The following is a 72,089-nucleotide window of genomic DNA, read 5'->3' on the forward strand; positions in this document are numbered from 1 at the left end:
GGCCAATCATTTTTTATGAAAAAATTTAATCAAAAACTCTATTTTGGGTTTGTTGGGCATGTGGACTGATTTTTTTGCTTTTTAATTTTTTTTTTTTTTGACAATTTTAGGCCTTGTTTGACAAGTGACTATTTTAATCAAAAAGTTATTAAAAAATCAAAAAAGTCAATAACTCATACAAAAAAGTCAAAAATTCTATTTTCTCTCTACTTTTTGCATATCTTTTCGTAAAAAGTTAAAAAGTCATCCCAAATACTAGTTTTTTTACATCACATTTTAGCCAAGAAGCCAAAAAGTTACGAAAAAAGCATGTTTCCAAACGAGGCCTTAGTCTTAGGCTAAAAAGTCTCGTTTGTGATAGATATTTTTTGACTTTTATAAGAGAATAAATGAAATGATTATGATTTGGATGTGACGTTTTATTTTATTGATTTTTTAACTTATTTTATCTTTTCGTAACTAAGGTCTCGTTTGGCAAGTGTTTGTTTTAGCCTAAAAGTCAAAAAAAAAAAAAAAAAAAAAAGCCTATAACCTATACCAAAAATCAAAAAAATCGTTTTCTCTATATTTTTTGTACATCTTTTTATAAAAAATCAAAAAATATTCTAAATATATTAATTTTTTTAACTCATATTTTAACTAAAAAAGTAAAAAATTACTAAAATAATTTATTTCTAAACGAGACCTAAAATAGTTAAAAATATCAAAAAGTTTGACATACCAAAGAAGGCTTTGATAGCACACACATCCCAAATACTACAAACATGGCCCATCAACACATGACACAAGTGCTCGCTATTTTTAGGAAAATATAAATTTCAAATAAATTATTAAATTTTTTATCAAACTTCTTATATGAGTGTGAGATCTATATAAATCACATGTATGTAAATTTCATACTTATATAAAAAGTTTGATAAAAATTTTAATAATTTATTTGAGATATCTAACATAAACTCCTATTTTTATTATGGACAATTACACCTCAGTTGTAACAGTGAGGCCTCGTTTGGGAACCATCATTTTTTGTAAAAAAGTCAAAAAGTTACTAAATTAGCCAAAAAGCCAACAACCCATACCAAAAAGTCAAAGATTATCTTTTCTCTCTCTACTTTTTGCACATCTTTTCGTAAAAAGTCAAAAAGTCATCCCAAACATACTAGTTTTTTTAGCTCATATTTTAGTCAAATAGTCAAAAAGTTACTAAATTGGCCTGTTTCCAAACGAGACCTGAGTCTTATTTATTGGATCAATCCCATTTACAGGGCCCGACTAAGCAACGGTTGGAATGGTTCAAATGGTTTCTCGTGCGAGATTTGGATGCACGTGGAGGTCACGTGTTCTGCGCAAAGTGATGAAGAAAAATGAAAGAAAAGAGCAGAAACAAGAGAGGAGAGAAGGAAGAGAAAGGGAGACGAGCACGACGGCGAGAGAAGGTTAAGACGACGACGATGACGGCGAGAGAGACGACGACGACGAGGACCGACCTGGTGTTCATTGACGGGCGTTGCTGACCACCGTCCACCGGTGTTCGGAATCTCCATTTTGTATCTGTAGGTAAGTTTTGAGATGTATGTTAAAAAATTGATATCAGAATCTTGATAATTAATATACAGAGAAGATTAATATACAAAAAAACTGATATCAGCCAAAAATTATCAATTGATAATACAAAAAATCTTCTGTGCATTTTTTTTATATTAATAAGGAGACAGAGTGGTGAATAATTTGTTATATATTAAGGGAGACAGAGTGGTGAATAATTTATCTGTGCATTTTTATTTTGCTAACATTGAGCTGTGGTCAACATTTCATAAGACATCTCGTTATTGATCCCTGTATGTTCATGATTGAACATCTCGTAATTGATCTGTGTATGTTAAAAAACAAATTTTTGGTTGTTTTGGAAGCAAGCCCTCTGTTAAACATTTCCATGGTAGTGATGCATGCCAATTGTTTGATGAAAGTTCGCATAGAGAAATTGCCCTGATTGTTTATGTTTTGGTTGAGTTCACATGAAAAATCAGGACTTCCCTCACTGTGTAATCAACTTAACTCAACCATAGATTTTCAGTTTGTTTCTGAACTCCCCACCATAGTCAGAATTTTGCACCACCTTCTAATCTCAGTGTGTTGAAGTAATGTCAATGTTGTTGAGTTAATATCGGTGTTGAATTTCATCTCAGTTTGAAAAATTGAAATGCACATATATGCACTTACACTTTAGTTTTTATTTGGTTTGAAGCTACACGAACTACACGCTTCAATGGACATTGATTCAACTAATCCTTCATTGAATGGGAGTGAGGAAGTTGAAGAGGCGGAAAACAATCCATCATTAAATAAGATTGGTGAAGTTCAAGAACCTGAGAAGGGCATGTGTTTTAGCTCAAAGTAAGAAGTATATTCGTTTTATGCAAAATATGCAAAGCACCTCAGGTTTGTTGTAGCTTATAGAACATAGAATATTGGACAAGATGGGGAAGTAAAATACTTTGGAGTTGAATGTACTCGGGCACGCAAGAGAACAAAACGATAAGAAGTACACTCTCTCGAACCAACTTTGTCATCATTCATTGAGTGTAAAGCAAAGGCTAGAGCAACTCTACAAAAGGATGAAAGATTTAAGTTGACCACAGTTGTCCTTCAACATACGCATGACTTGATTCCTAGTGACTCACGACATTTTGCAATGAATAAGAGAATTCTTACCCCTGCGAAGAGAAGACTAGAAATAAACGATGAAGCAGGGATAGGGGTGGCTAGGAATTTTCATTCTATAGTTGTTGAAGTAGGGGGTTATGAGGCATTAACATTTGATGAACAAGATGCAAGGAATCATATTCAGAGTATGAGAAGATTGAGGCTTGGAGTAGGAGATGCTGAATCAGTTGCACTTCATTTTCATAGGATGTAACAACAAAATTCAAACTTTTATTATGCAATTGACCTCGATGAAGATGGTCGCATGCGAAATTTGTTTTGGGCGGATGCAAGGAGTAGGGCAACTTATAAAGCATTTGGGGATGTGGTTTCATTTGACACAACTTATCTGACAAATAAATATGATATGCCATTTGCTCCATTTGTAGGAGTTAATCACCATGGGCAGTCAATTTTGCTTGGTTATGGGCTATTATCTAATGAGAACACTGAAACATTTCTGTGGCTATTCAGAGAATAGTTAAGTTGCATATCTGACGTTCCTCCAAAAGCTATAATAATAGACCAGTGCAGAGCAATGCAAAATGCCATTGAAGTTGTCTTTCCAGAAGCTCGACATCGTTGGTGTTTATAGCATATCATGAAGAAAATTCCTGAGAAATTAAGAGGATATGCCCAATATGAATCCATCAAGCTTGCGTTACAAAATGCAGTTTATGATTGTTTTACAAAACATGAATTTGATGAAGAATGGCAAGCGATGATTGGAAAGTTCAACCTAGATGATAATGACTGGTTGGGGGTATTATATAGTGAGCGACACAGGTTGATTCCTGTGTATGTGAAGGATGTTTTTTGGGCTGGCATGTCGACTACACAACGAAGTGAGAGCATGAACGCATTTTTTTATGGATATGTGAACTCAAAGACAACTTTAAAGCAATTTGTTGAACAATATGATCATGCCTTGAGAAGTAAGGTTGAGAAAGAGATGAAAGCAGACTTAAAATCTTGAAACAAATTGTATGATTGCTTAACGGTATATGAGTTTGAGAAGCAATTTCGTGTAGCATACACGAATGCAAAGTTTAAAGAAGTGCAAGTAGAATTGAAACGACTATTGTATTGTCGTGCGAATCTTGTCAAAGAGGAGGGAGCAATGTGTACTTATCATGTGAAGGAGGCTGTGCTTGTGGGTGAGAAAATAAAGACGGTGGAATTTGTTGTATACTTTAATGCAACTGAATGTGAATTGCATTGTATGTGCCGGTGGTTTGAGTTTTGGGGCATTATGTGTGCCCATGCAATTACTGTGCTACTTGAGAGGTGTATATATCAGGTGCCAGATAAATACATTGTATCAAGATGGAAAAAAGATATCGAAAGAGGGTACACATGCATTCCAACCACATACACTAAAGCCGAGGCTGTTCTTAATGCAAAGTTGCATGACAAATACCACAAGATATTGGGCGAAATCATAGAAATTGCTGGCAACGATAATGGTAAACACGAAGTGCTTTATCTTGGGTTGATAGAAATCAAAGATAGAGTGAGAAAAGATCAATCAGGTAGTGCGAGTCATGCACCACCTTCTACTAGTAATGTACCACATTCTAATACTTTGTTGAGAAGTCCGTCTGCTCGTAGTACTACAAAAGCAAGCATGTCTCGCAACATGCTTAGTTCAATGGTTGCTCGCCGAAGAGGACGTCCATGTACCAAACGGAAGGTTAGCAAAGTGGATGCAATAGTGAATCGGTTGAAGGAAAAGAGTAAAAAACCTCCAAAAGCACAAGTAAGTTTTTTTTGTTGTGTGTGGCATGGAAATTGTTGAATGTATTTAAGATAAATTATTCACCTATGTGTCTGTGTCTTACTATAGGGACACACGGTTCGTCAATGTCAGCCTCGAAATTAAATTTTCCTAGTACCGATGATATGCAATACAATACTTGTCATGACCTGGTATGTATTTGAATTTTTATATTGTTGGTAATTTTATAGTTTAATGTATTTTATGTATAATGAAATTGTGTTACTATGATTATAAGGCGACGCAAAATGCACCTTACTATTTTCCTGGCATAGATGGCATACAACAGAGTATGTATGTACCGGTACGTGGTAAATGTTTAAACTAAAATATTTGCTCTTGTTTTAATTGATATATATGTTGAATGGACAACATTTGTAAAGTGTACTTGTTTATTGAATAGGCACAGTTTAGTCAAATGCAAACGGTGGACAATATTGGAGACACATCTCATACTCAAAATTCAACAATCGCTTTAATGATAATTTTTTATCACTGCTTTTAATTGGGAGCTATATGCATTGACTTGGCCACGTTGTATATAGGGGGCCAATTCCAAATATGAGATGTTTCGATTGTATCAGGTTGGGATGTAATGGAGATGTTAAAGTATTTAAATAAAGATGCCAATTTTTTCAGGAAAAAGAGATGCAGAATGCTGAATCTGATTGGTGGTGCATTACCTGAAGATGGGTAATCTGATTGTTGGTGCAGAATGGTGAATCTGATTGCTGATGCAGATAAACCTATTGTAAATGCTCAATGAGAACTAAAAAAAACCTGTTGTAAAAAAATGCTGAATGAGAACTAAAAAAATGCTGTTGTAAATCATCTATTTGGAGATGAAACCTTTTACTTTAATGGTAATATTTTATGTTCAATGAATCTGCTTCAATGCTCTAGGTTATGGTTCAGATTAAGTCTATGAATGTAACTGAATGAGCCAGTTTTTGAATGGTGAAATGTATATATCTGTTATGGTGAATGTGATTGAATGAGCCAGATTTTATGGTAATATTCCATGTTTTTAATGTATGTCTGTAGGTTGAATGCTCCAGGTTGAATGTTGAATCTGTATGTTGAATGCTCCGGGTTATATTCTAGGTTTTTCATATTCCAGGTTATATTTTATGGTAATGCTCCAGGTTGAATCTGCACGTTGAATGCTGAAGTTGTATGCTCCAGATTGCTGAATCTGTATTTGAATGCATGAATGCTCTAGATTGCTTGAATGCTGAATCTGTCTGTGAATCTGTGAATCTGCCTGAATTTTGAATCTGTCTGTGAATCTGCCTGAATTCAAACAGATCCAGATCCAAACAGATCCATTCAAACAGATCTGTTATGCTCCATGAATGCTCAATCTGTTATGCTCCATGAATGTTGAATGCTCCATGAATGCTCAATCTGTTATGCTCAATTTGTTATGCTCCAGATCCATTCAAACATTGATTCAAACAGATTCATCATAAAATGCTCCAGGGAATGGTTGTTCAATCTGTTAAAGATTTATTAATAAAATGGTCCAGGTTATGTTTGTTCAAACAGTAAATTCATCCATTCAATCTGTTATGGTTGTTCAATCCATAATAAAATAGATCCATTCAAACACTGCATTCAAATTTTGTAATACAATACGTCCTTTACAAAATATGTCGATTACAAAATACGTCCATTACAAAATATGTCCATTACATAATAGAATACGTCATTCAAGTATTTCCATTACATCCATTCAAACACTTCCCAAAATATGTCTATTACATTCATTTACATGATAAAGTAAAAAAATACAAAAAATACAATGACATAAGTCATTGCCTTCAAAATCTTCTCCATCCTTTCGAGCCTTCTATCGTGCTCACCAAGCCTTCTCCTTAGCTCATTGATTTCTTCAGTTCTTATATCTGTGGAGGTAACATCATTGTCATCATCATCTGCGAAGCTGAAGAAATTGTAGTGTTCGTTCACAGTCTACAATGCACAAGAATCGGTTAATCAAATAAGACAAATGAAATTTGTAAAAAGTGAAACATTAATTTATAGAACAGATACTTACATATTTGTCTGGGCAAACAAAAAACACACGTCCTTCGTTTCCGTTCTCATTGGTTCGTACAATGTGAACGGATGCTGTTCTTCCACAATAACAGAATCTTGGCTTTAATCTTATTTTCACAGGATTAGTAGAAGATGACGCCATTTTTTTTATCTGCATAAAAAATACCAATAGATTCAACTACATCAATCTTCATAACAAAGCAACTTTAAATTCTCATGAATGTTGAATGCTTAAATTCTGACGTGTATAAGCCCACAAAGGCCACGAATTACTATGAACAATCCAAGCCCATCTGTTGGAGCCCAATGCATAACCCAACTGGTGAGGTTCAGGATAGCTGGAGTCCAACATGGCATAAAGAGCCAATGACATTCAGACACACGGCAGGTGAGGGACGAGCCACATCAGCAGACAAAGATCTGCAAAGTTATTGCCACTGCACATCACCATTAATGCAGCCCATCACAGCATTTATTACGACAGCACCTTTCCGTCGGAACAAGGCCCCCTTACCCTGAACAAGGTAAGCTACAGCATAGACTTTCAGCGAGGAAGGAAGATCAGAAGGGACAGCGAAATGATTACCAAAAGATATAAGCAAACGTTGAAGGCAAGAAGAAGGTTAAGCTTTTCTATCTCTAATCTCTCCTCTATAGTCTACTTCTCTTCCTAACTTGCTCGTCGGAGGGTTCGTTGGGGGACTACCCAGTTCCCCGCTGAACTTGTTTGCAGGATATCCGGTAGGCTTGATCATTTGGACGTGGGCCTGAGGAGCTTGGACCAGTCGGATCCATTTATTGGAACAAATAGTATCATCAATTGGCGTCGTCTGTGGAAAACTGGTTCTTATCCGGACGTCAGTTGTGCTCATTGTCGTCGGAGACCCTGTCCTAACAACATTTCTCTCCTACCCATCCAAGTGTATGGTTACGACTAGATCCATGGCTTCTCACCATAATGCTGCAGACCATCAAACCGACCTTTCCAATCCAAATAACCCACCACAGTATATCATTGAGCTTACCAACAACATTAACCGCATGGCGGAACAAAACCAGGCCCTGATAAATGCTTTACTCCAAAGAAACCTTCCGATGCCTCCTCCACCACCTCCAGATATTCCACCCAACCAAGAAAGAGCCCCGAGCCATACTATTCCGCAACCCTATCCACCCAACTTGGAAGGTTTGCAACCTCCTCCCCCACATATAAATCTACCACCTCCCCTCCTACACCCTTCGGTCGTGGCACCAGCCCCTGAAGGGGAAGCCAGCAGCGTCCAGCCCCCATTGACTAACCATGGCGACCACATTCCCCTCTGGGACGCTGAACTCCGAGCAATGAAGCTCCAACTCCAAGGGGTCATGCAGAACATTCAGTATAAACCCTCTACAACGGCAAGCTCACCATTTGTTGCCTCCATCCGGGACAAACCTCTGCCCGCCAAGTTCAAAATGCCCACTATCGGCTCTTTTGACGGTACGACGGACCCAGTCAACCATCTAGAGACCTACCGTACCCTCATGATCCTCCATGCTTTCCCAGACGAGATCATGTGTCGGGCTTTCCCTGTGACACTGAAGGGGTCAGCTCGACTGTGGTTCAGCCAGTTACCAACAGACTCTATCTCCACTTTCTAGCATCTCAGCGACTCCTTCCTTAGCCATTTCATTGGAGCCCAGCGCCAACGCCGCCCTGCAACCCAACTCCTTAATATCTGTCAGACCGAGGAGGAGTCGCTGCGCAGTTTCGTTACCCACTTCAACACCGAAGCCCTGCAGGTAGCGAAAAACGATGACGAGGTCATCCTCATGGCTTTCATGGCTGGGCTACGATCGTCCGATTTCCTCTTCTCCCTGTCAAAAAACCCCCTGACCTCCATGGCCGCCCTACTCTCCAAAGCCCAGAAATACATGAATGCCGAAGATTCACTAGCAGCTCGACAGGATCCAATATCTAAAAACCCGACCCCCAGAGAAAAGAGAAAAGACTCAGAACCTAGAAACACCCAGTATAATCGCCAAACAATCTACTATACCGACCGACCTCCTCGTGCTGACCGGTCGGCACCAGCCCGACTGCCCGGTCAGTTCGAGCGGTACACGCCCCTTAATTCTCCCATAGAACAAGTCCTCCACCAGATCCAACGGGACTACCCCCTCAAATGGCCCCTACCCTCACGGACCCCTTCCAACCGGAAAGACCAGTCCAAATATTGTTGTTTCCACCAGGACCATGGCCACAACACTGATGACTGCATCAACCTCAAGGATCAGGTCGAAACCCTTATCCGTCAAGGGCGTCTCAGCCAGTTCACGGACACCCGCCTACAGCAGAGGCAAAGAATCGAGCCCCTTAGAAACAACCGCCGGCGTACCCCACTCCGGCAGCCAGCCCAACCTAACCGAGGCCATGATCGCCCCCCACAACAGCCTCGGCCACCAGGTAATCCCCCTCCGCCAGTTGGTGAAATCTGAGTCATTTCAGGTGGCCTTGCTTGTGGCGGACCATCCCGCTCCGCTCAGAGGGCAGAGCTCAGGAAGATAAGGTAAGGCTCGGACAGAGCAGTTACCACGGTAGACCGACCCTCCAAACAGCCCAAGCAGTGGACAGAGCCCATCACCTTCACGGACGCCGACTGTACAGGCATCCGTTATCCTCATGATGACCCTCTCGTCATTTCTACCATCCTCTCCAACTATAAGGTCAGGCGGGTTCTCATTGACAACGACAATTCTTCAGACATCATATTCCTCAACTGCTTCCGCCAGCTCAAGATTAGGGAGGAAAGCCTGTCTCCTCTTCAAACCCCTTTGGTCGGTTTCACTGACGACCGGTTGACCTCCATCGGCTCCATCGATCTCCCCCTCACCATCGGTGAATACCCACGACAGGCTACCAAGTTGGTCACTTTCCTTGTGGTCGACTGTCCCTCTGCCTACAACATCATCGTTGGCCACACCGCCCTCAACGCTTTCCAAGCCATCACTTCAACCTACCACCTCGCCATAAAGTTCTCTACCGACCTAGGCGTCGGGACAGTAAGGGGAGAGCAGATTGTAGCCAGGGAATGTTATGTCGCCTCACTCAAGGAAGTCAAACTGAAGGAGGCCATGATCATTGAAGGACTTGACATCCGAGATGAGGACGAGCTAGTTAGAGGAGAACCAGTGGAGGAGCTCGTTGAGATTTCCATCGATCCTACCAACCCTATGAAGACTGCCAAGATCGGCAGCCAACTATTCCCCCAGGCTAAGGCCGACCTTACCGCCCTTCTGATCGAGCACAATGATGTATTTGCCTAGACCTATTCAGACATGCCGGGCATTGACCCCTCTTTCATAACTCACCGTCTTAGCATCGAACCCCATTTCCGACCTTACCGCCAGAAGCAGCGCATCTTCCATCCAGAGCGCAATACACTTATAGCCGCAGAGGTTGACAAGCTCCTTGAGGCCCAATTCATCAAAAACGTGGATTACCCTAAGTGGTTGTCAAACGTGGTCCTAGTCCGCAAGAACAATAGCAAATCACGACTCTGTGTCGATTACTCTGACCTAAACCGCGCTTGTCCCAAAGACAGCTATCCTCTTCCCCGTATAGATCTGCTGGCCAACGCCACGACCGGTCATCAAATGCTCAGCTTCATGATGCTTTCTCTAGATACAACCAAATCCTGATGCACCCGTTCGATCGGGAACATACATCCTTCATTACCGATCGAGGTACCTACCACTACCGCGTGATGCCATTCTGACTGAAGAATGCTGGGGCCACCTACCAGCGGTTGGTCAATGTCGTTTTCCATCATCAGATAGGTCGGAATATGGAAGTTTACATCGACGACATGCTAGTCAAGAGCAAACTCTCTACTGATCATCTGTCCGATCTACGAGAGACCTTCGCCACCCTACACAAGTACCAAATGAAGCTCAACCCAGAGAAGTGCGCATTCAGCGTAGGATCTGGGAAGTTTCTGGGTTTTATGGTCAGTCAGCAGGGCATTGAAGCTAACCTTGAAAAGATCAAGGCCTTGATTGAGATGCAATCACCCAGAACGGTTAAGGAGGTTCAAAGGCTCACTGGCCGAGTTGCGGCCTTCAACCGCTTCATTTCCCACGCAACAGATAAGTGCCTACCGTTCTTCAAAGTTCTCCGGCAAACTTTTGAATGGACAACGAAATCTGAAGAAGCTTTTCAGCAGTTGAAGCAGTTCATGGCAAATCCCCCCTCCTTTCACAAGCAATTACGGGCGAGCCCCTCTTCCTCTATTTAGCCGTCTCAAGCACCGCAGCCAGTACAGCTCTTATCAGGGAAGACGGCTCCGTCCAACGGCCAGTCTACTACATCAGTCAGGCTCTCAGGGGAGTAGAGCAAAATTACCCGCTATTAGAAAAATTGTCCTTGGCCTTGGTCACCGCCTCTAGACGGCTCCATCCTTACTTCCAGGCCCATTCCATAGTGGTTCTCACCGACCAACCCTTGAAGAAGGTCATTCAACAACCAGAACTTTCCGACAGACTCATGCAGTGGTCAGTGGAACTCAGTCAGTTTGATATCTCCTACAGGCCTCAAATAGCAATTAAGGGACAAGCCGTCGCGGATTTCATCTTGGAATTCACTAATCCTACCCCAACCGCTGCGCCCCCACCCCCACCAACCCTTACCGAGCCAGAAGACCCGCATTCATGGACTCTCAACGTGAACGGATCATCCCGCAGGAAAGGTAGTGGGGCCGGCCTCATTCTCACCGCCCTTGAGGGTGGCTATTTCAAATGTGCTCTCCGTTTCTTGTTTAATGCCAGTAACAATGAGACCGAATATGAGGCATTGATAGCAGGACTCCGCCTTGCCAAGGACATCGGAATCAGCCACATCCGGGTGTTCAGTGACTCCCAGCTCATCGTCGGCCAGATTACGGGGGAATTTGATGCCAAGGAGGACACAATGCGGGTTTACAGGGATATGGCCCTCCCTCTTGTTCGCCTCTTCAATACCTTCCACATCAAGCACATACCTCAGGCGGAAAACTCCAAGGCAGATAAGATGGCTCAGTTGGCCTCTGCAGACCAGTCCGACCTCAGCCACGGTGTCCGCCTCGAATACCTAGCCCACCCGACCATCTCACCCGACTTACAAGAAGTGTAGTTCCTCCAAAACGAACCCATTCCTTGGACCTCCGACATTTTCCTATTTTTGACAACGGGGGAACTCCCAGATGACCAATAGCAGGCCGCCAAAGTCAGGGCCCGGTCGTCCAATTACATCCTGGTCAGCGGCGTCTTGTACAAACGTGGTTTTTCATGCCCATACCTGCGATGCGTCAATTCGGCTCAAGCAACCTATGTAATGCGGGAAATCCATGAGGGAATTTGTGGTAATCATTCGGGAGACAGGTCTTTAGCCCACAAAATACTCTGTACCGGTTATTTCTGGCCAACTCTCAATCAAGACGCGACTGATTTCGTTCTCAAATGTGATAAGTGTCAGCGTTTTGCCCACATCCCCTATGTTCCTCCTACAGAGTTGATCACACTTTGCAGCCCTTATCCGTTCGCCAAATGGGGAATCGACTTGGTCGGTCCACTTCCCACCGGCCGAAGTCAGACCAAGTTCGCAATCGTCGCCATTGATTACTTCACCAAGTGGGTAGAGGCAGAACCCCTTGCCACCATTACCGAGCGGAACACAACCAAGTTTATCTGGCAGTCGATCGTTTGTAGATTTGGCATCCCTCAAGCCATCGTTTCCGACAACGGCAAACAATTTGACAACGCCAAGTATAGGAAGTTCTGTGCCGACCTCCAGATTCAACCATGTTTCTCTTCCCCCGGTCATCCCCAGGCCAATGGCCAAGTCGAGGTCACCAACCGTTCTCTCCTGAAGATCATCAAAACTAAGCTCGAAGCTGCTAAGGGACTTTGGGCTGAGGAACTACCGAATGTACTCTGGGCTTACCGAACTACAGCTCGGACTCCCACCAGGGAAACCCCTTTCCGCTTAACATACGGCGCTGAGGCGGTTATTCTAATAGAAGTTGGTCTGCCTACACCTAGGGTTTTACATCCGGATCCAGCACAAACGAAAGAGCTCCGTCAGGCAGACCTGGACCTAATCGAAGAACTCAGAGAGACCACCGCTGTCAGACTGGCCTCATACCAACAGAAAATGAGAACACACTACAACCGAAAAGTCTGACCAAGGGAGTTCGCTGTAGGGGACCTTGTCTTGAGAGAAGCAACTCTTGCCACCAACAATCCGACTGAGGGTAAACTGGCAGCCAAATGGGAGGGACCTTACATTGTGAAAGCCTGACCACGTCCGAGCACCTACTGACTTCAGGACATGGAAGGTCGAGACCTCCCCCACCCTTGGAACGTCGAACACCTGAAACGTTACTTTCAATAAGCTTCGTATCGCTCAGTTATTGTATTTTTTTTCGACAAATTTACACATTCTTGATATCTCCTTACGCAATGTAACTTTTCAATTAACTAGGTTACACTTCTCCTGTCATCCATTATATATTTTAGTTATCTGTATGGTGTCTCCATGACATTTTGATTGCAACACTCTCATAAAGCCTCAGCCAGACTGAGCATCATAAAGCGTCAACCAGACTTAGCATCATAAAGCCTCAGCCAGACTGAGCACCATAAAGCTTTAGCAGACTGAGCATCATAAAGCCTCAGCCAGACTGAGCACCAAAAAGCCTTAGCCAGATTGAGCACTGAAAAGCCTTAGCCAGACTGAGCATCATAAAGCCTCAGCCAAACTGAGTATGAAGCACTCGGCCAGACCAAGCCTCTACCAGCCTAAGCATAACAAGTCTCAGCCGGACCGAGCGCCACAATTCCAGGTTCAGACTGAGTTCCATACGACGTCAGTGCATCATAGCTTAAGCCCCAACTAAGCACGCATGCAGGGCTCGGTCAAAGCCATCTATGCAAACTTCATACTTATGAAATTAGCTGACATACTTAGTCACAATTCCAAGTCCAAGTCTTTACACCACTCTTTGCTTAGTCAAATTCCAATGACGTTCTTACACGTTTTCTTTACAAGTTAGGTTATTTTCTTCTCAATCAAACTCTTACAAGTCAGCCTGTTCCCTTACGAGCCAAGCCTCACTCCAATAAACCACTAATCTACTTCAGTAGTGTGGCAAACACAAACTTATAATTTTATTACATTTTAAATTTCACTCTACATTGAGGAGTTCTTAACTTTACTCTGCATTGAGTCTTTATTACAAGTTCAATTTCACGCTGCATTGAGGAGTTCTTAATTTCACTCTGCATTGAGTTTTTATTATAACTTCAACTTCACTTTACACTGAGGAGTTCTTACACTTAGTTCTTATTACAAGTTTAACTTCACTTTGCACTTCACAATGAGTTATACACCTCATTCATTTCAGCTGTACAAGCACAGACAATCAAACGAAAACATAATTGCAATTTTATTTATTCAGAAATTTGTACATGAGTTCATTACAGCCATTCAAAACAAGAGCAAACAAAAAAAAAAAAAACAAAACTTTTAAGTACAAACTTTTTTCACTCCACTCATTCCTCCTCACTAGAGACCAGGTCTTCTTCTTCAATACCCTCATCTAGGGGGGTCTGGGCCACATCATCTTCACCAATTGTTACACTACTGAGGTCTAAGTCTGGGAACAGTTCTTCAGCCTTACGTTTGAACATTTTTCAGCCACTGTCCCAGAACTTAGCCATTTCGTGTTTATAGAAGTCTGACTGTTGGAAGCTCTCAATCACTTCCGCTTCAGTTCTGCCCCCAGTGGTCGTCCTCGATGGGCCCGCCCCCCCAGACTCCTCCCTCGCTAAGCTGCTGGCGACTGCGGCATCCACTGCCATCTGAAACTCAGCAGACCCCTTGAATTGATCCACCGCTGTCACATACAGATCGAGGTAAGCCGCCCTTTCAGAGGCTGCCTTCGTCATCTCTTCGTCCAGCTCTTTCTGCAGGGTCGCCGCTTCAGAGGCTGCCTTAGCCCTCTCTGCCTCCAACTCCTTCTTCAAGGTCTCCCTCTCAGCAGTCACCTTGTCTCTCTTTGCCTCTAACTCCTTCTGAAGGCTCTCCCTCTCTTCCAGTGCCTTTGCACGCTCGCCCTCCAGCTGCTTCTACAGACCGCTAATCTTCCTGGCTGCCTCATCCTTCTGCCTGACCAGTTCTTCATTACTGCTCATCGCCTCCTCATGTCATTCGACTCCGACTGCGCAGGCTTTTTGGGCTTCATCCAACCTCTTCTGCTCGCCAGCCAGTTGGAACTCGAGCGACACAACCTGGTGGCGTGTGTCCTCTAACTCCACCTTGACCGCTTGCAAATCAGAGTGAGCACTCTCCTAACTTGCACTCTTCTTCTTCAACTTGGCAAGCTGCGTCCTAGCCTCCTCTGCCTTGAGTTTGGCAGCCCCTGCCTTCCTCAGCAGAGCCCCTACTAAGGTGGTCACCTCCATTTGAGCGGAGCATAACCCTCTCAGTAGTTCAACCTCATTGAATCTGGCTGCTGAGCGCAAGGCTGCCTCTTCTACAGTTCCAACAAGGCGATCTACCCCCGCCCTGGCTGGGCCTTCTTCTCCTTCCAGCCGCCCAGCCACTGCACGAGCGTGGTAGATCGCAGTGGTCCGGCTAACTCCTCCTTTGTAGGGTACAGGCCCCCCCTGCGGCTGTTCTCCCCTTCTTGGCTCAGGGCCAGTTGCCCCACCTTCTACCTGCACTTTAGGGGCGACCCTCACGACCCCTGCGGCGATCGCCGCCACTATTGGAACAACTTTCCTGACCTCTGAGGCAATGTCCACCGCTTCTAGGGCCATTACTCTTCCTAGGGTCTCCTCCACTTCCCCCCCTTCTGCCTCCTTCGCCATACTAGCCTCTTCTGCTCTCACTCCCTTCTTTCTCTTCTGGGCAGGCTCTTCTTAACTCCTCCCCACCCTCCTCTTTTTCTTCTTTAGAGCATCCCCTTCATTGTTCGCCCGTTCCTTCACAGGATCCACTGGGGGCGGTCGGGGCACAAAACTGCCTAAGTCTTTCTCCCCCAACGGCTTGGGGCGCGGTCAGATCCGCTCTCTCACGATCGGCTTCGAAGCGGGCCCCAGTTGGGACTCCTTATACTTGTCCGCCGGCGCGAACAACCTCATTTCCTCCTCCTCCGCTTTCATCTGCACCTCCAACTCCTCCCTTTCTGGACCCCCTCCCAACGGCTGCGGTCCCAAGTTTAAGGCAAACAGCACCGACGGTAGGACCAGCTCGTCCCACCTTGCTCCTTTCTCCTTCCTTCAATCCCTTACCCTCTTCACCCGGTCCTCAGTCGCCTTGTCCAGCTTGGGTTCGACCGATTTGGTGGGCACTTTCCAAGTTGTACGAACTCCCGCCCCGCTGTTCGCGGCCACAAAGAACCACCTTGGCCTCCAGCCTTTTACCGAAGATGGCAGATCCGCCACCAGACCTCGCCCCGCCACCGCCTGCAGTGTAACCTAAGTGTCCTGCTGGCCGGAGGCCTTGTAACACGAGAAGAACTCATCTACTGTCAAGGCCAACCCTCCCGTTGCTTGCGGCCAGGAACTCACGTACGCCATCAATATTTTCCAGGCGTTTGGCATCAACTGACCTGGCGCTGCATCTAGTTTATTCAACACGTCAACCACAACTTGAGGCAGCGGTAGCCTCACGCCTCCCCGCAATGCTTCCTCGCTAAATTCCCCCGGTCATACATCCGACGGCCTCTCGGTAGATGTCAGCAGCCTCAATCCTATTTCCAAAGGAATCTGGTACTTCCCCCTTATTCCCTCAAACTCTGCCGGTGTAAGAGTGGATCTGTCTGCCTTTGTGTGCCAGTGATCTGGTTCTGCCTGGCTGATTAGCCTTGGAGATGCTATCATGGTGGAACCATGGGATTGTCCTACCAACTCCCCCACCCTCTCCGTCCGGTACTACTGCGTCAACTCCACTGTATCATCATCACCAAGTGGATCCACCCTGACATTCGTAGTTTCTTCTTGGGCCATCTCTATGGTATGTCTGCGAATCGCTTCGGATGCAGGTGCAAGGAAATTGAAAAAATGTTGCAGAGGTGTATTATGAGCAACAAAGGAATTAACACTTGGAATGTTTTGATTTTTTGTAAACAAGTAGGTGAATCGAATGATGCCAAAAGCCCACGGTTTGCCCGTATTCTAAGGATCCCAATTAATTTTTGCCAGTTTGAAAACTTTTCAAATCATCCGCCAAAACTGTCTTTTTAACACCCATAATGACCTATTGTTTCATTTCTGATCTGGCGCCTAATCTCCTCCCCCCGCGGGATGTTGCCACGTGTACGACCACGATCCACTGCCCCCTCCCCTTACCATATCTTTTTCACTTCACACCACCACGTGACACGCTGCCTCTCGAGCCCCATGCCCCTCCACCCCACCCTTCGCGGTCGGCCCTCCTCACGGTCGACCCTCCCAGTCAGCCATCCCCCGCGATTGGCCCCCCTCCGCGGTCGGCCCTCATCGTGGTCGACTCTCCCACTCAGCCAACCCCCGCGGTCGGCCCCCTCTTCGTGGTCGACTCTCCCACTCGGCCAACCCCCGCGGTCGGCCCTCCTCGTGGTCGACCCTCCCACTTGGCCAACCTCTGCGGTCGGCCCCCTTCGCGGTCGGCCCTCCTTGTGGTCGACCCTCCCACTCGGCCAACCCCCGCGATCGACCCCCTTCGTGGTCGGTCCCGCTCGTGGTCGACCCTCCCACTCGGCCAAACCTTTGCGGTCGGTCCTCCCTGTGATCGGCCTCTCCACTCGGTCGCCCTGCACGGTCGGACCACCTCCCGGTCGGTTCACCCCTTCGGTCACCCCTGCCGGTCAACCTCCATCCTGCCAATCTTTAACACCCTCATCTACTTCATTAATATTCCCTTCGTTGGACTAAAGCTGCACTCGGGAATGGGGGACTACTGACGTGTATAAGCCCACAAAGGCCACGAATCACTATGAACAATCCAAGCCTATCACTTGGAGCCCAATGCATAACCCAGCTGGTGAGGTCTAGGACAGTTGGAGTCCAACATGGCATAAAGAGCCAATGACATTCAGACACACGGCAGGTGAGGGACGAGCCACATCAGCAGACAAAGATCTGCAAAGTTATTGCTACTACACATCACCATTAATGCAGTCCATCACAGCATTTATTACGACAACACCTCTCCGTCGGAACAGGGCCTCCTTACCCTGAACAAGGTAAGCTATAGCATAGACTTTCGGCGAGGAGGGCAGGTCGGAAGGGACAGCGAAATGATTACCAAAAGATATAAGCAAACGTTGAAGGCAAGAAGAAGGTTAAGCTTTTCTATCTCTAATCTCTCCTCTATACACTACTTCTCTCCCTAACTTGCTCGTCGGAGGGTTCGCTGGGGGACTACCCAGTTCTCCGTTGAACTTGTTTGCAAGATATCCGGTGGGCTTGATCATTTGGACGTGGGCCTAAGGAGCTTGGACCAGTCGGATCCATTCACTGGAACAAATAATATCATCAAATTCAATGTTGATAACAAAGTGAATGCATAAAATCAATGTTGACACTTACAATGATCTTTCAAAGGTATCCATCTCAAACAGATGATAAGTCTCTTTCAATCTATTACTTATGAATCTGTTTTGGGTTTTGTTAAGTTTTATGAATCTGTTAGTTACTTACGAATTTGGTGTTTAGAAAGAGTCAACTCATAAGTCTGCAAAAAGCCTACCAATTCTGTGTATTTTTATGTCCCTTATTCTATTACAGTCACTTTTGGTCTATAACATTGAAAAAGAGATCTAAGGACTTTACATACAATTCTACTTCAGGTATGCTGTCACATAGGCTGAAAACTGTATTGATGAATGAACTATGTCATTAAGCCTAGCATAAAACTGGTCAAAGGTCTCAGTAACTTTCAAAGTCGTTGAGTCTAGCATAAAACTGTTAAGATGAATGAATTATGTCATTAAGCCTAGTAAAACTGTATTGAAATGCACATACCAAGTGTATTGAGCCTAGTAAAATTATAATTTTCAGATGAGCCTAGTAAAATTATAGAGCCATCTATCATTGAGCCTAGAAAGATTTTTAAGCTGTTATAATACAGAAAATGAGCCTAGTAAAATTATAAATATCCATTTATCATTAAGCGTAGCATAAAACTGTTAAGCCATCAGATTGAAATGCACATACCAAGTGTATTGCAGATTGAAAACTATGTCAAGCCATCATATTGAAATACAAATCTGAAATACACATCTGTATAAGTCTCTTTCAATCTGTTCCTCATCAGTAACTTTCAAAACATACCAAGTGTCTTTGACATAACATATTAAGTGCTAATCTCAAAACATACCATCTTGGATTTTCTAACATATTAAGTGCCTTATGTAAAATTCAATCAAATGGACACAGATTCAATGCTAACAGATTCAAACAGATTCAATGAATACAATTGGCATGCTAACAGATTCAATGCTAACAGATACAAGCAATGCTAACAGATTCAATCAAATGGACACAGAGGATAACCAATGAAATATACACTTGGTATGTCATAGTTTTCAATCTGTTATTGATTTGTATTTCAATCCTAACAGAAATGGACACAGAGGCTATGTCAAATGTATTGAATACAAATGAGCATAGTTTTCAAATTAGAATACAAACAAATGGATTGAATATGTTAACCCAAACACAGACACATAGGTGAATACAAACAAAATACAAATGGCTTGGTATTTTTGGGGTTTAGTAGAAATTAATCGAGGATCTGTTCACCATTTGAATTTGTTAACCCAACACAGAGTTCACATAGGTGTATTTTTGGGTATGTTAAGCAATCAAACATTCCAAGCCATCAAATGAAAACTATCACATACCAAGCCATTAGATTGTATAATACTTAGCATTTCAAATGGACACAAAGGCTAACAGATTCAATGATAGTTCGACTAATTTCTACAAAAAATTAGTCCTCCTCAGTCGTCCAAACATTATTATAAACCCTAATTTCTACTAAACCCTAACATGGCTAATTTCTATAAAAAAATCGACTAATTTCTACAAAAAATTGATGCCAAACATAAACCCTAACATGGTTCGATTTGGGATTTACCTCAATCGTCCTTCGTACTGCTTCAACAGACAAGTGAGAGAGGCGAGAGATAGAGAGGATGTGTAGTCAATATAAGAGGCAAGAGGAGAGGAATGAGGCCTGGGTCAAGAAAAGGAAGAAGATTAAAAAAAAAAAAAAAACCCATAACGACGTCGCTTTAGATTTCGAGCCAATTCGAGCCAAAGAGCTTTCGAGCCCTCAAACAATTTTGTTGCTAAAATATTCACTTGCAAACAAGACCGAAAAGTCCAAAGAATTCGCCAACCAATTTCCTGATTGTTCTTCTTCACACCAATGGTTAGTTGGGGCAATTCCATAGATTGCTTATCTGATGAGATGGGAGATGAAAGAAATCACACCCCCGATTCCAAATTACATTTTACTTGTCATTAATTTGCCCAATTTATTTTTCTCATTTTCTTTTATTTATTTTCATTTTACTTTTTTTTTTGATCAGCAAAGAAAAATTTCATTAATCAACTTGAAATTAAAGGTACAAGAAGATGAAATGCACTGAGAGAGATTCAGAAGGTACAAAATACCCCTACTATTACTACCTGCAGCCATACAACTAACCCCTTTGCCTCACAAATTTTTTAAAAAATATAAAAATTAAGAAAAACTTAACAGAAAGTAAAATACATGATTCCCACCAAATCATCCCACTAAAATACCCAAACAGCTCTTGCAATCCTCTAAACAACAAACTAAAGAAAACTAATTCAACACCTAAGCTGCACTCCCAAGGCCAACCACCCATCTGAATACGCCACCCACGCCTAAGCTTCTGCAACACGCCAAGCCCACACCTAAGCTGCTGCCAACCACGCCTAGCTGACCTGCTCTTGATACTCCTACCACCAGCCTTCACCCACGCCTGACATCTCCATCGGGCTTCCCCCACTCTATGGCCGGAACACTGAAACTACACCTATGGCCGGAAAAACTCCATGGCTGGAAAAAAACACCACACCCAGCACTCATTGCAACCGAGCACACCCACTGCCATCTCCACTTCCATGGTCGGACACAGCTTTCCGATCCAAACTCCGAACACACCCACTGCAAAAGCCCCGGTGATGACAACCCAAAGCATCGAACAACCCCCGAGACACCACCATACATATGGATGAAGTTCACCCCTCAAACTCCCACTCGAAAAGGAGCGCTCGAATGAAATCTTAGACAGATCTGGATCAACTTCAACACCCAAGTTCCCCCCGAACAAAGCACCGAAGCAACTCCATAGATCCGAAACCGAGCTCATCCCTCAAACAGATCTGGATCAGCTTTCCATTTTACTTAAACCCGTCCTAGCTCTCGTTTCCCAAATCTGATTTCGCTCGATCGTGATTTGGAGAATCCAAGAGAGAGAAGGACAATTGTCTAGACACAGAGGAGAATCCAAGAGATCGTGATCTCGCTCTCTCCCTTCACTTCTTATTTTACGAAGCACAGAGGAGAATCGAAGAGAGAGAGAAGGAGATCGAGGCCATATGATTTGGATCTGTTTTTATCTGAATCGATTTTAGGCCTTCATGATCTGGATAGTTTGATGCAATTGCTCTGCCCTAGTTCGTTAGATGATCTGATTCTAATCTGATCCTATTGTTCTGTTCAATTAGAAATTCGATTTCAGAAATGGAGCAATGACCAAGGGCAATGAACAGGTATGGAGTTCTCTCTCACTCTCTTTCTGTAATCTCATATTCTCTCCATTTTTACGGCTAGGGCTTTTTTTTTTTTAAATGGATTTTACTAGTTTTTAGATTTTATTGTTGATTTGAATTCAGTTACTCTATTACATCGAATGTTCATTTAAACCTACTCTGAATTGGAAAATTGAATTGCTCTGTATGTATCGTGTTCTTGTTTGTGAAATCAACTAGTTCCTATTGTCACCATTCATGGGGAAAAAAATTTGATTTTTTTTTTTTTTTTGTTATCCGGATCCAAACGAGGAGCTTGTGACCATTTTTTTAAGCGGGCAATTGGCAGGGTTCATGTGTTCATATTAATTTATGTACTCATTTATTTTATAAAATACTGCTGGTAGGTGGAATTTTTTTTTTTTCTTTTTTTTAGTCAATTTTTTTTTTTTTTGTTTTTTTGTTTGGTACTCTTTGATATTTGATTATTTTAGTAGATTATCATTGGCTTGCAAATAGGTATGCTTTATTAGTTCAGTTTTGATGTTTTGATTGAACACTTATACTGTTAATTCTTAGTTTCTCATGTTACTGCCATTTCTAATTATGCGTGGACAGCTTTTCTCTCAACGCCAGTCATTATTGAAGTTTGCTCCCATACAATGCACAAAGGGAGAGAAGGCTAGTTATTGCTTGGCTTGTCTAATATCGCTGGTGGAGCAAGTAAAGAACATTACGGGAACTTAGTTTTGATATGGTGAATAGTGAAATTACCTAATATCATTTACTTTCACTTCCATCTTTATTGGCTGTGAGTTCTTACATCTATTAATCACTCTTCCTTTAATTTTAGGCGAGATATCTACAATTTCGGAATTGGCCTGTTGAGTGGGGGTGGTGTCGAGACCTCCAATCATTTATATTTGTTTTTGAAAGACATAACAGGTGTATTTGGCAACACAAGTTGTGCTTTAGAATAGAATCCATCTTTTTAATTTGTTGTACTTATGGGATGATGGGGTTACTCCTATCCAATTTCACTTAAATGCAGAATAGTGTTGGAACGTCCCGAATGTGGCTACGCAACATACTTCTTTGAGTTTTGGATTTTCTGCCCATCAATTGGCAGATCAAGCGCTTGGTGACTGCAATGAAGCTTCCTAGCTGTAGTGGGGTTACCCTGATTGAGAATAAAGCATTATTGGTAATGACTTTATAAGTATTTCTTATATGATTGTTACTCTGATGGTTGAAATGGTTAATTGCTATGCTATGCTCTGTATTTATATTGTTCTTGTTTGTGAAAGAACAAATCTTGTTTTGTACAAATGTGGAGAATGGCACAACACTCTGAGCACAAGATGATTTTTTTGAAATTGAGAAATGAGTTCTTAACCGGGTATTGAGCCTACGACTACACACAGTGAAAAAGACTCAGCAACGGAAAACAAAAGGTAAACAACCTAAACACATCGAGTAACACTCGAAGCGACTCACAACAAGAATCGAGACAGAAAAAATAAAACACAAGACTCAAATGTGCACATGGAGCCTGTTTCCCTGGGTATTGTTTCCCACCCTTTCTTATTTGTGATCCTCACATCACTCGGCCCTCAAGCTCTATTTTTCTGAAAAAGCCCTCTTCTCACTTTTTTCTCTCATCGCACATCTCTCTATTCTTTAATCTCTCGTTTTTTTTTTCAATCCCTCCCCTGGGCAGTTGATGGATAAACAGGAAGTCGTGGGCCCTTGCCCCTGGTATTCTACCAGATTTTGATTCTTGTTCACAATAGTGAATTTCTTCCAAAGAAGGGCTGCGCTACAATTGGGTGTGTAGCAAATCTGCAGTTGACATCGGTTGACGATGCTCTGCTGGGGAGTTTGGACGTGATCAGACTTGTCTAGATAAAGGAGTGGAATATCTTGTCCCGTTCCGGTTCGTGCTTCGCACTTGGCTTGATACCTTGTTGCTTGGAGGATGAGGGAACCTTTAGCCGTTTTGTGATCAGCCTCAGTGGTGCCCTTTTCTGGCGAATATGGTGCCCTTTCGGCAAGTAGAGTTCCCTTTCTGGCAAGTAAGTTGACAACAGGAGGAAGACAGAACATCTGACTCAACTGTGCCCCTATTTCATCATTTTGACCATTTTTTATTTTGGTTTTAAAACAATTTTGACCAACATGAAAGTTAGATTAACATGCTTGTTCAATTTTTGATTTGAAAATCATGCAAGTCAGGCTATGAGCACTGAAAATTTTCCTTTTTTTGGTCCAAGAAATAGTCCAGTTTTTGGAAAAGATGAAACAATTTTCGAGAAAATTAGTCAACCTCAGTAAAAATTCTCAAAGACTATTTTCGCAAACGACCACTGCTGAATGAGCACGGAACCTACCCTTGAGACGCACAACCTCGGATCTGGACGAAAATTGCTCCCTTGCTCGAAGAGAGCTGCATGGCAACGGAAAGTTGCCCCTTGTTTGAACGGCGCCACGGCGCATTGAATGGCAACGAAAGTTGCCCCTTGTTTGAACGGCGCCACGGCGCATTGAATGGCAACGGAAAGTTGCCCCTTGTCTGAATGGCGCCACGACGCATTGAATGGCAACGGAAAGTTGCCCCTTGTCTGAATGGCACCGCAGCGCATTATAATCAGTCCTCGAAGTGATGATTGCAACCGAACTCTCGGATACAGAGAAGGCAAAGATTATCAGAACCATTACATGGACATGATCGAATTTGAAGTGTTTTAGGGCTGGACTTCAGAATGAAGTTGCCTACGTATCCCAATGATGGGAATCAAGCCTTACGTAGTTCGGGGTTAAGGTACCCTCGGCTATTAACCTCTCATTTTTAGGCTCTAACTTTTGCCAAGGCGCCCGTTGCGGGTTTTCGACCTTGCGAGCTTTGTCCTTCTTTTTTCAATTTTTGTATCTTTTCATTCTTTTTTTTTTTGCTTCTTTTTCTTCTTTCATTTTCTTCATTTTTCTTCTTTTTCTCTTTTTTTTTTTTTCATTCTTTGCATTTTTCTTTTTTTTTTTTGTTCTTTTTGTTCTTTTTCTTGCTCTAACTTTTGCCTGGGTCGCCCTTCCGGGTTTTCGGCCCAGTGAGCCTCTCAAGGGGTAAAAGTATAACAAGTCCATGTCAAATGGTTTTGAGATCCCGAAGTCATCTGAATCCAGGAGAATGGCTGCCGTTCTAGCTTCGTAAACTTCTTCTGATGAGACCTGATCTTCTTGACCCGACTTCCTTGCCTCTTGTTCGAGGGCTGCTTTGAATCTGGCCACACAGGCCTCACATTGTAGTTGACCGTTGAACGTTCTGAATGGGCCCAAGGTTTGAAAGCAAGGGCTCGAGTCTCGAGGCTGAGAGCGATCCTAAGCTGCACAATCTCAAGAGCGATTCCACACAAGTCTTCGTAGGACCGCGCAAAACATTTTATTTTTGAAAATTTTTAAGAAAGCGACAAATCGCTCGCGCTGAAGATAGTGTAGAACCAATCTGGATCAAGCCAGGATCCTTCCCAGTACTCACGCTAACAAGCATGATCTCAATCATTAAGGGCTTAGCATGCCTCTCTTTCTCTCAATTGATCAAAATTTTGCAAAACCCGAGGAATCCCTTCCTCTTCGTTTTCACCACAGTGTTCAAAAACTTTGAAAAACATAGGTTAATGGAATGATTTTGGGGTGCAGAAGAGTAGGCGAAAAGTACCACTGTTTCATTCAAACTTTCTAGCACAACTGGCACAGAGCAGAAGCAAGCACAAAGCATGAAAAACCACTGCTGTTTCATTCAAATCTGTTGGTACAACTGGCTCCAAGGCAGAAACAGACTCACAAGGAAGCGAAAAGACAGACGCAAAACAAAATAATGATATCCGAGGTAACACCCCCGGAATCATCCGACTTCTGTACAACAGGACTGACTCGATACAACAAGACAGACCCTACTGACTCAGTAAGAAAAGACTGACTCTGTACAAAACAACAAAAACTGACCCAATACCCAAGTCAGACAGTACAAAAACCAGCATTCACAAATGCTCAAAACAGTGCGTGCCATACACCATATCTGAAATAAACTGAACGCCGTCTGCAGGTGGTTCATCCCTCGATCACATCACATTATCCCCCAAATTCACTGATCAAGTGCCGATAGGCTTTGCAGGACCTGGTGCGGGGATGACCCCGTTGTCAAATAGATCCTGTACTTCATGGCGAAGACGGAAGCAGGCGTTGGTAGTATGGCCAGTTTGTTGATGGTACGCGTAGTACTGGGTAGTATCATGTGTAGCCGGAAGAGGGTTCGGGAGAGGCCGAGGCTCAAGGGGTTTGAGATGGCCTTGTCCAACAAGGATTTGGAGAGCTTTGGACAAAGGCATATAGAGGGCATGGAAGACCCTCCGACCTCGAGGTTGGTACTTCAAGGCTTGTGGATTTTTACTGGGCGCACCAGCAAAGGGATTGGCAGGTGCTGGCCTGGTTTGTCGATCTCTTCCGAGTGGAGGATTAGAGATAGCAGGATCGTCTCTAGTATGACAGTCCTTCTCCCGATGTTCCCTTTGATTCAGACCGCCCCCAACTTGAGCAGCGAAAGTGTCATCCACAGCTTTTGCAACAACTGCGAGGACTTGCTCTTTGTTCAGTCCCTCGGCTTTCAAGGCCTCAACAGCCAACAGAAGACGTTCATTGGGATCCATGTCCGCTCCTATCTTGTTCCTCCCACTCACCTCCACTCCGCCAAGGGATTGGCTTTCCTCAAATGCAGCCCGTCCCAACATCGGGGAGTCTTTTGACATGAAGTTCCCGGTATGTGGTGTGGTCGATGATGGAGCCAATGTCCCGGAGGCCAGATCCGTCACTGTTTTTTGAAGGTCTTTAATCATTCCCATCAACTCAGAAGTAGTGGGTTCACGGGTTTGAGATGGTTGAGGTTCAGGTGCACCCATCATGCATAAGTCCATGCTTTCTGGGATAAACACCTCAGGCTTGGGTAGATGGGCCGGGGTGATGTATATGCTGGGGTCAAAGGTGGACGGCAGTATGTGGATGTGATTGAGGTAGGCAGGAGATGTTTGGTCATTAGGGTCTGAAGGTGGAGCTATCGTCCGGTTGTCGATGAGATTTTGGACCTCATGACGAAGGCGGTAGCAACGGTCGGTGCCATGACCGCGCTGCTGATGGTACACACAGTACTTGGCGGGGTTATGTCTGGCTGGGAGTGGGTCGGGAAGAGGTTGAGGATCGAGGGGTTTGAGATGCCCTTTTTCCATCAAGGCTTTTAGTGCGCTAGTCAGGCTCATATAGAGGGGGGTGAAAGTTCTACCCTGAGCTCGGGCTGGGCCAGCTGTTTGTAGGCTTGGTTTGGCAAAAGGGTCGGCTGTGGGGACTGTATTGATTTCGGTGGGTTTGGGAATAGCGCTACTACCAGCATTGGTACTCCCTGAAATCACCTTCCTTGTCAGTTCCCTTGTCCTGGGAATGATCCCGCTGTTGAACGCATTCTCGACTTGAACCCCCAGTTCATGCAAACTTTTGAAAGTGAATAGTGGAGCGACTATCAACTTTTGCAACATATCATGCTCGAGGTTTCGGACCATCATCTGCACTTGATCTCTCTCAGAAGGGCGACGATCTGTCATTTGTGCTGCCTTTGCTCTCCACCTTGCAACGAATTCCGCAAAAGGCTTTGTTGGGTTCTGGCGAGTTGCTTCAAGCTCTTGGATGGTCATTTCAACTTGGGTATTGTAGGAATACTGATCGACAAAGGCCTCAGCCAGTTCTTCCCAGTTTTGCTTCACTGTATCCTCCAATTTGGCATACCAAGTGGCTGCTACACCCGACAGGGTTCTTCCATACAGAGAGAGTTTCTGTGGCTTAGTCAGACCCATCGGCTTCAGGACATCTAAGAAAAGTCGGATATGTACCATTGGATCTCCAGACCCGTCGAAACGGTCGATATATGGCATTTTGAATCTGTCTGGGAGCCGGATGGCAGCCTCGGTGCGCCCATCCTCAATGTCAGGAATGGAGTTAAGGCCCTGTGCCTTTTTGAATTGCTTCTCAAGGTTTGCAATTTTCACTGTAGTCAGATTGAACTCATCAACATGAAAGGGTTGAGTTCTCTCATTAGGCTGCACCAGGGGTCTGAGCACCTGAGCTTGAGCCAACCTTTCTCGAGGATTCAGACACTGCAAATCTTCAACTGGCGGAATTGGGTCAAAGTTTGGCTGGGGTCCCAAAGTTGGATGTGAGGCAGATGCCCCAGATGGGCGCTGCGTTTCAATACTGGTCTCAGCCTGCATGGCAGTTCCCTGATTTAGCGCTGCTATCACGGCCGCAAATTCTTCCGAACCTTGTGCCATCACGGTCTGCTGAGTCTGAACAAAGGTGATGTGACTAGCGACTGACGGATTAGATGAACAGATGAGCCCTGACCGGCTTTTCTTTACCTTGCCTCAGCGAAAGAACACTGGTTGCCCTTGAATTGAATTTCTGACCTAACAAAGTCTATCGGCACTAGTCCAATGTACCCGGGGGATATCGAAGCCTTCTGAAGCTATGGTTCCAAGACTACCTACCAAAAGAGAAAACAGACAGCACCTCAGCCTGATTTCACGATAACCCACATGAGCAAAGCTGAGTGAGTGTACTCTCTACTGAATTCTGCCCCAAAATTCTGCCCCAAATCTGAGTCTGATACCCACAGGTAAAGCTGACTCCCAAATACTGATAGTAATGCCCGCAGGCCTGATGCCCAGACTTGCAAACTGATTCATGCATTCCTGTAGAGACGCACTCTAAAAGCACATAGCAGATAAGCGAGAGCCAAAAACACCCCTATGTTGGGGTAGGGTTTCCCTGTCCTATTTTGTCAGGAGCTAGGGTTTCACTACGCACGCAGCGGTTTCAAACAACCTATAAACGGGTAAGCAACCTGTCCTAGTTTGGAATGGTCACTATGGATCCGAATATGCACTAGGTCGAATGGTCAAAGAGGGTGCCCCGGTAAAACCGGGGTTTGTGTTCCCATACTGGCAGAGCCCACAACCGGTCAGCCTTATGGTCATGCCTTGACAAGACAAGCCTCCGGCAAACCGTTCAGGAATAGCAGATGGCAAACACGGTGTCCTAGGCGCACCAATGCAAATGCAAATGCAAAGAAACACACAAGTGTAGTCAAAAACAGATATCAAGAGTTCGAGTCAAGTTCTCTAAATCCCCAGCAGAGTCGCCAGAAACTGTAGACGTCCCCGAACACCCCGGGAGGAACGAGCTCCCGTTCTGTTCATTTGGGGTCACTACAGCTCAGGACTCTCAAATTTGTCACAGTTCTAAATCTGAACCAAAGAGTCCAAATCCGGCAAATCGTTTTGAGAAAACAGATTTTGAAAGGAGTGCCAAACATGGACTGCTTTGCTAGATACAGAGTCGCCACCTAAATATTTTATTTTGGGAAATTTAGGAAACCCTGACTCGTTGCCTAAGGCCACGTGTCCGTCATCACCAAAGTTGCCTCGGCTCGGGAACTTGGGTACGATTGGGGAAGGTCACTTCGTGAGCACCCCCGCTCGCCCGATCAAAGATCGGCCTCTGCTAACCATGATATCTATTTTTGAAAACTTTGTGTATCCTTATTCCGGTTATTAGCCTAGGTTACTATGTGATGCACACAGCATATAAATATAGACTGGGTTGCCCGAATTGGAACAAAACATTTCATGCTTGTTTATTTGAAAATGGTTTGATGGTGCTACTCGCAAGTAGGCTAAGACGTGAATTTGCCACCCTCGGGTGGGCTTAGAAAAGATGGTTTTGCCACTATCTAGTGGGCTTAAAACACACATTTGATAAATTGTTCCAATTCAGATAACCCAACCTTCACCCACAGGCATTCAGGCAGATATATCACATAAGCATATAGGCTCATGGTAAGCATGCTATTCATGGCAGTCACTCACACGCATGCAAGGATGCTAAAGCATAAAACTTACCGAGTACTCCAAGCCAAAATAGAAACTATATTAGAAATTATGCATGATCCTAAGTATACAGAAATGCCCAATGCAGCGCATGTAAAATGCAACTATAGCAGGCTCGGCTATTCTAAACATGGCATATGAAATGCTACAACTAACATGTATTCAATTTGGAATTGAAAGTACGATGCAGTTAGTATGGTGTGCCGAGCCCGGTGCGTGCAAAACAGATGAATGAATGCAAACATGCTATCATACTGTATGCTAATTGAAATATGTCCTAATCTAACCATCATAAGCGGGTAAATAAAAGGGAGAAAGACGCGGGGTTGGAAGACATACAACATACTCACGCACACTTATTACAGTTATGCCCTCGCGCAGAGGGTCCAAATAAATATACAGTCCCAAAAGAATATTACAGTCCAGCTATTACAGTCCGAATAATATACAAATTCCTAATTAATTAATAAATTAACTAAGAAAACTGTAAAACTGGCGTGCAAGCCAGGGACTGCCTTGCTTCTGATGAATGATGTATGTTTAGGCTGCCTTGCGCGGAAATCCACTGGGATGCCCCAATTAGCCTCTGTTTACACCTGTCCTTGAAAAGCGTGCCAAGCTCCGAAAAGTTGCTGATTCTTCATTTTACTGCAACAGAGAGCAAGAAAGGGGCATAGCAATATATTTTCACAAATGTATGCATGCCTCGATCCTCGTGCTACCAATCGCGCATATCGAGGCATAATGGCCGAGGAGTCGAATTGCACAATTTAATATGGAATGAATGCACATGAAAACACAACAAAAACCTAACTCCATCATGGGTAATCCGGAGTGTCAGTGACTGGGGAATTGAGACACATTCCGTCACTCGGAGTACGGAACGTACCTCGTTTCCCGTGCCCGGGCTAACTCCTATCCCGAACGCAATGCAATATGCATGACATGTATGAATGCAAGTAAGATACAGCCTAGCATGCACAATGTTATGAAAATGAGATGCCTCGAAATGCGTGCACATGGGCACGCAAACCGAGGCAATGGCATACGCAATGCAATATGGCTAAAATGACATATAGAATGCAACATGGACTTATACCAACATGAGAGAGCCTCAGCCACACTCACATAAGAGGCCGATGGATGAAAATGGAATGCCTCGAAATGCGTGCACACGGGCACGCAAACCGAGGCAATGGCATACGCAATGCAATATGGCTAAAATGGCATATAGAATGCAACATGGACTTATACTAACATGAGAGAGCCTCAGCCACACTCACATAAGAGGCCGAGGGATAAAAATGAAGTGCCTCGAAATGCGTGCACACGGGCACGCAAATCGAGGCAATGGCATACGCAATGCAATAGCATGGAAAATGATATGCAAACATGCTAATGGAATTTCAGCACTGAAATGTGGGGGAAAACAGCCCCGAAATGGGGCGAAAGTGCACCCGATGCATGGAATAGTCCCGAAACATGAATTTTGGCACCCGAAATGGCCTATAGCCATACCAAACATGCACAATATGGGCATGAAATGAATAGACAGTAGCAAGGCAGCCCCAAAATTAGCATTTTACTAGTACAAAGCATGGCCAAACAGAAAACATAGATAGGGCAAAACTAGTATGCAAAAATGGCCCTAAATATGAGGTTATGAAGCAACTCACAGCTGCTGACCCCAAACAGGTTAGGGCCCTTCAACAACATTGAAGAGGGGCCCAAAATATGCACATTTATAGAACTGTAAAAATCCCAAAAACAAACATAGATATGGCTAAGCTCTTATGCAAGAAAATGGGCCAAAAGGTGGCCAAAGAAGCAAGTATACAAAAAATTCATCAAACAGCCAAAGACCCTTAATGAAGCATGAAGAATGGGCCAAAATAAGACTATTTTCAGTACTGTAAAAAGGCCAAAAACAGAAGCACAATGGGCTGCCAAAGCATGCAAGAAAAGGGGACCAAAGAGGGATATAACATGAAGTGGCAGATGGAGGTCCCAAACAGTGATGAGCCCTTCTTCAATGTTGAAGAGGGGCTCAAAATAAGCCTATTTAAAGTTAACATCATGCTCCAAAACAGATCACACGTAGGCCAAAAATAACATGCAAGATTACGGTATTTAAGAAGGATATTGGAGCAAGTGCAATATGGGGGCCTCAAACAGTGTTGAGTCCTTAAGCAAAAGTGAAAAAGGGCTCAAAAGAAGGCCACTCTCAGTTAGGGCCGGAGCTCAAAACAGTAGGCATATATGGCTAAGAAATGTTGCAAAAATAAGCTCAAAAAGAGGGGATTGATACTCACTCTTGAAGACCAATGCTTTTGTTGCTTCTTGGACCAACTTTGATGACTCTAAGCTGCTGGAATTCTTTCCCTTGCTGCTGGAATGGAGTGGTGATGGTAGAGCTTGATGATGATGGAGAAATGGAGCCAAAACTTGAAGGAAATAGAGAGATATGTATCTATATCTTCAAAGCAATTCTTGTAACCCTCTCTCTTGAGTTGGGAGGCCAGCAATATATGCAAGAGAGGGAGAGAAGAGTCTAGGCAAAAGTGGTGGGAAATGAGCCTTCTTTTCCCTCCAAAAGGGTTCCTCGGATATACATATTTTTGGGGGAAAACCAAGGCACAGCTGGAAAGCACACACAGTGAGGAACATGGTCGGCCACCTTTTGGAGTTGCAGGTGGCCGGCCGGCCACTTCCCCTAGCCGGCCGGCTAGGTCAAAGGGAAAAAAGTGGCCGGCCACCCCCTAGGATGAAGCCCCAGAAGTTAGCTTTCCAATGGCGCAAACCTTGCATTAAAATTCCTCCTGTAGAAAAAGTTATGCCCTTTTTCGTAAAGCCGCGCAGATTCGGTCCAACTAGACTTCAACCAACCACATCTCCCCCCCTCCGGACTTGGACTTGGGATATTCTTGAGTGCAAAATGAAGCCCCGGAAGTAAGCTTTCCAATGGTGGTGGCCTCATATCTTAATTCCTCTTTTGCAAAGAGTTACGCCCGTTTCGGTGAAGCCGCGCAAATTTTTCTCCTTCCCAGATTCATGCTGAACCACTTTTGACCAAAAAGAAGTTGGCTTTTCAGCAAAATTGCTGGCCTTCCACCCTCCTACAAGCTTTCTAACAGTGAAAATAAGGTCTCCACCAAAAATGAGCCTAAACCGATGCAAAATGAAGGTTCGGGGGCCGAAACGCACAGCCCGAGGCCCCGAAAACTGGCTGCTAGGCACCGGGAGTGGTGTTCGACCACGAAGTGGGTCTCTCTGACCTCAGTGTCCCTCAAAAGGGAGAAAAATAAGACACATGCCCAAAACCAGAGCAAACGGAGATGGTTAGGCGGTCCCGAACCGAGGCACATGGCCAACGGTCCCGAAAAACCGGAAACCGGGCTCCGAAATGGACAAAATGGCCTACAGCCACAAAATGTAGCCCACGGCCACTGAGAGATGGTCTACGGGACCTCTCCCTCCCCTCAGGAAAAGAAACAGAGAAAATCGAGTCTGGTTCGCAAACCGAGGCAAGGCACAGAAGAGGGTTCGGAAGTCCGGAGGCGGGGCTCACGGCCGCGACTCTGAAACTTCTGAACAAGCACATTATGCAACATCACCAAGCGCTCAATCGGTGACGTCTGAGTCTTAAGGTCGGTCAAAAATGGGGTGTCTACACAAGCACAATGAACTATTTATTTGAATGGGTTGCTTTAGTGCTATTGGCTTCACATTTGGTTGGGTAGAGCAATTATGGGTTAGCATTAAGTCTTCAACTAAGTTTAGGCAAGCTTGTCCTCATGTGGTCTTGATAACTTCAACAGTCCATTTGGTAACCTAGGTGAGAAAGAGAAGAATGAAAGATTGTAGGTGCTGATGCATATCTTCCATCAATCACCATACATTATGTCCTAATCATCACACACAAAATAGTGAAACCCATTTCTTCCGAGTCCGGATCTTCTGCCATACTTTCCTGCCGTGGTTCCTGCCGTGGTCAAAAACGACGTCGTTTTTGACCAACCCTCTCACTCTCACTCTCACTCTCACTCTCACTCACAGCTATGGAGTCTAGGAAGGTCGTGGGTTTGGTCTGGTTTTGATGAAGACAAACCAGACAGCCTATTCGCAGACCAAACCCACAAATCCTCTGCATAAAACCATCTTCAGAGACAAATCATTCAAATTAAAAAAATCAATTTTCAGAGACCAAAATAAGAAATTTTCCCTTTCATGTGACTTAGTTTTCTCCAAATCCAAACACACTGAACAGAAAATAAACAGCAAAATCCCATTTTGTAGAGCAAAAAGAATTAGACTTTCCCAAACACATAGAATTTTCAATGATTAAACAAAAAAATTCTTGGAAAATTCAACTTTCCCATTAAAAAAAAAACAGAGAGAGAGAGAGAGAGAATGGGACGCCATTGTTGAAGCTGTTCAACAACTCTTATGCCCAAATGTCAATATTCTACCTGCCATGATTTAAAAATAAAAAATTATACTATATATATGAAACAATCCCTATATATATATATACAAATCTACAATACATACATACATATATATATATATATATATTACAAATCATGGGCTAAAAAATATAATAAAAAATGTGAATGTATTATCAGATTTGGGTTTGTTCTCTGCATCAAAATCAGATTAGGGATGATGAGATCTGGTTCTCAAACTCTACCAATGGGGAGGACGAGCCTTCATCTCCGGCCTCTTCTCTTCTTCTTCTTCTTCTTTTTCTTCTTCTTCCTCCTCCTCTCTTTCTGTCGCCTCCCTTGTTTGTTAGGGTTTGGTTCTCAAATGTTTGAGAGAGAAAAGAAAGGGGGAAGGAAAATGAAAATGACAAAAAAAAAAGAGGGTGCCAAAACGACGTCGTTTTGGCACCACCGCTGGAACAATTGCAGAAAAGTACGGCAGATGATCCGGACTCATTTCTTCCTCTAAACAGTTGCACTCTTACTGACACCCTACCCCAAATAACTTCTCCACACGGTCACTGTCTTATACACACCCTGCCACGCGTTTCACATCTCTCTCACTCGGAGGAGGGGTCCCTGCTGTGGATTCTCCACAGCAGTCACTGTTGTGACGTAAAACGCTACCGTTTTAAACCTCCAATCCTCAGTAATCAGTTAGCTAGAATTTATTACACTGCCAAGGTTAGTTTGGATTTGCCTTAAAGTTGAACTATTTTGCTTGAATGATTAGTCTAAACCATTTTATTTTGAGGGTTTTGATTATTCCACATTTTTTTTTTTAAACTTTTTTTTCGTCTATAGTGCATTTTTAATTATTATTATTATTATTATTATTATTATTATTATTATTATTATTATTGAAAAAAATATAGGTTTATAGGTTCAATTTGAGAAGATGAAAAAAAAACTAGAAAAAGACTAAAATAAGTAAAAAAAAACAAAAATGCTTTGGAACCCCAGTTTTGAAGGACCCCTAGTGATGTGGCAGCATGTGATTGGTTGAATTTTTTTTTTTTTTTTTTTTTTTTACTTTCCCTTGGTCCACAGCCCCCCACGTGGAGGTGGGGGTGCTGGGGGTGCCTCCGTACTGGGGTGCCAATCACTGCTCAAAAAAAAAAAATGGTGAACTTTTTTTTTCTTCTTCTTATTTTTGCCTTTTCATTTTTTTTGAATTCTTTTAATTTTTTTTACTTTTTAGATTTATTTACCTAAGACAAGCTGGAAAAGTAAAAAAAAAATTGACATAATTTTAAAAAATCACTAAAAAAAATAAAAATAGAAAAAGATATGACTTTTTTAGATGTTTCCAAAACCTACAATTATGAATAATTTTATTTTTACACACTAATTTCCCTCAGTGTATTCACTTAATGTATATATTTTTAGAAATATATTAATTTTTTAAGAAATATATATTAATTTTTTTAGAAATATATATTAATTTTTTTTAGATGTTTCCAAAACCTACAATTATGTATATATTTTTAGAAATATATATTAATTTTTTTTTTATATGGACTGAAATTGTATTCATTAAGTGAATACACTAGGGAAATTAGTGTGTAAAAATAAAATTATTCATAATTGTAGGTTTTGGAAACATCTAAAAAAGTCATATCTTTTTCTATTTTTATTTTTTTTTAGTGATTTTTTAAAATTATGTCAAATTTTTTTTTACTTTTCCAGCTTGTCTTAGGTAAATAAATCTAAAAAGTAAAAAAAATTAAAAGAATTCAAAAAAAATGAAAAGGCAAAAATAAGAAGAAGAAAAAAAAAGTTCACCATTTTTTTTTACTTATTTTAGTCTTTTTCTAGTTTTTTTTTCATCTTCTCAAATTGAACCTATAAACCTATATTTTTTTCAATAATAATAATAATAATAATAATAATAATAATAATTAAAAATGCACTATAGACGAAAAACAAGTTTAAAAAAAAAAAAAAAAAACAACTGTGGAATAATCAAAACCCTCAAAATAAAATGGTTTAGACTAATCATTCAAGCAAAATAGTTCAACTTTAAGGCAAATCCAAACTAACCTTGGCAGTGTAATAAATTCTAGCTAACTGATTACTGAGGATTAGAGGTTTAAAACGGTAGTGTTTTACGTCACAGCAGTGACTGTTGTGGAGAATCCACAGCAGGGACCCCTCTTTCCTCTCCTCCTCTCTCTCTCTCTCTCTCTCTCACACACACACGGTCACTCTCTTATACACACCCTGCCACACATTTCACATATCTCTCTCTCTCTCTCTCTCTCTCACACACACACACCTCACTTTTTTACTAAAAAACAAAACAAAATTTATCTTTATACTTTTTTATTTTTTTCAGTTTTATAAAATATATAAGGATAAATTACACTGACATCTCCTGAGGTTTATGTTTATTACAGTTTTCTCCCTCACCTTTTAGAAATTACATATTCTCTGTGAGGTTTAAAGTTTTATTACAGATTTTTCCCTTAGCAATTTAATTTTTTTAAATACTAATTTTGCCCTCACTAGGTAAATTATATTGAAACCCTTCACATTTTAGAAATTACAATCCCCTCCCTAATGTTTAAAATAACATTACCAATTGTTCCCTCGGTTAGTATTAGTTGGAAAAAAATTCATTGAAAAAAAATTATTTGCAAAAAAAAATTGTTAGTACTGTTTAAAAACTAACGTAAACTCATTTTTTGAATTTACGTTTTTTCTTCAAATTTACATATTGAAACAACCATTTATAAATTTAAAAATTATCAAACAAGTTTTTATGACAGTTTTTAAAATTTTTGTAAATATAAATTGAAAATTGAAAGTGAAATGGTTACCAAACAGGTTTTAGATGGTAAAAATGTCGTAAAATTAACAAATAATTAAATAAGTTACCAACGTAAAAAATGACTTATTAAAAGATTCTTAGGTTATGTATGGTTTGATTTTTAGAAATTTTTTTAAAAATTAAAAATTAATTTGGTTAAGAAATAAAAAATAAAAAATAATTATCATAGATTAAAAAATAATTAGGCTTGCATAGATTAAAAATAAAAAATAATTATCATAGATTAAAAATAAAAAATAAAATCCTGATCAGGCTTGCATCCCGGATAGATTAAACTTGCGCCCATGAATAGATCTAGCATAATTACGTTTCGGTGGTATGGAGACAAATTATTATTTTTATTTCCTAAGAGAAAATATAGACTAATAAAAATAAAAAATATATATAAACTCAAGCTGTACAAATAAAAAATAATAATATTCAAAACCGTACAAATATTAATTGGAACCATATGAATAGAAAACAATCGTCTTATTTGGTTTTAGAAAATTGAGCTCACTTTTTTAAAAATTAAGTTTTTTTTAATACAACAATGATTCATCCCACTAAAAACATCACCACTAATAGCACTAATGCATTAAAAAAGTAAAAAAAAAAAAAAAAATATAACTCCAAGACCAAAACATCACATCATTAATGACGGGACCCACTGCCACCTAATTAGTGGGAGCACTAATTAGTGCTCCCAAGCATTTTTCTTTAGATTTAAATAACTTTTTTGGAGGAAAATTTATCTATAAATCACATTTTAAGGAATAATGATCCATTTAGTTCTAATTTTTTTTTTTATAGATCAATTAGTCCCACTGATTTTGGAAATGTTGATTTAATATATTATTTACAAATTAAATTTATAATTATACTCTTATTTCTATTATTTTCGGTCTCTTTTTTTCTTTTATGCTAGAAAGGTAATGTACACAATTTATGATAATCAAATTTGGGATGAATTTTTATATGAGAATCTTTTTTATTTAGAAAACATTTTAAAAGGAGTAAAAAAATTCGTTAGTAAACTTTGGCAAATGTATAATTTCAAACTGTAACACTCTAATATAACACTCAAACTCAACACTTCAATGTAACATTCAAAAAAATTCTTAATGTACTTTTTTCTAAACGTAACACTGCAATATAACACTCCAAAAAAATTCTATAGTGTAACATTCCAATGTAATACAAAAGAAAAAAAAAAAATTTGGTGTATTTTTTCCAAACGTAACATTCCAAAAAAATGATATGGGATTCTTCAAATCATTCCAAAAGGAATATAAAAATTCCTTAATAAGTTTTGAGCAAATGTATAATTTTAAATTATGAGTGTTGCATTTATAAAAAAAAAAAATTACATTAAGAAATTTTTTAGTATTTTTATGTGTTATATTGGAGTGTTATGTTTGAGATTATATTGATTGGAGTGTTACGTTCGGAAAAAGTATACCAAGGAATATATATATTTTTTTTTTGTGTTACATTAGAGTGTTACGTTTGAAAAAAGTAGAGTAATGAGTTTTTTTGGAGTGTTACGTTTGGAAAAAGTGCATCAAGAAGTTTTTGTGTTTTACATTGGATGTTATGTTAGTGTTATATTTTTTTTCCGTAATGTGGGATTTGTTTTAGGAGGGAAAATCCAAAACCTCTATAATGCGAATTGTCCAAATGTGTAATTTTATATTTAGAGAAATCCACTTTTATCTTTAGAAAATTAAACCAAAATTTGTAAGTAACTATTTTTTTGTATATTTTTTATTTTAATGGGACCTTTGAATTCAAAGAAAAAATGAAAGACTAAACCATTCATAGGATCACATTTTCAAATTTCTGGTGTTTCACTCCTTTTTTTTGTTATGAAATACTATATTCTATAAGATAATATCTTTAATTAATTATGGCGTCACCAAAGCTTGCACAGAGGTCGAGGGCAATTGTCAACGTCATCTTTGATTTAGGTACCGTCCAAACAGTTCACACCAACTCCACGCGTTTGGAGTTGAACGAAGGCCAAACGCTGCAAAGAATAATTCAAAATAGTCACCTAACCCTTCAACTAGTCAGCCCACCGTTCAAACGGTCACCTCAACCATTCAAACAGGTCACCCAACCTTTCAAAAAGGTCACCCCAACCACTCGACCCTCCGCTTGTTTGTTTGTATGACATAGATGAAACCATTCAAACAACAGTTCAAACAACTTGTCACATCCACTTTTTTTGGACAGTGGCCAAACCATTCACCCAACCGGTCATACCAACCATTCAAACCGGTCATCCCAACCATTCAAACACACCTGCCACGCATTTCACATGTCTCTCTCTCTCTCTCTCTCTCTCTCACACACACACACACACACACACACACACACACCCTGCCACACATTTCACATCTCTCTCTCTCTCTCTCTCACACACACACACACCTCACTTTTTTACTAAAAAACAAAACAAAATTTATCTTTATACTTTTTTATTTTTTTCAGTTTTATAAAATATATAAGGATAAATTACACTGACATCTCCTGAGATTTATGTTTATTACAGTTTTCTCCCTCACCTTTTAGAAATTACATATTCTCTCTGAGATTTAAAGTTTCATTACAGATTTTTCCCTCAGCAATTTAATTTTTTTAAATACTAATTTTGCTCTCACTAGTTAAATTGTATTGAAACCCTTCACATTTTAAAAATTACAATCCCCTCCTTAAGGTTTAAAGTAACATTACCAATTGTTCCCTCGGTTAGTATTAGTTGGAAAAAAATTCATTGAAAAAAAATTATTTAAAAAAAAAAATTGTTAATACTGTTTAAAAACTAACGTAAACTCATTTTTTGAATTTACGTTTTTTCTTCAAATTTACATATTGAAACAACCATTTATAAATTTAAAAATTATCAAACAAGTTTTTATGACAGTTTTTAAAATTTTTGTAAATATAAATTGAAAATTGAAAGTGAAATGGTTACCAAACAGGTTTTAGATGGTAAAAATGTCGTAAAATTAACAAATAATTAAATAAGTTACCAACGTAAAAAATGACTTATTAAAAGATTCTTAGGTTATGTATGGTTTGATTTTTAGAAATTTTTTTAAAAATTAAAAATTAATTTGGTTAAGAAATAAAAAATAAAAAATAAAAAATAATTATCATAGATTAAAAAATAATTAGGCTTGCATAGATTAGAAATAAAAAATAATTATCATAGATTAAAAATAAAAAATAAAAAATAAAATCCTGATCAGGCTTGCATCCCGGATAGATTAAACTTGCGCCCATGAATAGATCTAGCATAATTACGTTTCGGTGGTATGGAGACAAATTATTATTTTTATTTCCTAAGAGAAAATATAGAATAATAAAAATAAAAAATATATATAAACTCAAGCTGTACAAATAAAAAATAATAATATTCAAAACCGTACAAATATTAATTGGAACCATATGACTAGAAAACAATCGTCTTATTTGGTTTTAGAAAATTGAGCTCATTTTTTAAAAAATTGAGTTTTTTTTTTTAATAAATTTGCGTGTGTTTTTTTTTTCACTGAAATTTTTAATATTTTATGTAAATTTTTTTTCAATGACTTGTTAGATTTAAATAATTTTTTTGGAGGAAAATTTATCTATAAATCACATTTTAAGGAATAATGATCCATTTAGTTCTAATTTTTTTTTTATAGACCAATTAGTCCCATTGATTTTGGAAATGTTGATTTAAAATATTATTTACAAATTAAATTTATGATTATACTCTTATTTCTATTATTTTCGGTCTCTTTTTTTCTTTTATGCTAGAAAGGTAATGTACACAATTTATGATAATCAAATTTGTGATGAATTTTTATATGAGAATTTTTTTTATTTAGAAAACATTTTAAAAGGAGTAAAAAAATTCGTTAGTAAACTTTGGCAAATGTATAATTTCAAACTGTAACACTCTAATATAACACTCAAACTCAACACTTCAATGTAACATTCAAAAAAATTCTTAATGTACTTTTTCTAAACGTAACACTGCAATATAACACTCCAAAAAAATTCTATAGTGTAACATTCCAATGTAATACAAAAAAAAAAAAAAAAAAATTGGTGTACTTTTTTCAGACGTAGCATTCCAAAAAAATGATATGGGATTCTTCAAATCATTCCAAAAGGAATATAAAAATTCCTTAATAAGTTTTGAGCAAATGTATAATTTTAAATTATGAGTGTTACATTTATAAAAAAAAAAATAAAAATTACATTAAGGAATTTTTTAGTATTTTTATGTGTTATATTGGAGTGTTATGTTTGAGATTATATTGATTGGAGTGTTACGTTTGGAAAAAGTATACCAAGGAATTTTTTTTTTTTTTGTGTTACATTAGAGTGTTACATTTGAAAAAAGTAGAGTAATGAGTTTTTTTGGAGTGTTACGTTTGGGAAAAGTGCATCAAGAAGTTTTTGTGTTTTACATTGGATGTTATGTTAGTGTTATATTTTTTTTCCGTAATGTGAGATTTGTTTTAGGAGGGAAAATCCAAAACCTTTATAATGCGAATTGTCCAAATGTGTAATTTTATATTTAGAGAAATTCACTTTTATCTTTAGAAAATTAAACCCAAATTTGTAAGTAACTATCTTTTTGTATATTTTTTATTTTAATGGGACCTCTGAGTTTATAAGAAAAAAATGAAAGATTAAACCATTCATAGGATCACATTTTGAAATTTATGGTGTTTCACTCTTTTTTTTGGTTATGAAATACTATATTCTATAAGATAATATCTTTAATTAATTATGGCGTCACCAAAGCTTGCACAGAGGTGGAGGGCAATAGTCAACGTCATCTTTGACTTAGGGTAACCGTCCAAACAGTTCACCCAACCATTCAAAACAGGTCACCAACCCTTCAACCGGTCAGCCCACCGATCAACCGGTCACTCAACCATTCAAACAGATCACTCAAGCATTCAAACAGGTCACCCCAACCACTCGACCCCGCCTGTTTGTTTGTATGACATAGATGAAACCATTCAAACAACAGTTCAAAACAACTAGTCACATCCACTTTTTTTGGACAGTGGCCAAACCATTCACGCAACCGTTCAAACAGGTTATACCAACTCCACTTAGTTGAACTGAAACAAACTCTGCAAACAACATTCAAACCGGTTACACCAACTCCACTATAGTTGAACCGAGAGCAAACCGGTCATACCAACCATTCAAACAGGTCATACCAACCATTCAAACAGGTTATACCAACCATTCAAACCGGTCATACCAACCAGTCCTCGACCTCTCTGATCTACTATTTATTGTAAGGTGGCCTTTTGATTTATGAAGCAGTGTGTTTTACATTCTCGCAACATGTCTACTGATATTCTTGATGGCATGTCTGATGATTTTTTTGAAGGACTAGAAGATTTAGACATTAGACTACAGATCGGGGGAGAAGTCGAACAAGCTTTGGCGAGATCGACTCCGCTTTCAGAACAATTGATGACTTCGCTACCGGAACAACCGATTCCAACGTCTGCTGCAAACGGTGAGTTCCTGTTTTTTTTATTTTTCATATTTTAATGTTTTCAATGAATTTTTTAAATATTTTTAGTAATTTTTATTTTTATTTTTAGACACACCTAACGAAAACACTTAAAAAATATAATATTTATGAATTTTTTTTTAAAAAAATACAAAAAAAAATTACGAAAATTTAGTACATTTTTGTATTTTTGTATATTTATTAATTTTTAAAAATATTTTTTCACAAATATTTTAAATGCATTTAAGTAAAATGCATCTAAAAAAGTAAAAAATTTACTTAAAATTTAAAAAATATTCACTAAAAATAAAAAAATACGAAAAACAAAAAACTGCCGTTTGATAACACTTACGTTTTTAGTTTTTTTGTTTATATTTATAAAAATTTAAAAAACTCAAATAAAAGCTTGTTTGGTAAAATTTTTAATTTATAAATCAGTGGTTTCAGTTTATAAATTTGGCCACAAAATGAAAACACAAAAAATGTGTTTTCGTTTTGAGTTTTCAAAATTTTTTTTTTACCACCCAATACTAGCCACCACCCGCCACCATTTTCCACCATCGTCTTCCGCCAGCACCACCCACCATCCACCACACACCCCTCACCACCACCTGCCACCACCACTCACCACCCACCTGCCACCACCACCACCACCACCACCCACCAGCCACTACCAGCCACAACCCACCTGCCACCCACTCGTTACCACCACTCACCCACCTGCCATCCACCCGTCACCACCCACCACCCGCTACTACCATCCACCACCACCACTCACCACCCACCTGCCACCACCAGCCACTCACCACCACCTGCCACCCATCCGCGGCCGCCACCACCCCCCACCACCACCACCACCACCACCACCACCACCACCACCACCATCACCCACCCGCCATCTACCTGCCACCACCACCTACCATCCACCACCACCACACATTCGCTACCACCCGCCATCCGCCACCCACCTGCCACCACCACCCATCACCACCACTACCACAACCACAACCACAACCACAACCACAACCACCACCACCCACCACCACCCCCACCACCACCCACCGTCACCCACCATCACCACCGCCCACCACCCTCCACCGTCACCCACCATCACCACCCACCCGCCACCACCCACCACCTCTTGCCATTCGCCACCCACCTGCTGCCACCACCCACCACTACCACCACCACCCACTCGTTACCACCCACCACCCGCCACCGTCACCCATCCATCTACCATCACCACCCACTACCTACCTACCACCACCTGCCATCCGCCACCCACTACCCACCCATCACCACCCGCCATCACCACCCACTACCCACCTACCACCACCCTCCATCGTCACCCACCATCACCACCCACTACCCACCTACCACCACCCTCCATCGTCACCCACCATCACCACCCATCACCCACCCACCACCACCTGTCATCCGCCACCCACCTGCCACCACCACTACCACCACTCACTCGTTACCACCTACCACCCGCCACCGTCACCCACCCACCTACCATCACCACCCACCACCCACCCACCACCACCCGCCATCCGCCACCCGCCACCCACCACCCACCCGTCACCACCTGTCATCTGCCACCCACACTCGCCACTACCACCACTACCACCACCACCACCACCACCCACTCGCTACCACCCATCACTCGGCGTGTCTGATATGTCTCTGCGTTTTTTCTGATGGCAGCTCGTTCTGTCAGTGATACGAAAAGTCCGAAACAGAGGCTCAATTTCCGTTCCAACATCTCAGGCCTTGTAAACATGATGCATATGGTGGAGTGGACAGATCTGCACCTTGTACACTTAAGGAAGACACCCTTCTGGTTGCTGTTCAAGGCCATACTAAAGAATCAGCTACCTCACACCGAGTTCAAGAAAGATGGTGATATGGTGGTCAGCATTATACAGTCTTATAGTGTACATGAGGGAAAATTCGTTATTGGTGGTCAGAGTGTTGATTTCACGGATGATGATGTGAGACTATTGTTTGGACTGCAATGTGGGAATGCATTCTTGGAGTTGACGGCACGCCCCAAGCCTGCATCGGATTTTGTGCAACAGAGGTGCCAGGGTGTCAGTCGCATTACTATGAAACTCGTAAAGGATTTGCTAGTTGAAGCAGCAAAGGGTACAGCACCGAGGGATTATGAAGATACCGCAAAACTACTTTGCTTGTATGCTTGTGTGAAATTGTTTTTTTCAACTTCTGGAGAGAGTGTGAGCTGGACTTTCATTCGGTACGTGGACAATCTGGATGCAATGAAGTCATATGATTGGGCTGGTGCGATACGTAATTCGTTGATGTCTTCTATTAGGGATTTCCACCGGACACCACATAAAGTGACTGGATGCGTTATTGCTTTACTGGTAATTATTACGAATAAATTTGGTGTTGGTATTTCTGTCGTTCTTTTCATGCTTGTGTTGTTCTGTGTGTGAAACGAAGTTGGTTAACTGACGAGCGTTTCGTGGTTTGGTTGGCTTGTGTTGTAGTATTGGTTATGCGAACACACATCGATAGTTGAAGCAAAATTGGCGCACCAGTTCCCGCGGTTCTTGAAGTGGAACATTGGTGAGTTATTGGCCAGTGCACGGGGTGTGAAATTATCTGAGGCTGTTAGTTTTCAGGTATTTGATTTTCTGAATTATTAACTTCAATTAAATTCATAACGGGATGAATGTTGCTCATTTGTTTATGTGTGTTTGTTGTAGGTGAGGCCGGGACAACTAGTTGCTGATGAGCGTGAGGTTAATATATTGAAGGGTGAAGATATGGTTGGGGAAGAGCACGTCGATTTGAGGGACAACGGTGTTCACAGTGGTTTAGGCGGTGTTCACCTAAATGAGTCCACAATAGAGATAACCGGGTCTGGCGCCCTTGGATCGGAACCAAACGCCCCTGGACCAAGCGCTCCTGGACCAAGCGCTCCTGTTTTTACACCGTTGAGCTTTCCTATGCTCTCTGTGGAGCAAATAATGGCTTCTCAATCAGATATTGAGCCCAACCATTATACGTTGAAGTCATGTATGGAGACTATGACTGCAGTCACTAACTTGTCTCACCAGTTTCAGAATAGGACAATTGAGGTACATCAGTTAAAAGCTCAACTCTGTCTGTTGCAGTGCAAGCACAAGGATGCGCAAGCAGAGATCTGCGCGCTGAAGGCGGAAAACAAGGAGCTGAAACGGAAGGCCACCGTTATGTTCCGATTTGGAGGACCGCCATATGCTACATTAGAGGAGCAGAGGGGAGGCAACTTGCTCGGTGGACTTGGAAGCACTGAGGGAGGGCCGTCAAGTGTCGCCCAAGACGAAGGCAAGAGGAAGAGAGCGGCAGCAGAGCCGAGGAAGTGAGGTCAGTAGTTGGCCGTCAGCAGAAAAGAAAACAAATCTTTGTTGTTGTCGTTGTTCGGTTTTTTTTTTTTTTTTGGTGTTTGTGTGGAATGAAATAAAATAAAGAGTTGAAAAATTAGAGGTGATTTGAATCTCTGGGTTGGCATGTTGATATAACATATTATAATAAAAAATAAATATATGTGATGCTGGAAAGTAGTATGGTACGTAAAAACATAAAATAAAAATTAAAGTTGGTTTTTTTTTATTTTTTTATTTTTTGTCAGAATAAAGATGTGGACGATGGGTTGAAAAGTAGACATAAAGGCGGGGATTTGAAAGAGATTAAAAGTAGTTTGGAGAAAACAAATAAAAATAATTGATTTTGAAATCAAACGTGATGGAGGAGAAAGAGGGGACAAGCCTATGTGATAAAGTGGAGAGAGAGGGTGCTGGGTTTGGAAAGAAGGGCTATTCATGGCTAGAGACAAACTGCAAGAACGCACCAAAAGAAAGGAACATGGATGGATAAAGAAGTAATAAAAAATGATCAAAGGTGGGATACATGGCCAGTAGGATGAAGTTGGGGTTAGTGGGATCAGACTGTTGGTTACTGTTACACGCAGCTGTTTGGTGCGTGAATTAGGCATTGGGAGATCAACCCATTGGGGTAGCGTGACCAGCTGCGAGCTGTTTGGTGTGTTGCTATCACCCACGGTGGGCAGAGGGTCCAGTTGCAAAGCTATCTGCTGGGTGCAAAAGAAGCTGTGAATCCTGCGTGTGTGAAACCCATTGTTGGGGACGATGATTCGAGGTGAAGAGTGAGGCAATTGGTGAGTGGGTCTGTTGTTGTATTGAGAAGACTATCTTTGTTGCTTCATATGAATCCATGGTGAGGTCCGGCGAATGGAGGTGTCACGCTGGCCGGGAAGGACGAAGCTGGAGGCGAAGAGCTTGCCGGAGGAGGGATCTTCGAGACGGATCTCGCAGCGGTCCTTGTAGGAGACGACGCGGAGGCGGCCGAACTAGATCTTGTTAGACTGGAGCCACTCGCCGCACTTGTAGCCGTTGTGGTGGCGGAAGATGACAGAGGCGGCTGCCATAGCGGCGGCGATGATGAGGTTGCAGGTGGTGAACGCGTAGCAAGCTGTGCGAGCTGGGTATTGGCTGACTGTCGCATGGGCCGACAGTGTGCAAGTTGGCATGGGTCGAAGGAGACAAAGTGAGTGGTAAAGTCTTGTTGAAGAATCTGCCATTGAAGAAGAAATTTGGGAAATTTGGGTTTGTCTGGCGGGTGGCCAGGGTGAGGCTGCCGCCTGCCGGTGAAACGGAATTACTAAGTTCTTAACCTGCTCTGATACCATGTTAGAATTAATGTATGGAGAAAGAGAGAGAAGGAGAAATAGAGAATGAATTGTGTATTGATTGATATATTTTACAATGAGCAGATCACTCTCTTTTACAAAGAGAAAAGTGTGGTACATAGGATGTTAACACCGAAAGCAGAAAGTATACAACATCATTGGTATGGTAGCTATGTATTACACTATATTACACTAACACTATAATACACTAACAATCTTTGTGCGCGATAAGTTTCAAGATCCAAGTTTAGCCTCTGAGCCACTTGCTGCTTCAACTCTACCAAACCCGATGATGAAGACAACCGAAACTTTATTATAATATCATTTCCATATTCCTTTATAGTCACGATTCTTCCATGTTTTTCCATTTTTCACTATGTTATTTCTTGCACTTTCAGATCTGTAATTTTTTTTTATTTATTTATACATTCGATTTGCTCAAATTTGCATCTATGTATGATTCTATTTTTTCAAAATTTTTTTCTTTACCTTCCTTCTCTGATAAACATTCGAAATCAACAAATTCAACCAAAAAACCAACTATTTTCATTCGGTCGATTTCGAACGACAGAGCGATTGTCGATTTGACTGCTAGATTAATGGTAAATCCGGGCTGAACCGACCCTTGAACAAACGGAGTGTTGGTTTGACCAAGAAAAATCTACACACAACTAAACAATTCTGACCATACATTTGTATGTGATACACAGATGATGGTAGGGGATGAGTGGAGAAAAATTTTGCCCACGTTCATAGTTCAATAAACATAAACATACACTTTGTTTGGTTATATTTTTTTGAATTCAATTTTTTTAAAATTAATTTTTTTGTTTTTTATTATTTTTATTTTTAAGAAAATTTTTTAATATTTTAATATTTTAATTTTTAATTTTTTAGATATTCCTAAACTAAATATACCTAAAAAATAAAATATTTATAAAAATAATAAATACACATGAATATGAAAATATATTAATTTTTTAAAAATATTTTTGGTATTTAGTGAATTTTTAAAAGAAAATTTCACAAATATTACACTTTTTAATTATATTTATATTAATTGTACTTAAAAAGTTAAAAAAATTATTTAAATTGTACTTAAAAAGTTAAAAAAATTATTTAAAATATTAAAAAAGGCACTAAAAAATATTAAAAAAAACTCAATTTTCAAAAAATTAAATTCAAAAAATTGAAACCATACCAGATGAACCTTATTTTTCTCAAAATGTGATTTTTTTTTTAAGAGGAATAAATGTACACCTCTGACCAGATGCGGCCAAATCCCATTTCTTTCAAATTGTGTGTAACAATTCGAAAATTTAAGTTATTCCTTAAATTTTATATTAGTATTATTTAATTATAAATGAGAAAAACCTTAAAGGTTTCATTAAATATTCTATAAAAGTAAAATAAAATATTAAATATTATGGTTGTATGTGATAAAATGAAATTTAATTAAGGATTATATATTATAAAAAAATAAAATTACGCCAAATTAGAATTAAACCAAAGATTAAAAATAATAATAATAATAATAATAATAATAATAATAATAGTCCTTACATGTGCTCCAGCCAAACATATAGATTGATGACTATGCAAGTATAGTTTTAAAGACTTGTAAGTCACCTAATCTAGAGGGACAGGTGGAAGTAAACAAATTATCACCGGTTGGATATACGCCCCGCATTAACTTTTGATTGGGGAGTAAGGTTTTCACCAACTATAAATAGTGGTGCTTAGTGGGTTGCTAAAAAGGATATAATTAAGTGTAGCATACAAAGAAATCGGAAGTCGATATGAGGAAAGTAAATGTTAAGGATCAATATTTAAGTGAGTTATATTATACCTTAAGTCACCATAATATATTATACGTATGTTTTGAGTTATCATAATTTGTTTTATGCAATTTCTATTTTATAAATTATATTAGCATTTTTAATTTATGAACCTTATTTTATATAATAAAGAAAACTCATGGATATAACTATTTATTAAAATGTGTTTTGAGTAATTATTTTATAAGTATCACCACGGAAGTCCCATGCCTTGGGGACTTAAATAACCCTTAACCCTCTAGTTAGTCACTTTGTGACCCTCTGTTTGTCATGGATCCACTAACACAATGATTTCTGATATGGAGCAAAGTGCCGTACGGAGCAAAGTGCCGTACGGAACTAAGTGCTGTACGGAACTAAATACTACACTATTGTGGGAGCCACCTCTAGAGTTCATACGAGCCACCTCTATTTTGTACTATGGTTATCATTTATGGTGTGGGACAAAGTACTATACGGAGCTAAGTGCTACACTATGGTAGGAACCACCTCTAGAGTTCGTACGAGCCACATCTTGAGTCCATAAATCTGTTCTGTTCTGTTCTGTGCCATGGTTATGATCATTCTGTTTATATGATTTCTGTATTATATGTCAAATGATTTTTGTATTATATACTCTGTATTTTAATATTAAGCTTTGTTTAGCCAATAATTATCCCTGGTGAATTTTATGCCTTTATGCTCTCAGTATAATATTTCTCACTTTGCCATGTGCTTATAGCTATTTATCAATTTTCAAGAAACAATACAATTCAGAGATAGCTTTTGGAGAGTCTTAAACACGATGTTGCAGAATAGACACACACAGCACTTTTATAATATTTATAATTATATTCTTCGTATGTAAATATTGTCCTTTTTGGTCAATAAATTTTATTATAAAAGTAAAAGCTTCAATGATTATTTTGATACCCTCACTTAAATATTATTTTCGCTTGCATTTATTTATTTATTCAAAAATTGACCGAATGTAACTTTAGTTACTGGCCATCACAATACTTAACCCTCAAGTATGGAGAGCGGATCCACTACTATAAAAATAGTTAAATATCACACTTTGACAAAAAAAAATATCTCACTTTTATTGGAAGTGTGATAAAAAAAATTAAATTGATATTTTAATCACACATAATTTGATTGATTGTGATAAAATTTATTTTTTATGTCACTTTTCAATTAAGTGTGATTATATATATATTTTTTAATCACACATTCTAATTAAAATGTGATTATATATACACTACTACTTTTTAATCACACTTTTAAAATAAGTGTGACTATGTATATATGTTTTAATCACACATTCTAATTAAAGTGTGATTATTTATATATTTTTTAATTACACCTTCTAATTAAAGTGTGATTATATATACAATATTACTTTTTAATCACATTTTTTAAATAAGTGTGATTATATATATATACTAGCGTATGCCCGTGCCTGAAGGCACGGTACAATTAATGATGAGATTAAAATATAAATCAAAATTAAAGAGGAATGTATTCAAATTTTTGCCTTTTGTTTTTTGTTTTGTTTTGTTTTGTTTTGTTTTCTTTTCAAAGAATAGGTAATGAATTCACAGGAAGGAGAAAAATTCCTAAATGAAAACATGAAACTTGAATGAAACACCAATTTATTAGTAACCCAAATAAATTTCAGGAACCCCCAAAATTAAGAACCTCCATGACTCTCAAAATGATGTAAACCAATCATATATTTTAATTTTTTTTCTTTCCTTTCTTGACCAATCACAGGTGAGTGAAAGTTAAGAAAAATCTTGCCAAGAGAAATTGCACTTCCCCCAAATTGCAATCTCTCAATTTTCTCACCCACTCTATCTCCTCTTCTCTATTACCTTAGTCTCTCTCTTCCAAAGACTGTAAAACATTAATCTTCTCAACTGTCTCTCTCTCTCACCGACTGATATCCCCCCGTTCCTCTCTCTTCTCAAACGAAGACTCTCTGTTTCCTTAAGTCATAGATGATAATATTAAATTTAAATAAAAAAAATTGTAAACTAAAAATAGATTGAACAATTTAACTCCCAACAGAACCCAAGCATTTGGTTTGCTCAGATGAATTTTTTTTTAAAAAAATCAAATAACTCTTAACTATTCATTTGGTTTGCTCAGATGAACACACCATGAAATTAGATCAAGGGACTGGAACAATAATGCAAGGACCACAAAAACATCCATCCAGCAATGTAGCTGAAGAGAGTGAATATCCTCTGTCCAAAAAAAAAAAAAAAACAAACAATACGGCTATGTAAAAATAAAAAATAAAATAAAATAAAAAAATTTAAAAAGTTGAGTACCTTCGCAGAATCCATCCCTCCTTTAGTCCCACGTGTTTGTGAGCTTTGGATCTAATGAATAAATAGAGAAGATGACCATGGAACTTTTAGGGTATTCTCTACGTTGTTTCAACCATTGTTGTGGGTCAAGAAATTTATCAAAAAAGGGAAAAATAGAACTTGAAAGATAAAATACATATTCTTACGCACATAAATAAACACAAACCTAGAGATTACAAACTTTCTGCTAAGTTTTTGAATTAATTTTTATGAACACAAACACAAATGCAATAGAAATGACAAAATTGGAGCTGATATGCACAAACAAAACTGGTAATTTTATCACACTTCAAACAACTCAAACCCAGATTAATAAAGCTTAACACATAAATTGCAAAATAAATTCCACCAACATAAATGATGATCAAGACCTTAATTCCACCAACAAACTTGAAGATATATCACTCTTGGGCCAAACAAAAATTTGGCTATCGTTAGAATTAGAATACAACGCGTGTCTTAAGATATATCACCTGGGCCGAACAAAAAAAAATTGAATAGAAAAAAAAAAGTGAAAAAATACCAAATAGAAATATATCAAACAGATAAAACTACATAATCATTCTGTTCTGGAGAGGTTATTTTCGAATTAGGTAAGAGAGCGAGTAGTAGAATCTCAAATAAGCTCATCATTTAATTTTTTATTTTTTAGAGAAACAAAAAAAGAGATTAGTTTTTGGATATAGAAATGGTAGAAACTAAGAAATTGACTACAGAAAATATAACACATACACATCTATTCTGGAGAGGTTGATAATGTGGGTAGTTGTTGTTGTTGCACTACAATTCATGAAAGAATGGATGGATACACATACGAATATAACACATTCTGGTTTTATCATCCATGGACATGTTGCATCACAATTCATGAAAGAATGGATGGATATCTTATGCGGCAGAATGGTAATGTCATAGCGATCTAATATGACCAGAGACGAAAGATTAGAAGAGACTACTTCCATGAAAAGTACAGCATGAACATGGATTTTCATTACAACGAATACTAAGTCATGATTATAAAATCGATCTAATTTTTCTTATAAAAAATGGTTGCCAAATTTTTTTATATAATAAAATATTCAAATTATAAAACCAGATTCATAATAGATCGGCCATATAAAGGTCTTAATATTTTCTTAAATTCATATTTGAATAAGACTGAAACAACTGTATTTCCTCGTGTATGAGTATGACTACTACCTCTCTTCTAGTTCAAAAGGGAAATAAATGAAAATAATGCTTCTAACAATGATTAAGCAGTTAAAAATGAGATGTTAACTTCTCGGGAATAGTTATTATATGACTACTACATTTTTTTAGTCACAAAAAGCTCATATTTGGCAACGAAATTCTTTGGTCGGCAAAGAATAACCTAAAAAATATGCATGGTCTTTGACAACTAAACTTTCTTTTGTCGGAAAATAATTGTATACGATGATCAAATTAAATTTTTCATAGCCTAAAATATAGACTATCATCGACAAATAGGTTTTTAGTCGCCTATTACTTAATATTTAGCGACTAAATTTTTTTTAGTCGCCAATAAATAGCATATCTTGACTAAATTAATATAGTAGCTAAACTTCGAACCAACGCCGACTAACATATTTTTCAGTTGCCAAAAACGACACTTTTGGCGACTAAATTTATTTTGGTCACCAAATTTAGTCGCCAAAAGTGTAATTTCTTATAGTGAAGGAAACACAAACCCATATCGGTTTCTTGAACATATAGAAAAACACAAATGATACAAATGATAGAGAATCAAAATGATTGAGAATCACCTAGAATACCTACAAAACTCCATAGCAAATATAACCACCAAATGATACAAATGCAGATATTAGATGAATAAATGAAAGAGAGAACCAAAGTGTTAACCACAGTCCATAGAACAGCAGCTACTACTCATTCCATAGTAGACTTGTGGGTGTTTCCAAGTCAGCCATTTTAAAACATTTGGCTCAATGTGTTATGTATAAACTGTACAACAACATGATTCCAATATCACACCCAAATGGGTTATGTATAAACTGTACAACAACATGATATTGGCTAAAATTGGACCAATAGATATTGGCTAAACCAAATGGGTTATGTATAAATTGTACAACAACATGATTCCAATATATTCTAGGTGTTTTGATTTAAGGTTTAGAAAAACAAAAATCAAAATGAGGGCCAAACTGCAGGTGACTTTGGAAACTTGGCAACCTAAAAAAAGTCCTAAAAGAACAACCACTTAAAAAATGCCCCAATAAAAACATCACACCCAGATGCTCTCCCTAAAATCACACCAAACCTAGATCATAAAACTAAAATTCTTGGGTTCAATACTTACTGCTAAATAATCTCAAAAGGTTAGACAAAAGAACACAGGCTTATTGAAAGAGATACAATTCCATTTAATCCAATAACAATAAAAAAAATGATACAATTTCTCCACAAAATAAAACTAAAAATCAAAATTACAGAAAGAGGATGTCATAAACTAAAATGGCATCAAGTTGAACGAAACTTGTGTGTTTCAGAACAATCTAAATACCTAAACATAACCCAAGTCAATTAAGAACAAATCGAACAAATAACCCAAGTCAATTAAGAAAAATACCTAAAAATTGAACAAATCGACAAATAGTCCAACAACCCAATTCAATTAAGATCATCAACACTCTAATAGTTAGTTGCCTTGATGAGTCCAAATCTTTTTAATTCAGTGAACACAATCCCAACTTTCAGAGCAACTAAACATAGTAACCAATTATTAGCCAAAGGTGTTAGGGAAAATATGTGATTTCCCACAAGTAAATCAATCAATGGGAATAAAAACTAATGCGGAAAAATTAAATCAAAGGCAACACAAGAATTTTTACGTGGTTCCCTCAATGTGAGGTACGTCCACGGGATTGAAATCCGATTCCACTATCAACCAAATAAGTTCCAAACGATTACAAACGAGACACCAAAGGTCTCACAAAATCACCCTTAGGTGAATTCCAAATAATCACAAATAAATAAGAGGAAAGACCTCACCAAATAGATGAACCAAAATCTTCTGAAACAGAGTTGAAGAAGACCCAAAATCATTAACCCAAACAGCCGAATCCAAAACAGCCCACTGAACCAACACAGCAACAAGGCATTGAATTTGACCAAGTGAACTTACACAATCAACACCAATTGACAAACCCACCAAATTTGTTTTCAATGTTGTTCTGTATATACGGCACAGCACACTAAAACAATATATATATTGTTAATCTAGGGTTTTGTAATCAGGCCCTAATTATATCCAAATTGAATTGGGCCTCCACAAATATAATATATAAAAATATATTATACCTAAACCAAGTCAAATTAAAATTCTTTAACAAACCAATTGGGTCCCACACTCCAATAAGGAGGTATACCCAACAATTCTCTCCCTACCAACTTAGGTGGAGATATCAACCATACTCGCCAAAGTTCGACACTTCAAATGTTTGTCCCTCGACAAAGTCTTTGTCAACATGTCTGAAATATTATCATCTGTGCGAACCTTTTCGAGTTGTAACAATTTCGAATCTAACACATCACGAATCCAGTGGTATCTCACATCAATGTGTTTCGATCTCGAATGAAAAGTAGAATTTTTACTCAAGTGAATAGCACTTTGACTATCACAATAAAGCACATACTTTTCTTGCTTTAAACCCAACTCTTGCAAAAATTTCTTCAACCATAACTCTTCTTTGCAAGCTTCCGTAATAGCAATAAATTCAGCTTCGGTAGTTGAGAGAGCAACACATTTTTGTAATTTAGATTGTCATGCCACAGCTCCCCCTGCAAAAGTCATCAAATACCCCGAAGTAGATTTCCTAGAATCAATATCATCGGCCATGTCAGAATCTGTGAACCCATCAAGCATCGGCTTACCATCCCCAAAACACAAACACACCTTCAAAGTCCCTCGAAGATACCTTAGAATCCATTTTACAGCTGCCCAATGTTCTTTACCCGGATTAGAGAGAAAACGACTCACCACACCAACGGCGTGAGCAATATCCGGCCTTGTACAAACCATGGCATACATCAAAGAACCAACTACTGAAGCATAAGGAACTTTCAGCATCTCTTCCTTGTCTTTCTCACTTGTAGGACATTGATTCGAACTAAGCTTGAAGTGACCCGCAAGTGGACAACCAACCGGCTTTGCTTTATTCATGTTGAACCTCTCAAGAACTTTCTCAATGTAGCTTTCTTGAGACAACCAAATCAACCCCTCTTTGCGATCATGAACAATTTTCATACCAAGAATTTGCTTTGCCGGCCCCAAATCTTTCATAGCAAAAGACTTGCTTAAGTCCAATTTCAACCTGTTTATCATGGTAGAATCTTGACCCACAATTAACATGTCATCAGCATAAAGCAAAAGAATGATAAATTTGCCATCCGAAAATTTTTTCACAAACACACAATGGTTCGAAGTGGTTTTAGAAAAACCATTATTCATCATGAAATAGTCAAATTTTTTGTACCATTGCCGCGGGGCTTGCTTGAGACCATACAAACTTTTCTTCAATTTGCAAATAAATTTCTCTTTTCCTTTCTCTACAAAACCTTCCGGTTGCTCCATGTAAATTTCTTCTTCAAGGTCACCATGAAGAAATGCGGTCTTCACATCAAGTTGCTCAACTTCAAGGTTCATACTTGTAGCCATGCCAAGTACAACCCGAATAGAAGACATCTTCACAACTGGCGTGAAAATTTCATCAAAGTCAATACCTTTCTTTTGCCCAAAGCCTTTCACAACAAGACGTGCCTTGTACCTCAGATTCTTGCCATCATTCTTCAATTTGAAAACCCACTTATTTTTCAAAATTTTCCTCCCTTTAGGCAACTTCACTAAATCATAAGTCTAGTTTTCAAGCAAGGAATTCATCTCCTCGTTCATGGCCTTTTTCCAATCACCTTTCTTTACATGCTCAATTGCTTCTTGGCAGCTCTCAGGCTCCCCTTGATCAGAAATCAACACAAATTCATTGGGAGGATACTTTCTTGAAGGTTGTCGGTCCCTTGTAGATTTTCTTAACTCAAGTTGTGGTGGCGGTTCTTGAGTTGGATGTTTTTCCTTAATTTCTGGCTCAACTTCATTAGGATTAGCATCATCCTCCACTTCTTCAATAGGTGGTTGCACATCTCCCCTGTTTTCATCATCAACTGAAGATGAAGGAGATAAATCCATGTCAATGAGATCACTAGCTTTTGGCTCCGGTTGATCACCTTTGCCAAAGTCTTCAATTGTTTGGTCTTCAAGAAACACAACATCACGGCTTCGAATGACTTTCATGTCGACCGGATCCCACAATCTATACCCAAATTCATCACGCCCATAGCCAAGAAAAATACATTGTCTTGACTTACTATCAAGCTTGGACCTCTCATCCTTTGGAATGTGAACAAAAGCTCGGCAACCAAACACTCTCAAGTGCTCATAAGTTACATCTTTACCGGTCCAAACTCTTTCTGGAACATCACCATTCAAAGGATAGGAAGGAGACAAATTGATCACGTTGTAGACGTCCCCCGAACGCCCCGGGAGGGTGAGTGCCGTTCTGTTCATTTGGGGTCACTACAGCTCAGGACTCTCAAATTGTCACGGTTCTTAATCTGAACCAAAGAGTCCAAATCCGGCACATCGTTTTGAGAAAACAGATTTTTAGAAAAAAAAGTGCCAAACATGGACTACTTTGCCAGATACAGAGTCGCCACCTAAATATTTTATTTTGGGAAATTTAGGAAACCCTGACTCGTTTGCCTAAGGCCACGCGTCCGTCATCACCAAAGTTACCTCGGCTCGGGAACTTGGGTATGATTGGGGAAGGTCACTTCATGAGCACCCCCGCTTGCCCGATCAAAGATCGGCCTCTACTAACCATGATATCAAGTTTTGAAAATATTGTGTGTTCTTATTCCGGTTATTAGCCTAGATTACTATGTGATGCGCACAGAATACAAGTATAGACTGGGTCGCCTGAATTGGAACAAAACATTTCATGTTTGTTTTTGAAAGATGGTTTGCTACTCGCAAGTAGGCTTAAAATGCAGATTTTGCCACCCTCGGGTGGGCTTAGAAAAGATGGTTTTGCCACTATCTAGTGGGCTTAAAACAAACATTTGATGAATTGTCCCAATCTAACTAACCCAACCTTCACCCACAGGCATTCAAGCAGTTATATCACATAAGCAATTAGCCTCATGGTAAGCATGCTATTCATGGCAGTCACTCGCACGCATGCAAGGATGCTAAAGCATAAAACTCACCGAGTACTCCAAGCCAAAACAGAAACTCATTAGAAATCATGCATGAATCCTAAGTATACAGAAATGCCTAATGCAACACATGCAAAATACAACTATAGCAGGCTCGGCTATTCTAAACATGGCGTATGAGATGCAACAGCTAGCAAGTATTCAACTTTGAAATTGAAATACAAATGCAGTTAGTATGATGCGCCGAGCCCGGTGCATGCAAGACAGATGAATGAATGCAAACATGCTGTCATAATGTATGGTAATTGAAATATGCCCTAATCTAACCATCATAAGCAGGTAAATAAAAGGGAAGAAAGATGTGGGGTTGGAAGACATACATCACACTCACGCACACTTATTACAATTATGCCCTCGCACAGAGGGTCCGAATAAATATACAGTCCTGAATAAAAGAATAGTACAGTCCAAATAAATATTATAGTCCAAATAATGTACAAATTCCTAATTAATTAACAAATTAACTAAGAAAGCTATAAAAACTGGCATGCTAGCCAGGGACTGCCTTGATTCCGCTTCGGGTGATGAATGATGCATGTTCGGGTTGCCTTTGTGCGGAAATCCATGACGATGCCCCAATTAGCCTCTGTTTGCACCTATTCTTGAAATGCGTGCCAAGCTCCGAAAAGTTGCTGATTCTTCATTTTGCTGTAACAGAGAGCAGGAAAGGGGCATGGCAATGTATTTTCACAAATGTATGCATGTCTCGATCCTTGTGCCACCAATCACGCATATCGATGCATGATGGCCGAGGAGTCGAATTGCACAACTCAATATGAAATGAATGCATATGAAAATACAACAAAACCTAACTCTATCATGGATAATCCGGAGTGTCGGTGACTGGGGAATTGAGACACGTTCCGTCACTCGGAGTACGGAACGTACCTCATTTCCCGTGCCCGGGCTAACTCCTATCCCGAACACGATGCAATATGCATGATATGCATGAAATGCAACTAAGATACAACCTAACATGCGAAAGGCTATGAAATGGCATACACGATGCACGAGGAAACATGGCATACACAGTGCGTTAATATACGGCCTAGCATACGCAATGCTATGGAATGAAATGGCATACACAATGCAATATGAACTTACACCAACACAAGTGGACCTCAGCCACACTCACATAGGAGGCCATAAGATGAAAATGAGATAACTCGAAGTGCATGCACGCGTGCACGCAAACCGAGGACCGAACCTACGGCACGGAATGCCACTCTAACAAGACATGGCAAAACATGGAATATGGCATATAATCATGCAATTTTCAGAGGCAAAATGAGATGCAAAACAGCCCCGAATCATGGCAAAATGATACCCGATGCATGGAACGAGTCCCGAAACATGAATTTTGGCGCATGAAATGGCCTATAGCTATGCAATGCATGCATAATTTGAACATGAAGTATGAAGACAGAAGCTAGGCAGCCCCAAAAAAAGCATGTTTACAGTTTAAAGCATGGCCAAACATGGAACACAAATGAGGCTAGATTAGCATACAAAAATGGGGCTAAGAGAGGGGTAATGAAGCAACTCACAAATGCTGGCCCCGAACAGAGAAGGGGCCTTCTACAATATTGAAGAGGGGCCAAAAATATGATGTTTTAAAGTTGATGGCCAAGCCCAAAACAGTATACAAGTATGCTCAAAATACTATGCAAGATTAAGGCCAAAAAAAGAGCTACAACATAAAGTATATAAAGGGTGTCTCAAACAACCATAGACCCTTAATGAAACATGAAGAGGGGGTCAAAATAGGGCCATTTTCAGTTCGGACCAAAGTCCAAAAACGGAGACACAATAGGCTAATAAATCATGCAAAAATGGGGACCAAAGAAGGGTATAATGACAAGTGGCACATGGAGGTCCCAAACAGTGATAAGCCCTTCTTCAATATTGAAGAAGGGCTCAAAATAAGCCTATCTACAGTTTACATCATGCTCCAAAACAGATCACACATAGGCGAAAAATACTATGCAAGATTATGGTATACAAAGGGGTAATGAAGCAAGTGCAATATGGGGGTCCCAAACAGGGTAAGACCCTTAATGAAACAGAAAAATGAGCTCAAAAAAATGATATTTCCAGTTATGGTCGGAGCTCAAAACAGCAAGCAAAATGGGCTAAGAAAACTTGCAAAAATGAGCTAGAAAGAGGGAGAAATCAACTCACCCTTGAAGACCAATCCTTTGCTACCTCTTGGACCAAGAAAAGCTGCCTCCTAGCCTCTGAGAAGACCTCCAAGCTGCTGGAATGGAAGTGGTAGTGTGATGCTAGGTGGTGATGAAGAAAAAGGGGTAGAACTTGGTTGTTTTTTTTCAACATTGGCTTGGAAGTGAGAACAACGGGCGTCGGAGGGCGCTGGAGGAATATAACTGGTTGCTAAAACAATTGCTGTCCTCCCGCCCTTCTACTGCCTTCCTGGTGATGAAACAGAGGTACCTGCCAAAAATGAGCGAAAACCGATGCAAAACGAATGTTCGGGGGCCAGAACGCGCAGTTCGGGGCCCCAAAAACTGCCTGTTAAGCACCGAAAGTGGCATTCGACCACGAAGTGGGTCTCTCAGACCTCAGTGTCCCTCAAAAGGGAGTAAATAAGATGCATGCCAAAAACCGGAGCAATCGGAGATAGTTAGGCGGTCCCGAACTGAGCCACACGGCCTGACGGTTCCGAAAAATCGGGAACCGGGCTCTGAAATGGGCAAAATGGCCTACAGCCACAAAATGTAGCCCACGGCCACTGAGAGATGGTCTACGGGACCCCTCCCTCCCCTCAGGAAAAGAAACAGAGAAAACCGAGTCTGGTTCGCAAACCGAGGCAAGGCACAGAAGAGGGTTCGGAAATCCGGAGGTAGGGCTCACGGCTGCGACTCTGAGACTTCTGAATGAGCACAAAACGGAACATCACCGAGCACTCAATCGGTGACGTCTGAGTCTTAAGGTCGGTCAAAATGGGGTGTCTACAGTTGCCCCTCTTTGACAGAACTCGGAAGTCACAAGTGACGGGAGTGAATGTCAAAGCCCAGAGACGACCCATTTTTGACAAGGCCGAAGACTTAGACAAACGTACAAGATAAACAGAGATGTGCCCGCAGGCAAGGGGGAAAAATGCAAAACGATATGCACAGAGCCGGAGGTAACTCAATGATCATGCAAATGCAGCAAGCTGTAATGATGCAAGTATTCGCAAATAGATGCAACAGTTTTAAGCAAGAATGCAAAGCAACAACTACATTTCATGCAGTTGAGAATGCGGAGAATTGTTCAATTCTCGTCGCGTCTCACACGGAGAAGATACAATACCTGCGCGATTCGTCTGGTCACACTAGTCTCAAATGAACCATACATACAATATCGTACCTGCAAAAGAGAGAAATTCAACAAGCACAATATGCTAACAACATATATTCAATGTGATTCCGAAAGTTTGACACACGCAGTGCCGGCGAGTGAATGCATCGCGATATGAGAAAGGAACGTGCGTGACAACGCATGCTCAAGAACAGAGGTATGGCAATATTAAGAAATGTGCATAATAATGCAAGTATGCTAATGAGAATGCAAGTTATGTGCATGATAGTGCAAAACGAGCATAAATCAAGGTGCCCGTTTGTTACGAAATAACGAGCAAGGAAACGCGTGTTTTGGCGAAGGCGACTCGATCACAGCCTCCGATTCACTTCCTAGAAAGGCTACAACACATTCAAAAAGGATACATCTTGATTTCGATGAATAATGATGAGACACATGTCAGAACTTGAAGCTGAAGTTCCGGCGGAGCAATTTCGCGACAAAAAGTGCACTTTTCTTGAACTTTTTCAGGTCCCGGGAACTCCGATCTTCCTCAAAATTTGCAGAGAGCTAGATGAGCATGTGGGGGACACCACCGGCCAGTTATTTTCCCTAGGGGAGGCCACCGGCCACTTTTCAAAAAGAGAATGGCCGGCCAGCCAGAAAAGGTGGCCGGCCGGCCATCTGCCCAAATCCGCGGGCAAATTGGTCTTTTCACCTTCTTTTCTTTATATTCTCTCACCCAAACACTTTGAGCTCATAACCTCAGCCACGAAATCTTCTCCTCTTGCTTCTCAAACCATTTTCTCCCTCAGATCTGAGCTCTATACGCGTTTTCCAACGTCCCACGCAAGTTGTTATCGCGAAATCTTTCAGTTTCAAGCACTTTGAACCGATTAAATTTTGATTTCGGGGTTTCTTTTCTCATTTTTGCCACTTGAGGTGAGTTTGTCTCAATATTTGGAAGATTTTCCCGGGAGTTGACTTTTGTTGACTTTTTCATTTCCCGAGGGTTGGCTTTTGTTGACTTTTTCCAATTTTGGCTCATTTTTGCCCCTTTTGCAGATTTTTTGGAAATGGCGGGTCAATTTCCCCACGGCGGAGGTTCTCCAGGCGCCGGAGGTGAGCCTGACATCATGTCTCTACCTCCGAGGGTTCGCCCCTTCATACCCGAGAGGTATGATCCACTAGTACACGTTCTCCCACAGGTTATTTTTCATCATTTCACCGAGTTCAACGAACGAGCATCTGGGGATCTCCTCCTTTGGGAGCCTGAGTATCATCTCTCTCACGAGGCATGAGAGGTATTTACTTCGCATTTACCTTCTCTGTAATGTATTATGAATCTTTCTTGTATTCTGTTTGCACTCTGAACACACGGTTCAATCACTTGAATTTCTGAACACTCAACCCATAAATTGATTGTGAACACACAGCACACACCGGTTGAGGGTTGAACACGCAGCTCACACACTGATTTTCTGAACACACAGTCCAATTTGAAGGTCAACACGCAGCCCACACTGATTGAGAGTTAGGCACACAGCCCAAACACTGATTTTCTGAACATGCAGTCCAAATTGAGGGTGAACACGCAGTCCACACTGATTGAGAGTTGAGCACGCAGCCCAAACACTGATTTTCTGAACACGCAGTCCAAATTGAGGGTGAACACGCAGTCCACACTGATTGAGAGTTGAGCACGCAGCCCAAACACTGATTTTCTGAACACGCAGTCCAAATTGAAGGTGAACACGCAGCCCACACTGATTGAGAGTTGAACACGCAGCCCAAACACTGATTTTCTGAACACACAGTCCAAATTGAAGGTGAACACGCAGCCCATACTGATTGAGAGTTGAACACGTAGTCCAAACACTGATTTTCTGAACACACAGTCCAATTTGAAGGTGAACACGCAGCCCACACTGATTGAGAGTTAAGCACGCAGCCCACACACTGATTTTCTGAACACGCAGTCCAAATTGAAGGTGAACACGCAGCTCACACTGATTGAGAGTTGAACACGCAGCCCAAACCCTGATTTTCTGAACACACAGTCCAAATTGAAGGTGAACACGCAGCCCACACTGATTGAGAGTTGAACACGCAGTCCAAACACTAATTTTCTGAACACGCAGTCCAAATTGAAGGTGAACATGCAGCCCACACTGATTGAGAGTTGAACAGGCAGTCCGAACACTAATTTTCTGAACACACAGTCCAAATTGAAGGTGAACACGCAGCCCACACTGATTGAGAGTTGAACACGCAGTCCAAACACTGATATTCTGAACACACAGTCCAATTTGAAGGTGAACACGCAACCCACACTGATTGAGAGTTGAACACGTAGTCCAAACACTGATATTCTGAACACACAGTCCAAATTGAAGGTGAACACGCAGCCCACACTGATTGAGAGTTGAACACGTAGTCCAAACACTGATATTCTGAACACACAGTCTAATTTGAAGGTGAACATGCAGCCCACACTGATTGAGAGTTGAACACGCAGTCCAAACACTGATATTCTGAGCACACAACCCCAAATTGAAGGTGAACACGCAGCCCACACTGATTGAGAGTTGAACACGCAGTCCAAACACTGATTTTTTGAACACGCAGTCCAAATTGAAGGTGAACACGCAGCCCACACTGATTGAGAGTTGAACACGCAGCCCAAACACTGATTTTCTGAACACACAGTCCAAATTGAAGGTAAACACGCAGCCTACACTGATTGAGAGTTGAACACGCAGTCCAAACACTGATTTTCTGAGCACACAACCCACTTACTTTACTTTGCACGTAACCTATTCATTTTATTTGTACGCAGCCTATTCTTAATTCTGAAACACCTATTCATTCTGAATGCAGGTGACTTCCCGCAATGTGCGGGGGTATGGCTCTACTGCGGCGAGAGACTGGTATGCTGAGCTCCCGGAGGCTGTCCGGAATTTGGTTGATTTGACAGGGTTTGGGCCCTTCTGTTCTGGGCTATCCCGTTGCCCTGCTAGGAGGACACTGATGGCTGCCTTGGTGGAGAGATGGTGGGACACCACCAACTCTTTCCATTTCTCTGCCACTGGGGGACATGACTATGACCCCTTTTGACTTCGCTGTATTGACCGACCTTGATGTGGGAGGCTGGGTGATCCCGTATGATGAGGACATGGGCGAGTGGGAGGCCGCTTGGATATATCTGCTGGGGACTCGCCCGCCTGTTGACAGAGCTTCTGGGAGAGTCCGATATACCTGGTTCTCTTCCTACTTCCGGCGGGCGAAGATGGAGCCCGGGACTCTTGATGAGGCGGCACAGTATGCCTGCGGCTTCTTGATGTTTCTCTTCGGGACCACTCTGTTCGCTGATAGAGGGAACACTGTGGGGCTTTATCTGCTGAGTGCCTTGGTGGACCTATCACAGGTCAGGCGGTATGACTGGGGTGGTACCGGCTTGGCCACCCTTTATTGCTATATGAGTGCGACTTCCCGCGGGCGGGGTGACTTACTTGGCGGCTACTGGAGAGCCTGGGAGGTACTTTCTGCCCTCTTGATTTACATTTCTACTCCTCATTACTTGCACATTGCACACACGGCGCACTTTATATTCTGTATCATGCACTTTGCCCTCAGCATTTCACATTCTACTTTGTTTTCTACAGTTGTGGGTCTATGTATATTTCCCGGCACTGGCCCCGGAGATGTTGGTAGGGGGACTCCTCTTGACCCCATACTCACTGGTATTTGAAGGCCAGCACTGGTCGAGACCTCGGGAGTCTCTCGTTTATCTGCGGCAGTATTTCGACACAGTGCGGTCGTTGGAGGTATTTCAGAACTCTCAGTTCTTTCTGTTTTCATCTTTGATTTGTCCTGTACATCTTCGATTTCTGCTTGGTTTATGCACCTGTTATCCGCAGATTACATGGCAGCCCTGGGCGCCTTTAGGTGAGGGTCTCCGATTCCAGTTTGCCGGAGGGTGGGGTGCCTCCCGATACAGGATTCTGTTCGAAGGGCCAGTTGGCAGGGCCTGGTTTCTGGGAGACCGCTTCTTGTGTCAGGTTTGGGGGTACACTTCTCAGGACCCTCCCTCAGCACCCCCAGTTGATATGCGGACTGCTGATAGGCTCCCTTCCCGGGATGTTATCAGTGCTATGCTGGGTACTGATGCTTTGCTACATATTGAGGAGGGGGATTACGATACTTACCGTCACATATACCTGATGCCTCCGTTGACAGGAGTTCGTACTCCGATGATGAGGCCTGCTGGTATGCCATCTTCGAGCCAGGCCCGGGCTCGGGCTGCAGACGCCCCTTCTACCAGCCGGGCTGGTACATCTAGAGGTGGGGGTAGATCGGTTCCCCCGATTCCTCCAACTTATCCTCATCCTGGGTGGCCGGACATGCCGACTGAGCTGATGGGGTGGCAGTTTGGGACTACCTCTCCGATTCCGATCCCGATAGAGCCTCCGATGCCCGGTCATCGATACATCATTGATCCCGACTCACCGCCGGTATGCCCCACTGTTTGTTATCTATCATTCAAACACTTAGACATTCCTTTATTCACTAATGATTGTGAGCTTGTATCTACAGCCACCCAGAGAGTACATGGAGGAGGTGATCGGATTGGTGGCCTCGTTTGAGGGCATGGTCTTACGGAGAGAGGCGCAGCTGTCTATCATGGGCTTCCAGGTACCCTTTAGTTTTCTGGCCTTTATCATACTTCTGATGACATGCTGATTTCTACTGCATTGATAGGCTACTTGTGTAGAGCACATCTGACACACACCCCACTTGTACACTGTGTTTACATGCACCCATTTCATGTAGTTTTTGCTTGTATCCGCATCTGATGTACACATTTAGACTGATGTATTTAATTTGAACTCTTTGTTCTCAGATGCCTCCGGTATATGCTCAGCGGCAGGCCAGGCCACCTGGGCCTTCTCGGGGAGCTGGGCCATCCAGACCTTTTCATGGGGCTGGGCCATCCAGACCTTTTCACGGAGCTGGGCCATCCAGGCCTTCTCGAGGAGCTGGAGAGGGGCCGTCTCGTAGGCGCAGGGCACACATTATAGAGGAGGAGCCCGATGAGGATGAGGAGGAGGAGGCTGTAGATCGTCAGTCAGAGACATCAGCCGGCAGAGAGGACGGCTCCGGTCTCGGTTCGGAGAGTGGAGGCGAGGCTGAGGGGGATCCCGAGGGTGACGACTCTGATTCAGATGATGACGATGGCGATGGTGGCGGAGAGTCTATTCCACAGAAGAGGACGAGGAGGGCCTCTTATTCCTGCTCTTGAGAGCACAGATGCAGCTGTTTCCTGTTTTATTTATCTTTTTGCCAGTAGTTGTAGCACATTTGTACATTGTCAGGCAGTTTTATTTTTGTAAAACTTGTGCCTTAGTTTGTAAAATGTTGTGATGGAATGAAACAACTTTTGAAAAAAGTGTTGTAAAACTCTTAGCATCATATCGCATCATTTTGCATCATAATGAGATTGAATGGAAACATGTATTGTGCATTTTGCCCAGTCAGGTAGTGAACCGACGCAACAACTTAACTTTCTAAGATATAACAAAACCTTAGCAAGTTTACAACTCAATAAGCAAAATACAATAGTGTTGACAACTCGATAAACAAGACTCGAACAAAAAACTTAAACAAAGAGTAACAACTTGAAAACACAAAACACGACAGCTCGACAAACAACTCGATAAGCAAAACGACAACTCGATAAACAAAACGACAACTCGATAAACAAAACAACAACTTGATAAACAAAACTTAACAGAACGAAGTGTACTTCGGACGATCTGGGCAATGGAACGCATCCAAAACAGAGGGAAATAGAGGCCTTCGACACATCCGTTGCATGGAAATGCTTGAAACTTACCCTCGGAGGGTAAAACAGAGCCAAAGACATTCATTGGAGCATGGCCGGCCACTTTTGGGAGCCGGCCGGCCAGGTTTATTGCAGAGAGGGGGCCACCGGCTAGTTTTGTAACAAGAAGTGGCCGGCCTGCCAGAAAAAGTGGCCGGCCGACCACTTAACCCTGCAGCCACCCAATTTTTGACACTTGTCCCCCTGAATAGTGTTTTTCCCTCTTTAAAAGCCTTAGCTCCGTGCTTTGATTCAATTCATCTTGGTTTTGCACAAAGATGGAGGCGTTTCTCATTGAAAATCTCACAGCTTGGATCGCTTCTCTAGATGGCTCGGAAAAGTTGAACTTCCGGGGTTTCGGCTTGAATGCACTATTCACGCTGAGTCGCACTCCGCTGCATCTCCCTTTCCTCCATGCCGCGGCGAGGTTTTGGAACTCGGTGACGCACGCCTTTAGCTTCGACGGTCAAGAGGTACGTCCAACTTTTAAAGATTTTCAGGTTTTGATGGAATCTGAATGTCATGAAGAGATCTTGCCCCAGTTCCGCTTTGGCCACGCCCAAGCTTTAGGGCGGATGTGTGGACTCACTGCACATGATGCTCGATCTCTGATCTGTAATGGGGAACTGGATATCCTTGGTTTGATCCATCGCTTTTCTGACGTCGGTGACCGCAGCAACCATTATTGGCAAGGTTTCCTGCAACACGCCCTTTGTCTGTGCTTGCTGTCTCACTTTCTGCTTTCCCCGGGCTTCGGCGGAGCTAGCATTCGTCTGATTGAAGTTGCTCAAGGCTTGAAAGAAGGAAAGAGCTGCATTGCGATGACCTTGGCCGAGACGCTGATGGGCTTGGATTCTGTCTATCGTCGGGAGACGACTAGATTTGCTGGGAGTCCACTGCTGCTGCAGGTAATGTTTCCCACCCAATCTTACATATGTATTTGCTCACATCACTCGGCCCTCAGGCTCGGTTTTTCTCACAAAAACCCTTTCCTCACTTTTCTCTCATCGTACACCTCTCTATTCTTTATTCTCTCATTTTTCATCCCTCCCCAGGTATGGTTGATGGACAAATTGCAGGTTGTGGATTCTTGTCCAGCCTACTCAGCTCGAGGCTATTTCTTTCGACAGCGTCTAGTTGATGCCCTTGATGAAGGGTGGTGGTTTGACTGGATATGCAATTTGTCTGCAGATCGCATTGCTTGGTGTTGTCCTTGGCTCAATCTCCCGGCAATGAGCTATAGCATGTCCCGGCTGATCGGGATCCAGTTGATTGGCCTGACCCACTGTGTGTTCTACTTTCCGTTCCGGTTCCTGCGCCAGTTCGGTCATGATCAGGTTTGCCCGCCAGAGGGGATTGAGTACCCGGCTGCTTTCCCGGTTCGAGGTGCACAGATTGCCCGATATGCCGCAGCATGGAGGACTAGAGAGCTCCTGGCCCTTGCTCCCACTTTCAATTGCACTTTGTCTGACGAGTGTTTGGATTGGCTCAACGAGGAGGCACAGGTTGGGCCTAGCTTGGCGTCAGAGGCTTCGACCAGCTCTGGGAGGGGGCGCAGGGATACTTGACTTGACTATGCCCCGAATTTATTGCTTTACTAGTACTTTCAAGTTTTCTTTATGAACGTAATAAAAAGCAACTTTGATTGTATGCAAGAGCAGAAAAACTCTGTTTTGAAATCAATGAAATTGAAGGTTGTGGTACTGAAAATTTTCCGTTTTGGTCCAAAAATTGTCTTAGTTGTAAAGAGATTAATTTGAACAAAGTCAACTTTTATTAAAACTTTTCAAAACCATTTTCGATATGGATCAGAACTGGACATGCCTAAGATCTGTCACTGAGATGCACAACCCCAGATCCCTGCACCTGGAAAGTTGCCTCTAGTTTGAAGAGTACCGCGGCACTGCATGGCAACAGAAAGTTGCCCCTAGTCTGAATAGCGCTGCACCGTCGTGGCAACGGAAAGTTGCCCCTAGTCTGAATAGCACTGCACCGGAGATCGCGATAAATGCTGATGGATAAAGATGACCGAGATGGTCAAAATGGACAAAGTTGATCGAGGAAAAGTTTATGACTGAACTTCAGGGTAAAGTTGCCTACGTATCCCAAAGATGGGAATCAAGCCTTACGTAGTTCAGGCTTAGGTTCACTCGAGTATTTTCACTCTCCTTTTACGCTCTAACTTTTGCCAAGGTCGCCCTTTGCGGGTTTTCAACCTTGCGAGCTCAGTTTTTATATTTTCCAATTTTTTGTGCTCTGACTTTTGCCTAGGTCGCCCTTTCGGGTTTTCGGCCTAGCGAGCCTCTCAAGGGTAATATTTCTTCAACTTGTCCATATTGATTGGTTGTGAGAACTCCAAGCCATCTAGATCCATCAGAACCACAGCTCCACCTGACCAGATAGCTTTGATGATGTAGGGACCAGTCCAATTGGGTTTGAACTTGCCCCTTGGGTCGTGGATGGGAGCTCGGTTGTCCTTGAACACCAAATCTCCTTCTTTTAGATTCCTGGACTTAACTTTCTTGTTAAAAGCCCGGGCAATTCTGCGCTGACAGCCTTGAATATGGTACATTGCTTTTAGTCTTCTCTCGTCAAAAAGCATGAGTTCCTCAAATCTGTTCTGCTGCCAATCTGCTTCGGCTATTTGACACTCAGCCAATACTCGTAATGACGGAACCTCAATCTCGATAGGTAGAACGACCTACATCCCATAAACTAATGAATACGGAGTCGCTCCGGTAGAAGTTCTGATTGAAGTCCTGTAGCCCCACAGAGTAAATGGCAGCTTATTTGGCCAATCCTGGTAGGTTTCCACCATCTTCTGCAGTATGTGTTTGATATTCTTGTTGGCGGCCTCGACCGCTCCGTTGGTTTGCGGCCGGCATGTAGATGACTTATGAAAAGCCACGTTGTATTTCTCCAACAAGTCAATCACTTCCTTCTTGAAGTGGGAACCATTATCTAAAATTATCTCGTTTGGGACCCCATAGCGACAGATGATGTTGTTTCTGATAAACTTTGCAACGTGAGACGCCTTCAACATCGCATACGATTGGGCCTCGACCCACTTCGTGAAATAATCTATCGCAACCAGGATGAACTCATGCCCATTCGACCTTTTCGGAGTGACAGCTCCGATCACATCAATTCCCCAAACTGAGAACGGCCATGGTGAAGTCATGTTGTACAACTTCGACGGCGGGATGTTCATGCGGTTTGCATGAATTTGACACTTGTGGCATTGCCGAACAAAACCAATACAATCCTCCTCCATGGTGGACCAGTAGTAATCCTGTCTGAGGATCTTCCGTGCTAGCATTACTCCGTTCATATGCGCACCGCATTCTCCTCCATGGATGGCCTCCATCAGGCGCTTCGATTCTTCGGCTTCAACACACAGCTTGTGCATTCCCAGATGACCTCTCTTGTACAGCTTACCCCCACAGATGATGAACTGGACGACCATTCTTCTGATTGTCCTTTTATCCTTGGCATTTACCCCTGGCGGGTATGCTTCCTTTTTCAAGAAATTCCAAATGTCATAATACCAGGGGTTTTGGTCCTGAACCTCATCTATAGCGGCGATCGACTCATAGGCTGGTGCAAATTTCTGATCAATGACGACTGGATGCATCCAGATTCCAAATGGGATGTCTATCATGGAAGATAGAGTTGCTAGAGAATCTGCGAACCTGTTGTTCTCTCTTGGAAGATGAGCAAAGTTTAGCTTTTCAAACCGAGGGATTAGCAAGTCCAAGGTCTGATGGTACATCATCATCTTTTCTTCTTTGACTTTCCAGTCTCCGTTTGCTTAAGATACAACAAGGTTCGAATACCTGATGACGTCCAAACGTCTTGCCCCTAGCTCCAGGGCCGCTTCTAGACCGGCAATGCACGCTTCATATTCCGCTTTGTTGTTCGAGACTTTGAACCGGAGTTTGAAGGCTAGAGGGATACGAGAATTGTCGAGTGCTATCAGCAACACCCCTATTCCATACCCGTATTGGTTTGATGCTCCGTCAAAGTACATCGTCCAATATTCGTCGTCGATGTGCAAAATGGCTTCATCTGGGAATAAGTACTCGACTGCTTCTCCTCCTTCGACTGGGTGATCGGCCAAGAACTCTGCCACTGCTCTTCCTTTGACTGACTTGCGTGTCACATATTTCAGATCGAATTCGGAGAGCAACAGCAGCCAACGAGCTAGCCTACCCGTAAGCGCCGGTTTCTCGAAAAGATATTTGATGGGATCGAGTCGTGAAACCAACATTACGGAGTGAGCTAACAGGTAGTGCCGCAGCTTCCTGGTAGCCCATACCAAAGCTAAGCAAGCCTTCTCAAGTGGAGTGTAGCGGGTCTCGTAGTCCAACATCTTCTTGCTCAGATAGTAGATGGCCCTCTCCACCTTATCTTCCGATTCTTGTGCGAGCATGCAGCCCATTGTAGTCTCAGTCACTGAAAGGTACAATATCAACGGTTTCCCCAGCTCTGGTGGTGACAACACGGGCGGGTTCTGTAAATATTTCTTGATCTGTTCAAAAGCAGCTTGGCATCAGCCGTCCCATTGGAATTTCTTGCCTTTCTTCAGGAGACCAAAAAGTGGTTCACAAGTCAAGGTTAATTTTGAGATAAACCGTCTTATGAATTGCACTTTACCCAGAAAGCCTCGCACCTCCTTTTCAGTCCTTGGTGGTGGCATTTCTAAGATGGCCTTGATTTTCGAAGGGTCGACCTCGATGCCCCTTTGTGTAATCAGAAACCCCAGCATTTTTCCCGCTGTAACACCGAATGTACACTTCTGAGGATTTAGCCGCAACCGAAATTCTCTGATCCTTTGAAAGAACTTTTGCAAGGCGGTGTAGTGGCCCTCTCTTTCCTTGGACTTGACAATCATGTCGTCCACGTACACCTCAACCTCTTTGTGGATCATGTCGTGCAATATTGTGGTCGCGGCCCGTTAGTAAGTTGCTCTGGCATTCTTCAACCCAAACGGCATTACTCTATAGCAGTATGTTCCCCATGGGGTGGTGAATGCAATCTTTTCTCTGTCTTCTGGTGCCATTACTATCTGATTGTACCTTGAGAAGCCATCCATGAATGAGAGCAAAGCATGCCCTGCTGTGAAGTCCACCAACTCATCAATATGCGGTAAGGGAAAGTCGTCCTTCGGACTAGCTCTGTTTAGATCCCTGAAATCCACACATACCCGGATCCTGCCATCCTTCTTCGGCACTGGAACGATGTTGGCCAACCAAGTCGGGTATTCGGATACCAGCAGGAAGCCTGCGTCGATCTGCTTGGTGACCTCTTCCTTAATCTTGAGAGCCCAGTCCGGGCAGATCCTTCTGAGTTTCTGCTTGACAGGTCGGGCCTCGGGGTCAAGGGGGATCCGGTGCTGTACAATCTCAGGATCGATCCCAGGCATGTCTTCGTAGGACCATGCGAAAACATCTTTGAAATCTTTTAACAAAGCGACTAAGCGCTCGCGTTCCTCCGAAGACAACGTGGACCCGATCTGGACCAGCCGCGG

At 41.4% G+C, this 72,089-nt stretch overlaps 3 protein-coding genes across 3 annotated transcripts; all 3 read left to right on the forward strand.

The window, feature by feature from the left end:
- Nucleotides 1–3,823: 3,823 nt before the first annotated feature.
- On the forward strand, nt 3,824–5,167 carry LOC114276643 (uncharacterized). The gene is made up of 4 exons (XM_082900696.1): nt 3,824–4,439; nt 4,550–4,632; nt 4,719–4,784; nt 5,120–5,167. The coding sequence occupies exons 1-4, from the start codon at nt 3,824–3,826 to the stop codon at nt 5,165–5,167; spliced, it is 813 nt and encodes a 270-aa protein (XP_082756822.1).
- A 15,796-nt stretch (nt 5,168–20,963) lies between these two features.
- On the forward strand, nt 20,964–22,617 carry LOC114276676 (uncharacterized). Its single transcript, XM_082902776.1, has 4 exons — nt 20,964–21,355; nt 21,953–22,057; nt 22,188–22,279; nt 22,386–22,617. Exons 1-4 carry the CDS (start codon nt 21,335–21,337, stop codon nt 22,477–22,479), a joined length of 312 nt encoding a protein of 103 aa, XP_082758902.1. The 5' UTR covers nt 20,964–21,334; the 3' UTR covers nt 22,480–22,617.
- A 21,221-nt stretch (nt 22,618–43,838) lies between these two features.
- On the forward strand, nt 43,839–45,650 carry LOC114317267 (uncharacterized). Its single transcript, XM_082902777.1, has 3 exons — nt 43,839–44,538; nt 44,665–44,799; nt 44,884–45,650. The coding sequence occupies exons 1-3, from the start codon at nt 43,852–43,854 to the stop codon at nt 45,523–45,525; spliced, it is 1,464 nt and encodes a 487-aa protein (XP_082758903.1). The 5' UTR covers nt 43,839–43,851; the 3' UTR covers nt 45,526–45,650.
- The last annotated feature ends 26,439 nt before the right edge of the window (nt 45,651–72,089 follow it).

This window comes from Camellia sinensis, chromosome 13, assembly GCF_055761805.1.
Source record: "Camellia sinensis isolate YWXY chromosome 13, ASM5576180v1, whole genome shotgun sequence".
In the NCBI taxonomy this organism is placed as follows: domain Eukaryota; kingdom Viridiplantae; phylum Streptophyta; class Magnoliopsida; order Ericales; family Theaceae; genus Camellia; species Camellia sinensis.

Bases quoted from the DNA above. Each gene is read 5' to 3' on its own strand.
- LOC114276643 (XM_082900696.1), top strand. From the start codon at position 3,824: ATGTGTACTTATCATGTGAAGGAGGCTGTGCTTGTGGGTGAGAAAATA. The intron at 4,633-4,718 runs GTATGTATTTGA...TATGATTATAAG, and splicing joins ACAATACTTGTCATGACCTG to GCGACGCAAAATGCACCTTA. The intron at 4,785-5,119 runs GTACGTGGTAAA...CAATTTTTTCAG, and splicing joins AACAGAGTATGTATGTACCG to GAAAAAGAGATGCAGAATGC.
- LOC114276676 (XM_082902776.1), top strand. From the start codon at position 21,335: ATGACCAAGGGCAATGAACAG. The intron at 21,356-21,952 runs GTATGGAGTTCT...ATGCGTGGACAG, and splicing joins TGACCAAGGGCAATGAACAG to CTTTTCTCTCAACGCCAGTC. The intron at 22,058-22,187 runs GTAAAGAACATT...CTTTAATTTTAG, and splicing joins TAATATCGCTGGTGGAGCAA to GCGAGATATCTACAATTTCG.
- LOC114317267 (XM_082902777.1), top strand. From the start codon at position 43,852: ATGGCAGCTCGTTCTGTCAGTGATACGAAAAGTCCGAAACAGAGGCTC. The intron at 44,539-44,664 runs GTAATTATTACG...CTTGTGTTGTAG, and splicing joins GATGCGTTATTGCTTTACTG to TATTGGTTATGCGAACACAC. The intron at 44,800-44,883 runs GTATTTGATTTT...TGTTTGTTGTAG, and splicing joins CTGAGGCTGTTAGTTTTCAG to GTGAGGCCGGGACAACTAGT.